Raw genomic sequence first — 72,089 nt, 5'->3', positions numbered from 1 at the left:
TCTTACTCTATGAATTTAGGAGAAACAACTATCTACTGTAGCTTGAAAGGTTGTTTATATGTTGGAGCACCCCTGCGTAGCTTGTGTGGGTGTAATATTTTGGGCGTGAGGGCTGCTTTTAGTTTGGATGCTTGCTACTCCTCTTTCCTCAGCATGTGCTGGCTGTTAGCCTTTTGATGGGGTTGTGCAGGTGCGGCAGCCTGCGTGCACGCCTTGGGTTCATGCCAGGTGGGGGCAGTAATTGGCACCTGCTCACGAGTCTCTTAGTGGCAGTGGCAGCCTGCTCATTCCTAGGACAGCGAGGGCAGGAATTGGTGCCTCCTTGCAGCCCACGTGAGGTCCCCAGGTGGTAGGGACAGTGATTACTGGTGGTGGCTTGTGCACTCCGAGGACAGGGGCAGCAGTTGGTGCTTGCTTGTGGATCTCTAGGTGGTGGTGGTGGCCTGTACCCACCTCTGGAGCACTCGATGGTGTCAGTGGCTTATACTGACCTCTGGAGCACCTGTAGACAGTGTCCTGTTGCCCGAGAGCATCCACAGGGGAAGAAGCCCCTGTGGCAGTCCTGCCCCTCTCCTTTTGCTTCTCCAACAATGGCTCCTTGCCTCTGATAGGCTGCTTCTGAGGACACCCTCAGTTGCCACAGTCCAGCCTCTCCAGTTTGACTCCCAAAACCTGGACTTCAGCACCCAGCTTCTGCCTGTGCTGGCAGGTGAGAGTCTCAGGCTGGGGAACTCAGGGCGATGGTACTGACTGTGCAGGTCACTCTCCATTTTGTCTTCCACGTACTGGTTGCTTCAGTCTCCTAGGCTCTGAAGTTCCCCCTCCATCCAGGCTGATCTCCCTGCCAGTGAGGGCACTTGCCAGGGTGCTGGAACCTTTCCTCCTTCACCACTCTCCCCCTGGGGTGGGGCCCAGTCCTGATTCCTTTCTCTCTCTCTCTCTTTTTTTTTTTTTTTTTTTTGGTCTTTTTAGGGCCGCATCCATGGCATATGGAGGTTCCCAGGTTAGGGGTCTAATCGGAGCTGTAGCTGTCAGCCTACACCACAGCCACAGCAACATGGGGTCTGAGACGTGTCTGTGATCTACACCACAGCTCATGGCGAGGCCACATCCTCGTGGATACCAGTCAGGTTTGTTACCGCTGAGCCACAACGGGAACTCCTCTTTTTTTCCTTTTCTCTTTTGTCCTACCCAGTTACGTGGAGGTTTTCTTGCTGTCTTGGAAGACTGGTCTTCTGCCAGGCTCAGTAGATGTTCCACATGTAAATGTATACTTGATGGATTTGTGGGAGGAGGTGACTTCCACGTCCCACTCCTCTGCCATCCTGATGGCTCCTCTCTATACTCTTTTTCACTTTACGGTATATCCTGGAGACCACCCCACGGCACCTCATAGAGATCTTCCACGTTCTTTTCTTTACAGCTACATAGTACTCCATCGTGTGGGTGTATCAGTTTATTTAGCCAGTAGCTTTGATTTGGACACTTGGGTAGTTTCTCCTGTTTTGTACATACAAGCAATGCTGACTATCCTTGTGCCTTTGTATTTTAAGAGGAAGGCCCTAGCAATGGTACTGCTGGGTCAAAGGGTAAATACAAACCTGGTTCTGTTAGAGATTGACACATTTGCCTTCTGTTTTGCATCCTCACATACAATGTTCGAGTGTCTCTTACACCGCAGCCTTGTCAGCAGAGTATATTGTCAAGCTTTAAATGTTTGCTAATCTGATGGATGAGAAAGGGCATCTCACGTAGTTTTCTGTAACAGCTGTACCGAGGTATACTTCACATACCATACAATTTACCTATTTGAAATGTACCATGAGGCAGTGATTTGTAGTATATTCACAGAGCTGTGCAGTCATCACTGTGGTCAATTCTAGAACATTCTCATCACCCCAAGAATCAGCCCCATTAGTAGTCCCTCCTCATTGTCCCTTCCCCAAAGCAGCTGGCAACCTCTAAACTCCTTCCTGACTCTAAGGAGTTGCCTGTTCTGAACAGTTTATATATGTGACATTTTGGCCTGGCTTCTTTCACTTAGCATAATGTTTTCAAGATTTGTCCATGTGGTAGTATGTGTGTCAGTACTTCATTCTTTTTTCTTCCCCCATAATAAGGCTTTATTGCTAGTTTTATTACTAGGAATTGACATTAAGTTTAACAAGATCATCAAAAACCCAGCCACTTAGAAATTAAGAAAATTAGAACGAGTGTGATGGATTTGGAGTCTGGGATTAGTAGATGCAAACTGTTCATTTAGAATTACAAGCAGTGAGGTCCTGCTCTACAGCACAGGGAACTATATTCAGTCTCTTGGGATAGAACATGATGGAAGATAATACAAGAACGGGAATATATATATATGACTGGGTCACTTTGCTGTACAACATTGTACATCAACTGTACTTTAAAAGAAAAATTAACTATGAAGTGAACAGGCGAAATTAAAGGTACAATAACAGATTACTTATAAAACAAAAGACAACACTGGGTAAGATTCTTTTTTTTTTTTTTTTTGTCTTTTTAGGGCTACACCCTCGACATACGGAGGTTCCCAGGCTAGGGCTTGAATCAGAGCTGTAGCTGCTGGCCTGCACCACAGCCACAGCAACATGGGATCTGAGCAGCTCATGGCAACACCCAATCCCTAACCCACTGAGCGAGGCCAGGGATCGAACCCACAACCTCATGGTTCCTAGTCAGATTCATTTCCTCTGCACTGCAGGGGAACTCCAAGATTCTTGGAAATGTGTTCAAAGTTGCTTTCTGGGGCAAACGCATAGCCTGAAGTATTTATAGTGGAACATTTTTCTACTATCTGAATAGATCACACTTTGGTCATCCATTCATCAGTTGATGGACATATGAGTTGTTTCCACTTTTTTTTTTTTTTTTTTTTTGTCTTTTTGCTATTTCTTTGGGCCGCTCCCACGGCATATGGAGGTTCCCAGGCTAGGGGCTGAATCAGAGCTGTAGCTGCCGGCCTACGCCACAGCCACAGCAACATGGGATCTGAGCCACTTCTGCAACCTACACCACAGCTCATGGCAACGCCGGATCCTTAACCCACTGAGCAAGGCCACGGATCAAACCTGAAACCTCATGGTTCCTAGTCGGATTCGTTGACCACTGAGCCACGACGGGAACTCCTGTTTCCACTTTTTGACTGTTGTAAATAGTGCTGCCATGAACGTTCGTGTACAAGTTTTTATGTTGTTGTATGTGTCCATTTCTCTTGGGTGATACCTTGGAGTGGAATGGCTGGGTCATATGATAACCCTATGCTTAGTCTTTCGAAGAACTGCCAGGCTATTTTTCTAAAGTGGTGCCAATATTTGACATTCCCACCAGCAGTATATGAGGGTTCCAGTGTCTCTACAGTATCACCCACATTGTTCCTCTTTTTATTACAGCCATCCTTGTTGAAGTTCTCAGTGTCATTTTAATTTGTACTCTTACTATGTGTGAATTTGAATATCTTTGCACATGTGGAAGGGCCATTTTAATATCTTCTTAGGTGAATTGTCAATTCATGTCTTTGGCTTATTTCTAAATGGGAATTTTGAACTTTTTCCCCCTCACATCTTGAAAGCCCTTTATATCTTGGAAATATTAGTACTTTATCTGCGAGGTATGTTGCAAATATATTCTCCTAGTTCGTCACTTGTCTTTTGACTTTTGTAATGGTGTTTTTAGCAGCACTGCTCATAATAGCCCCAGACTGTGACTAGATAGACAAAATGTGGTCTGTCCATACAAGGATACTAATCAACAATACAGAGGAAAGAGCTGTGGTTATTACATGCAGTGACATAAGTGAACTTCAAAAACATGCCTCATGAAAGAAGCTGGACATAAGAGACCATGTACTGTATGCTCTTGTTTATACAAAATGTCTAGAAATCTAGAGACAGAAAGTAGATTACTGGTTGCCCGGCTCGGGGTCAGAGTGCCACATGGGTCCACAGTAAATGTGCATGAGGAATCTTAATGGGGGCGAGGAGAAGGTTCTAAACTGATTTATGGCAATGTTGCACAACTTGGTAAATTTACTAAAACATCATTGAATTGTACACTTGAAATAGCTATGTTATATGAGATCTAAAATGTACCTCAGTCAAGTTCCCATTGTGGCTCAGTGAGTTACTAACCCGACTAGTATCCATGAGGATACAGGTTCAATCCCTGGCCTCGCTCAGTGGGTTAGAGGATCCGGCATTGTTGCAAGCAGCAGTGGAGGTTGGAGATGTGGCTCAGATCCTGCGTTGCTGTGGCTGTGGTCTAGGGTGGCAGCTGCAGCTCTGATTGGACCCCTAGTCTGGGAACTTCTATATGCTGTACCTTTGGCCCAAAAAGCAAAAAAAGTAAAAATAAATAAATAAAATATACCTCAATAAAATTAGAAAAAAAATTAATTTTTAGTCAATTTATCAACCTTTTCTTTTACTGCATATGTTTTTTTTTTTTTTTTTTTTTTTTTTTTTTTTTTTGTCTTTTTGCGTTTTCTAGGGCCGCTCCCGTGGCATATGGAGGTTCCCAGGATAGGAGTTGAATCGGAGCTGTAGCCACTGGCCTACGCCACAGCCACAGCAATGCGGGATCCGAGCTGCATCTGCGACCTACACCACAGCTCACCACAACGCCAGATCCTTAACCCACTGAGCAAGGCCAGGGATCGAACCCGCAACCTCATGGTTTCTAGCCGGATTCATTAACCACTGCGCCACGAAGGGAACTCCTGCATCTGGATTTTTGAGTCAAGTTAGAAAAGTTGTTTGCTATACATAGGCTGTGAAATAATTCACTGTTTTCTTCCAGTACTTATACAGTTTCTTTCTTTCCTTTAAAATTTAGATTTCTTACCCATTTGGAGTTTGTTCTTGTGTATACTAGGATAATAAGGATCTAGTTTTCTCTTTTCCCAAATGGGTATCCTGTTGCTCCAACATCATTTATTTAAAAGTTCACCTTTGGGAGTTCCCATTGTGGCACAGCAGAAAAGAATCCCTCTAGGAACCATGAGGACCTTGATCCCTGGCCTCACTCAGTGGGTTAAGGATCTGGAAGTTGCCATGAGCTGTGGTGTAGGTCGCAGACATGGCTTGGATCCCATGTTGCTGTGGCTGTGGTGCAGGTTGGCAGCTACAGCTCTGATTAGACCCCTAGCCTGGGAACCTCCATATGCCGTGGGAGCAGCCCTCAAAAAGGCAAAAAAAAAAAAAAAAAAAAAAAGTTCACATTTGCCCAGTGATTTGAGATGCCCCTTCTACCATATACTAAATTGCTTTATGTACTTCAGCCTATTTCTAGACTTCCTGTTCTATTCCATTGGTTTGTATATACATCAGTACCATAGTGTTTCAGTCGTAGAGGCTTTATGTTTTAATATCTGATAGAGCTAGTTCACCCTCATAACTTTTTCTCCTCACTGCTTTCTTAGTTTTCTATATATATAGATTTCAGGATCAACATGTCTAGCTCCATAAAAACACTTTTATTTTCATTGGGATAGAATTAAATGTGTTAATTAGCTTCGGAAGAACTGCCACTTTTATGATGTTGTTGTGGGTTGAATTTTGTCCATCAGAAAGAGATGTTGAAGTTCTAACTCCTGGTACCACACGAGGTGATTGTATTTGGAAATAGGGTCTTTGCAGATGCAATCAGTTAAGACGAGGTCATCCTGAAGTAGGGTGGGCCCTTGGTCTAATATGACTGTTGTTCTTCTGTTGCCACAATATCGGCTGCCTCTACACCAGATAGAAATGTGGAGACAGAGTTGGAGGAAACAGAAAAAGGGGCTTTTAATTGCCAGGCAGAGAGGGAACACAGCAGGCTAGTGCCCCAAGGACAGTGCACTAGTGGGGAGTCTCAGAGTGTTCAAGGAGCAGGGCATGACCAGCTCATGGACATTTTCCTGATTGGTGGGTGGTGAGGTAACTTCGAGTCATTGTCATCAACCTCCTGGTTCCAACTGGTCTGGGGTCTGGGCGCTTGTGGGCAGCATCTGGTTGACTTCTTCCACCCGGTGGGGGCTTCGGCACCCGCAAAGCAGCTCCAAGGACATGGCTCAGGATATGGTCTATAGTCTTTGAAGAACTGAAGGTCCTCAATTTTGTTGAAGGGCTGAATTACTAGTATTCGATCTTGACTGTTTTCCTTTTCTCTGTATTTTCTCACTTCTCTAAGTTGGTTCTTTGATGAAAGTTTTTCTGTATATAAAAAGGCAGGCGGAGGACATGAGTGGGGGGGTCCACGCTGGGAAGGCCCCGCAGGGCCCTGCTCCATTACACTTACAAGAAGGAATTCTGCTTCAAGATTAACAGAAATACAGACTGAGTTTCCAGCCTGCTGGCCTGTGCCCACAATCACATGAACCAGTTCCTTAAAATAAATCTGTGTGTGCGTGTATATGTGTGTGAATACAAATGTATCTTTTCATATATCCTTTGAAGCACACTGATAATGTGTGGTGTTGTCCTCTTCAGAAAGATGTCTTCATTTGTCAACTTTTGTGTCTTTTAGGAGTGATTCAAAATGGAAACTGGTTTTCTCAATCCATGACTGTAAAGGGCAGCCAGGCTAGATATAACATTCTTGGCTTGCATTTTCTTGTCGGATTTCTTGAAAATGCTCTTCCACCCTTGTAGTATTTGTGTATTTACACTTGAGAAGTCTCATGCCAGGTGCATTTTTTTATTCATGTAAGTAGTTTGACCTTTTGACTGGAAGCCCTGAATATCTTTTGTCTTAAAAGTCTAAAATTTTATTTAAATATATCTCAGAGTTGATAGATTCATGTCAGTTTTCTCAAGTGCATGGTGGGCCATTTCAACATGTAGGTTAAAGTTGCTCTTAGCTCTGGAAAGTTTTCTTGGATTATAGTTTTTAAAAATTAGTTATCTTCAGAGTTCCTGTTGTGGCTCAGCAGGTTAAGTGTCCCACTAGTATCCATGAGGATGCGGGTTCAATCCCTGGCCTCGCTCAGTGGGTTAAGGATCTGGCGTTGCCGTGAGCTGGGGTGTAGGTTTCAGATCCCGCGTTGCTGCGGCTGTGGTGTAGGCGGGCAGCTGCAGCTTCCATTCAACCACTAGCCTGGGAACCTGCATAAGCCGTGGGTGCGGCCCTAAAAAGGCCAAAAAAAAAAAATATCATCTATTGTTGTTTTTCTTCAGAGATTCAAACTGTATACATGTTGGAAATTTTGTACATATTTCCCAGTTCAACCACTTTTTTCTCTGGTTCTTTTTACTGGCTTTTCGTTTTTTTCTCCCACTTTTATTCAGTATCCTTTATTAAGTTTTCATTTGAATCTCTTCCCCCTTGGGTGCCTTGTAATTTATTCGAGATGGTTGTCTTTGACTTCAGTTTCTTTCCTGAATTCAGTCTACTCTCTTGCATTTCTACCTGTTTTCTGTCCATTTCCACGCTTAGTTTTTTACATTTCTGATTTAAGGATTTTTTATATTGAAAACCTGTTCAGTATTTCATTCAATTCGGATTTTAGTATTAGTGTTTCCTTCTGATTCGTGCTAGGCTTTAATGGGGAGAATCTTCTTCAGATGATTTTTCTGTGTACTTCTCAGGGTAGTTTGGCATTGAGTTAGTTTCACTTTTTTTTTTCTCCTCTCAGGCATTTTGTGCTGGTTCATAGCACCTTCCTTGTCCTCTCAGAGCAAATGAGGTTGTTGCCACAGAAGGCAGGGAAGAAGGCTGGAGGGACAGGCAGGGGCTCTACTAGGGCAGTGCCTCTGTGCTGTGGTCAAGGACCAGTTTTTCATTTTTAATTTCAAATCCACTGTGGACCAGTATTCTTGTAAAATAAAGTGAAAATGAATTACTCTGAAATTTTAAGTATAAAATGTTTAATTGAAGTATAGTTGATTTCCAGTGTTTCAAGTATACAGCAGTGATTCAGTTTTACATATAGGTATTCTTTTCCATTATAGGTTATTATAAGATATTAAATATAGTTCCCTGTTCTATATAGTTGGTCCTTATTATTACTTTATACATAGTAGTATGTATCTGTTAATCCCACATTCCTAATTTATTTCTTCCCCATTTTCCCTTTGGTAACCATAAGTTTGTTTTCTATGTTTATGGGTCTATTTCTGTTTTTTAAGTTCATTTGTGTCATTTTTTCAAAATTCCACATATATCATGTATTTGTCTTCATCTGACTTACTTCACTTAGTATGATAATCCCTAACTCCATCCATGTAGCTGCAAATGGCATTAGTTCATTCTTTTTTATGGCTAAGTATTATTCCAGTGTGTGTGTGCTTGCACACAAACATCTTCTTTATCCATTCATCCGTCAATGAACATTGAGACTGCGTCCATGTCCTGGCTATTGTAAACAGTGTTGCTGTGAACATTGGGATGAAATGTATCTTTTCAAATTTAAGAGTTTTCATCTTCCAGATATTTGCCCAGGAGTGGGATTGCTGGATCATATAACCTTATTTGAAAATGAAATGTTTAAAACAACAAAAGAAGCCCAGTTGTTTTACTGTAAGATAAAATTGCATTTTAATCCCTATAATCAGAAGAAATGTAAGAAGAAATTACTATAACTATACATTCATTGAAAGTGAATATATAGGCAATTAGTAGAGATAAACAGTTACATATATTCATAACTCTTATCATTCCTCAGTTGTAACTAAATGTGTCAAAGCAATCCCCCTGCATTAAATGCCCATAAGTACACTTTGAACAGAAACCATGGTATTAATATTTAAAGTTTTAAATGTGATCAAATAAGCTTGACTGCTTGCTTAACCTATCGAGTAGAGGTTGGACTGTTGATAGCGCTACATGTAGGGCATAATATACAGCTAGACTATTTCTGTTTTAGCTTAACATTTACAGTAGAAACTGGTCTCTCAGAGCTATGTTGACAGGAATGGAAGACGACATTTTTAAATACCTCCGTAAGCTCAGGATATTAGTTTTTAATTTTCATCCAAGGTAAAAAAGCAAGTGATGACTTACACCCAAAACATGTTTTTAAACCTTCATCCAGCTCCAACAATTTGTGATGTAAAAGTTAAATTCTGAATTTTATATACTTTTGGGTTAGCACTTGGTAAACTAACCTTAAAATACCTCCTCTCAGGACATGGTTTGGTTGTGCATGGCCAGGCTGCAGCTTTTTCTCTCTGTGACTCACCATGCAGGCTTTCCAACACCCACACTAGTCTGTACCTTGTTGGGCGAGATGTCTGTTGATCGTGTGCTGGACATCATAAAATATCCAATTGCTATAAAAATTTCTCAAGGCAATTCCCCGGTGACCTCGAGGTTAAGGACTCAGTGTTGTCACTGATGTGGCTCAGGTCACTGCTGTGGCCTGGGCTTGACCCCTGGTCTGGGAACTTCTGCATGCTGCAGGTATGGCCAAATTTTTTTTCCTCATTACTCATGTCAGTTTTTTGTACTTATCACAGCACAGCCTGGTAACAGCCCACAGATTGGCACCAGGCCTCGGGCCACTTTGGGCAGCCCACCTGGTCTGCTGCCAACTTACTGGAAGACTCCCTCAGTCTTCAGGGAACAGTGAAGGAGTAGTCGACAAAAAGGTCATAAAACTCAACCATGACCTTGTTATCTTTTGAAGCAACAAGAACCATAAAATTTACCTCTAGTTCCTTTTTCATTTTGTTGTATGTTTAATATTCCAACTAAGAGCATTTTTTTCTCTTTACCTGCCCCCCCATCACATAAAGGATGCTGGGGGTTAACTTGAAAATGTAGTCCATAAATACCATGTGCTGCCAAAAGTAAGCAGATGCTCAAAAAATGATGTCAGAAGGATACAGGAGCCAAGAAAAGGGGCTTCCAGTGGCCAAATATGGGACAGTTGAGCAATAAAATAAGAGGCATGGATTATCTGTAACACAGAGACTAAAGCAAATATCCATGAGTTCATGCTGATACAGATAATGAACTAAGTAAATTTAACAGGGAAGAAGAGAAAGCTCTTTTCTACAGAATTCCAAGTAATATAGAAAGAATGACGGAATGAGAAAAATCACTTGGCAAACACCACAGTAATTATTTCAGACAGAAATCATCAGTGGATACTAAAATGAATGGGTCAAAGTATGATACAAGAATGAGATACAGAGAGTCTTCAAGTGTCTAATCATACAATGAAAAATAGTAACTTTATCAGGGAGGAACCTGGCAGATATGACCTTAACCAAAGTTAATGTCACCAAAATGTAGACACAGTGGTATCATCTGCCTCCTGACATCATGAGCAAATATCAAACCAACCCCGACGGAAGGACATTTGATGAAATCACTGGCCATTACTGTTTTTCAAAACTGGAGCTCCCTTGTGGTATAGCAGGTTAAGGATCCAGTGTTTGATCCCTGGCCCAGGAACTTCCACCTGCCTGGGGCACGCCGCCCACCCCCAAAGTGAACCGTCCAGGTCGAAGGAGACTAAGGAGGCAGGACAACTAAACACAAAGTGCGCTCCTGAACTGGATCTTGGTCCAATGAAAGGTTTCTAGTAGGACAGCTGACATAATTTAGTAACAAAAGTTTGTTCCTATTTGTTTGCAACTAAGAAACTACCCAGTACTTATCAGTGGTGCAATGATGGGCCCAAGCGGAGTTCCTTGAATTCAGTACTATTATTGTAATTTATATTAAGCAGTCACAAACCTTAGCACCTGTTATCCTACTGAATGCTAATTTTCACAAACCTGCAGTCCCTATTATACAGATTAAAAACTGATTCAGAGAGGATTAAGGGATTTGCCCAAGATTATTCAGCTAGTAAGTGATGAATCAGTTAACTGAATTCTTCTGTATTTTAATCACAGTGCTTCTTAACTAAGTCCTTTTTCTGACAACTCTTTCTTTTCTAAGAAACCACTGCAGTCACTCTGTCATGAAAAGGCTAGAAAGAAACCTACCTAAAGCCAAAGTTGGAAGGCTTGATGCCACTGCATGCTTTGGAAATTGTTGATCATCCATTAAAAAGTAAGTTTATGGCTTCCATATTGGTACCAATGAAAATGGATTCAGAATATTAGTCCTTCAAAAAAAAAAAAAAAAGACATAGCCAAAGAAAGTAAAAACCAGTTCTCTATTATTCCTAATAGGATTAGGTCATAAGCAGTATCTACCACATGTGGAATCTCAGATATTTTATAAACCTGGACTGTTCCACCAATTAGATATAAAGTGATTGGATTTTTTTCTCACAAATGTCAGTAGAACAGTCTGTTTTAAGCCTGACTTTCCTGCTTCTCACGCAAACCTTGACATCGTGATTTATGTGCCTGAACAAATTAGACTTAATTTAAGAGCAAATCATCAGCAACAGGTATAATAATCTTGGCAGAACATTTATTTTAATTAATTGCTTTCTGCCTAACATAGATGGAAGGGTGCTGATGCCATTTACCCTATAAGGATTAGTGCTGTCATGTAATTAATTTTTTTTCTTCTCCTAGAACTTAAAGTCTCATCAGTTTTAAATTACAAAGGCATTGGTTTACTTCATATTTAATCATAACAATGTAACTTCCATGGCAATATTTATATAAGAAACATGTGAAAGAAAAATGTGTTTTAACCACTCTGCAGCATCACAGATCCCTGGTCCCCAGATATAGTCCCTGCTGGGTTCCATGGGGCGTCAAGAGTGTTTCCGGTGAGGTTGCTGACAGCACCCTCACACCCGTAAACTTGGCAGGGGGTAGCGATGCAGGAGAATACTTGAGTGATTTTTAGACAATGTAGTTTTTCTTTCTTCTGGAGTTATCAGCTTCACAGTGAAAGGCAGAAGGAAAAGAAAAATTTCCTCCACACACTGTGGAAGTTTAACACCGTACCTGTCAAAGGTATCTTGCAACAGTGGTAGAAAACACAGCTAAACAGACTGTCTTCTCAGACATGCTACTTAGAAATGATTTGATCATCTCTGCAAAGAGGAGGCAGAAAACAGCTAATACCTAAACCCAAATAGGGTCCCCAGGGGCAGGGCAGCACAGCACAACTCCCGTGAAAATAATTTAGCTGCCTGATCATAAAAATTTTAAATTCTTAGTTTAAGACTTACCTAAGAAGAATTTAAAACTATAATCCTTAAATCTTTACCTTATTAGATAGTCCTTCATACTCTACTCAACTAGTTGCACAGTCACCTTTTTAAATGCTGTGGGGGAAGTTTAAGCCTTCGCTACCTAAAGTCTAGTGTGAAATTATCATTCTGTGGAAATCCAAGAGTAAGAATGGTGAATTCAGATGTCTTCTTTCTATTCGTGATGAATCTCAGGAGGTAGTGAGAATGAAGCAAGTGTAAAAACAAAAACAAAAACCCCATAAAAAACAGTCTATGTAACAAAAGAGCCAATTCTGAGTAAATAAAGCCCTGTTTAGTTAGGTTTTTACAATATAAAATAGATTTAGTATTGAAATGACACAAACTGGAATCATTGTTAACTTTATTTGTCACTCTTTATAGACAAAGGTCCACTTCCACATGAAAAGTAGGGAGCATCTCCTTCACTTGACATTGTGTATAGAACGATGCTGCACCGCAAACCATAGGACTTTACACAGGGGGACTAATTACTGAAATGAGATTTTATACTCATGCCCTGTGATGTCCCCCCAAAATGTTTTTGTGTCTATAAATTATAAGCATCTGTAACTCCACAAAGCTAGTTTCTTCTTAGGTCAATGTAGTATCTGTAATATCTCTACCTGATCACTCGGTCACCAAACTTTTTTCAGAAAGGTTAAACAGCTATTGCCTGTCAGTCAGTACAATTCCAAATCTATAGGACTGTATAATCACATTCATCACTTAGAGTTGCTTGACGTTAAAAGCCTTTTCTCTTATTTCAGAGAGATTTACATTAAGACATTTACAAATGGTTCATAGTATATAACAGCCCAAATATCACTTGCACCTGTCCTGTGTAAGGAAGGAAGTTAAGCATTTCAAATTCAGTGCATTTTCCCAACATAAATAACACAAACTATTCTAAATGTTTTACATTTATTTCAGTGCATATTTCCAAATATTAAATGGAATGAAATTATATTAAATGGTTATATCATAGTATTGAGCATATTATGGAATCTATCTCACACAAATCAACCCACGTCAATACTACACTCTATAAGGACATCACAGGCACACACAAAATAGAGAACAAAATTTGTTTATAAATTTAAAGTATACTACCTATTTTAACTACACTAAAGGATTTATTTTAACAAAACAGCCAATTTCCAAACCTCTGTTCTAAGTTTGGCATAAGGAAAGTTCAGTCCATTCGAATCTTCTGGTTTGTCATCCTATAAATGATGCTGTCATATCCAGGATCCATGTTCCAAATATTGTAAGAGGTGATTATCACAGCCAAGGCCAAGGCAATCATTATCCAAAGTATCATGTTGAAAACCACTGGATAGTCAACATTATACTTGTATGCAAGGTTATAGGGACTTGGTGGGTCCTTCTACAATAAAAGAAAGAAAATCAAGAAGGAAGAATGTTAAGTCAGGAAATTATCCCAATTTGATAGCTGTGATTCATTTATCTAACATTACTCGTGACATAAGAGCGGCTTATATTAGGAGAAACCAAGAAGTGGGGGAGCCTTCCTGAGAAGATAAGCACACTGGCAGTGGAAGTATAAAGGGGTCCACCTGCTTGAAAAAAAATGGCAACACCCAGAAAGGGGACAGTATGCATATACTGAGATCCAGCCAGGTCATACCCTAGGGAACACTTGTACCTCTAAACGAAGAGACAAGGACATCCAGAGGGTGGAACGTACAGCAGTACCATGACCCGAATCACAGCTATATTTATCACTGTGACTCTTATAAACGATACTGAACCTTTGCTCAGAGGAAAACAGACTATGATTCCATTTATATAAAATGCTAATAAAGGCAAAGCCAAACAATATTAATTAAAAGTGTAAAGAAAAGCCAGAAGTGGTTAACATAAATTCAAGAGAATGACCTCTAGCTGGGGAAGGTAGAGGAGTAAGAAAAGAGAGCTGCAGAGGAGCAAGTATTCTCTTTAGCTTTACAGTGTTTAACTAGTATTATATGATATGTATTTATATGTATGATCTGCTTAAATGTTTTAATTTTAAAGCAGAAAACAAATGATGGTTCATAGAACAACAGTCGTCCTGAAGAGCTATCCCCAGACCTTGGTGGGGTGGAGTCGATTCCAGGCCTGTGCAGAAGCGTCATTTGGGAAACAGCTCATTCTGGCCAAAGAACTTAAAAAGTAGGACAATAGCAGGCGATGAAGCTAGAAGAGAATCTGGCCCTGAGCTTGTGGGCAATGCGCAGCCACTGACAAGTTTCAGACAGAAAGGTGAGTGATATGATCAGGTTTGTCTTTTTAGGGCTGCACCCTTGGCATATGGAGGTAGGGGTTGAATCGGAGATACAGCTACAGCCACAGCAACGCCAGATCCGAGCTGCTGCCCGTGACCTACACCACAGTTCACAGCGGTGCCGGATCCTTAACCCATTGGGCAAGGCCAGGGATCGAACCCATATCCTCATGGATACTAGTCTGGTTCATTACTACTGAGCCACAGTGGGATCTCTGAGGTTTGTCTTAAGGAAGCTGTGACGACTGCATAGGATGGAGCTGGGAAGGAGAGGGACGAGTTGGTGAGGTGGGAGAAATGAGGGCGGGGGCCTGGCAGGGAAGATGGCGAAGAGACCCTAACTGCACAGCCCCGGCACCTGGCATGCCCCAAGCACTCCAGTGTTTCCTAAAGTGTCGATTCCCCTTAAACCTAAGGAAGGCGGTGACTTCATTCAGCTGAGGAGAGGATGAATATGCAGCCCTGTGCGTTGCAGTGGGGGCAACTTAGAGCTGAGGCAGTGTTACAAAATTTCACCATTGAAGACCTCTTTTTTTAGATCCAAAAAAACTGGACTTTAAAGGGGGGTGGTGACAACCTTTCAGAAGCTATCCTATTTGTTGGAAGTCAAGAGCCTTCTACATATACTTACGGAGCAAAAACCTGTTAGACATACTGAGCAGTTGGAGTGTGTGTCTTGTGTCGGAGTCCAGAGAAATGCCCTGGTATTAGGCTAAGAGGCGAATCACTGTGTGTCAATTAAAAGCCTTCATTGACGTGATGACAAGGAGATGATCGTTGACATAGAATTTATGCAGTTATTCTCAGTTATACAGAAAAAAAATGAAGCTATCTGAAATTTCTACTTAAGCAAAAACTGCAGCTACACACACACACACTCAGAACACCTGTTCGAGCTGGATCTGCCCCGAGTCCAGCTGTCCGCTAACCAATCCACTAAGGCCAGGGTGGGCTGCAGAGAGAACCCTGCTCCTGTTAAGTGTAGGAATCAATGAATTTCAGTCTGTTTACGGAGCAGCAAGGTCCTCTCCACAGTCTCCAGCTCCCTGCTATAGTGTTTCGAGTTCACGTTTGGGGAGACTAGCTGCGGGGCCCGCCAGGGGCCTTCGCTGTTCTGTGTATAATGGGTTTGTCCTGCCCGGGACGTTTTGCTGGGGGCTGGACAGTATAAATTGGAGCCTCTAGGTTAGGGCTGCCCTAGGAGCCCCTCCATCCCCAACATGTCCCCAGCTGCAGAGCCCAAGCTGCCTTTCCACCTCCCTAGCCAGCAGGCCACCCTCTCACTGCCAGCGCAGCCCTTCCGGGCTCCCAGCTGCGCAGAAGGTGTCAGTTCCAACGCCCCACGGTCAGAGCCAGGCTCTCGGTAACCCAACTGGAAAGGGCCCCATAGGACAGCCTGCTTACCACACAGTTCTCGACTTCCCCTTCTTCACTGGCTCCTGAAAGAGTTTCCCGTACTTTGTTGAGAGCTCAACGCTGCATTCAAAGGGCTGTTTATTTTTTATCCACCATTTCTAGATGCTCTATCGTGGGAAAGCTTTTCAGGTTGTCTGTCTAGCCTGCCATACTGTCTTAAATAGATGTCCTTCCACTCCGATTTAGAATAAAACAATTTCAACCCAGTCACATCTAGGTTATCCTGGACTGGAATGACCTTCGACCGTGTCACTCAAAGTCCCCCACTGCAGTTGGTAAAACTGAGCAGAGTGGGGGCTGCAAATGGGCTTAAAGGGGAGCATCCATAAACGACTAGGAATCTGATTGCTCGGAGAGGTGCGGCCAGCTCTTAAGTAATGTTCTTGGCCTTGCAGTGTTCTGGAGTCACCACACCGGTGGGTGTGTTTCCGTGTTTTCCTAGGGCCGGCACCCTTGCCCATGAGCCTCTAAAGGCTTAAAAATCAAAGCAAGATCTAGGTCCCCCAAAATTGTAGAATAAAATCTAATTACAGAGTGTATGAAGCAGGAAAATAAGAGACTGTACCACAAAGACAGCGTACCTTTGAGAAAAGCAGATTCCAGAAGTTGAAAGAACCACACCTGCCCGCACGCTGACTTCTGACGTCTCGCTGTTACACCCCACATTTGAATTGTCTTATTGGATCTGCTTTTATCCCTAACAAAGTCTTGCATTATTTGTTTACAACCCAAAAGCACTGAGCATCCCTGGCAAAACACACACCTATGTTTTCACTGTTTTTCAGATTTACTGACTACTTATTCATGTTGCCCACAGGTAATACAGGATTTAGTGGGGTTTTTAGTTAATTTTGCACTTTTAAAGCAGGATCTAAAAATGTACTCACCACTTGTTTTGCCTCAAGGATAGTCCTTGTCTTCCTCACAAGGGATGTGTCGAATGACCTGACCGTCACTAACTCGACCACTGCATTCCCACCATAAAGATTGTACATGTCATCTGCAAACTGAAGAGTTATTGACACTACCATGAATTGCAAAACACATACTTTTGTGTGTGTGAAGCTTCAGTGCACCTACAAGAACAATGCAGTTACCTACTGGCTCATGAAGTAACCGTGTCTTAAAACACGTGGCTCATTTCCTATGCTGCCTCTGCCAGCATCAGAGAGACATCTCAACATATACCTTTGACCTACTCCATTCTCAGTCACTGAAGTTAAAGGGCCCTCAAAGAAAGTGAGTTGCAGAGTTCCCGCTGTGGTGCAATGGGATCAGCAGCATCTTGGGAGCGCTAGGACGCAGGTTCACTCCCTGGCCTGGGAACTCCATGTGCCGCAGGGCGGCCAAAAAGGAAAAGGAAAGAGGAAAAAAAAACAAAAACAAAAACAGAAAAAAGGAAGTGAAGAGAAGACTTCAATGAGCAGTATTCATAAAGCCGGCTTCCCCATTAGGAGGCTGAGTGAAATGGTCACCCCTCCCTGCGCACACCCCAGCGAGAGTTACCTTTTGCAGAGCATCGACAAGGATCTTAGAAGCATCTCTAAATTGTTCAGAGTCTTCCCCGTAACGTTTCCCAATTTCATCCAAACCTGCCAGCTCCAGTGAGTATAAATCAGGAGAATGATCCTTGGCTAGATGCTTGTGTCGAGACAACTTAGGAGGACAAACAAACAAAAGGAAATGGATAATGTCAAACACAGCCGGCTGGAGTTTTATACCTACCTAACCAAACTAGCTGGAGCAGAAGCACGCAAGTGTGCCACAATATACACGTAGTCCAGGCTGGGGGCAGACCCAACGCAAATCTCATTTCTAGTAGTTTTAAGAGCTCTTTTAAAAATTTCTTAGTTAAAAAACCTCAGACATGGGCCAGGGTATGCGAGAACAGATGGTTGGACCAGTGTGATCTCAAGAGAGACCAGCCATCGGGGCTCACAGAGCAGACACCTGCCGCACCGCCTGGCTGGCCCCAGCACTGTACTTCTAGACTCCCCACACCAACCCCACTGAAAGTTTGGGCAACAGCTACAGAAGACAGCACGCAGGGTAAGTTTTTCTATTTTAGTCACAAGAAGGTTTTTTTAAAAATCATTCACCAGCGGGCTGGGTCAAGACGGCGGAGAAAGAGGGCGTGAAGCTCACCTCCTCCCACGAAAATAGGAAATACACCCACGAGTGGAATGATCCACGCGGCCTACCTACTGAACGCCAACAGCAGACGTCAGACTTCCAAAAAGGCAAGAAAACCCGCACGAGGCTGGGTGAGAAAAGGGGAAAAGGCAGGGAAAAAGAAAAAGGAGAGGGAGGGAAAGGAACGGGATGGGATCCGTGCCTCAGGGAGGGAGCTGTGAGGGACAAGAAGCTCCCGCACCCTGGGAAGCCCTCCACTGGCAGGGAGATTAGCCCGAATGCAGGGGCAGCTTTGGCGCCTAGGAGGGAAGAGCAGCAGGCGGTTAACAAGGGGCAAAACAGAAAGTACTCTGCTCAGAGGGCCGGCATGGTGGCACCAGCAACCCAGCCTCGTCCCCTGAAGCAGGCAGGGGCTGCGAGCGCAAGTCAGACCCAGGAACAGCACCACAGTTGGCTGCACAGTGACACCAGAGGCTGTGTACTCAGGAGAGAAACCAGGTCCACCACACAGTCCGACCAAACCAGGCCCGCACTGCTGAGGCCCTGCAGGGAGAGGGCCAGGGCCGCCACTAGAGCTGCCTCCTCTGCGAGGGCTCTCAGGAAACCGCCTACTAGAGTATCAGGTGGGTGCGCGCACCTCTGGCACCACTGTGAGGTCCAGAGACCGGCAGCTGCTAGGAGACTTGCAAGCAGGCTCTGAGCCCTGCCTCCAAGATCCCTGAAGTACCTGAACCCAGATAACCCAGCAAAAAACTGCCAGCAGGTGCCAGGCCCTACCTCTGCTGGCCTGGGAGCTCTCTAGAGCGCCGGTTGTCCCTGCCAAAACTTCAAGTGGGTGCTGGGCTCTGTCCCCACAGCCCCAGGAGTGCAACGGGTCCCAGGTACCCCAGGAAATCTGTGAGCAGGCACCAGACTCTGCCACCACTGTCTGCAGAGTGTGGCGTGAGCCCCGTGCACCTGACTGCTGCCCCCACCTGCCTCCCTTCTGGATAGGCTCCTGTGCTCGTGCTGCCCTGGGAGCAGACCCCAGTGGGCTGCCCACACTCAGAGGTGGTGCTGAAACCATGGCGGAGCCCCAGGGACCCTGCAACTATGGAAGAGCTGAAATCTCTCCTGGCTGTGGGGACCACAGATTTACACCTCCACTGCCAATGCTGTAAACCTAGCGCCTCTGGATCCCCCTGACAGGCAACAAGTGCTCCCACAGCTGTGACGGGCCTGGCGCGCCTCTGTGGGCTCTATGGATATGTACACGTGGGGGCTGGACCAGGCCAGAGTCTGAGCTGTCTCCATAGCTACCACAGCGGGTCCAGGGGCATGACTACCCCAGTCCTAGGACCTGACCTCATCAGATCTGTGCTGATAGCCTGGTGAAAACAATAGTGTACTTGTGAACCTGCACAACAGGTGAAAGGTGACACAACAGAACACACTCACAGGCGAACAGCTCCAGTGGAGGAATACTCAAGGACTCCTCTCCTAGTGGGAGTGCTCCAGTCCTGCGTACCATGCACCACAGAGCAGTAACACAGCTCAGAAACAGATCTGGTGCCTCCTACCCCAACAACTAGGGGGTACACCTGCCCCTGACAGGGCAGTGACAACTACAGATCAATACCCAACGCAAGCTCTGGTCACAACATCTGTTATGCCTCCTATTAAGGGGATAACAGCCAGCACATAATGAGGAAAGAGGTGACAGGCATCCATATTAAAAACAGCCCTTGCACCCAAAATGTTATACCCACGTAGGTGGTCTAAAGTCTTCCTGAATTCACAGCCACCTCTAAACACGCCCCTTGACACAGCCCTAACCATCACAGAGAGAAGACCCAGCACCACCCACCAGTCCCTCTCACCAGGAAGCCTGTGCAAGCCCTTAGACCACCCTCACCCATCAGGGGGCAAAAGCAAGAGGAACTATGATCCTGCAGCCTGCAGAGACCACAAACACAAAAAGACAAAAGGAGATGACAGAAAAATGTTTCAAAGGAAGGAACAGGATAAAAACCTACAAAAACAACTAAGTGAAGAGGAGATAGGGAATCTACCTGAAAAAGAATTCAGAGTAATGATAGGATACAATCCAAGATCTTGGAAAAAGAATGGAGACACAGAACAAGAAAATGACAAGAATGGTTCACAAAGAGCCATTAGATTTAAAGAACAAGCAGAGATGAATAATACAATATATGAGATGGAAAAATACACTAGGAGGAATCAATAGCAGGATAACTGAGGCAGAAGAATGAGTAAGTGAGATGGAAGACAGAGTGGTGGAAATCACTGCCACAGAAAAGAATAAGGAAAAAAGATTTAAATGAATTGAGGACAGTCTCTGGAACAACATTGAATGTACTGACATTCGCATCATGGGGTCCCAGAAGGAGAAGAGAGAAAGGGTAAGAAAACACTCGAAGAGATTATAGTGGAAGACTTCCCTGATATGGGAGAAGAAACACTCAAGTTGAGGAAGCGCAGAGAATCGCACACAGGGTAAACACGAGGAGGAGCGTTCCGAGACATATGCTAATCAAACCGACAAAAATTAAATTCAAGGAAAAATATTAAAAGCAACAAGGGAAAAGCAACAACTAATATACAAGGAGGAGCTCCCTTTGTGGCTTAGCAGTAATGAACCAGACTAGGATGTGGGTTTGATCCCTGGCCTCACTCAGTAGGTTAAGGATCTGGCATTGCCACAAGCTATGGTGTAGGTCACAGATGCAGCTCGGATCCAGCGTTGCTGTGGCTGTGGCATAGGCCTACAGCAGCAGCTCCAATTCAACCCCTAGCCTGGCAACTTACATGCGCCATGGGTGTGGCCCTAAAAAGGGGGGAAAAAAACTAGCAATGAGAGGAGAGTACAAATGCAGAATATTGAAAATACATTCAAAATTAAGAGACCAGCAACTAAAAATAATCTGTACTTTGTGTGTGTGTGTCTTTTTTTAGGGCTGCACCCACAGCATGGGGAAGTTCCCAGGCTAGGGATTGAAACAGAACTGTAGCTGCCAGCCTACACCACAGCCACAGCAATGACAGATCCGAGTGGCATCTAGATCTACACCACAGCTCAGGGCAATGCCAGATCCTTAACCCACTTAGCAGGGCCAGGGATCAAACCCTCGTCCTCATGGATACTACTAGTTGGGTTTGCTATGGCTGAGCCACAACAGGAACTCCAATTCTCTACATATTTAGACTGCTGTATCAAATCTACAAACCACAAACCAGAAAACTACAATAAACACACACAAAAAAGAAAAAGCAAACCAAATACAACACCAAAGAAATCATCAAATCACAAAAGAAGAGAACAAAAGAGGAAGGGAAGAAAAAAGTCCAACATCAACAACAAAACGGCAGTAAGTGTGTACTATTCATAATTACACTGAATGTAGTAAATGGATTAAATGCTCCAACCAAAAGACACAGACTGGCTGAATGGATACAAAAACAAGACCCATGGGAGTTTCCGTCGTGGTTCAGTGGTTAACAAATCCGACTAGGAACCATGAGGTTTCGAGTTTGATCCCTGGCCTCGCTCAGTGGGTTAAGGATTGGTGTTGCCATTACCTGTGGTGTAGGTCGCAGATGTGGCTCAGATCCCACGTTGCTGTGGCTGTGTAGGCTGACAGCTACAACTCCAATTAGACCCCTAGCCTGGGAACCTCCATATGCTGCAGGTGTGGCCCTAGAAAAGACCAAAAAAAAAAAAAAAAAAAAAAAAAAAAAAAAAAGAACCATGTGTATGCTGTTTACAAGAGACCCACTTCAGACCTAAGGACACATGGAGACTTACAGAGGGGATGGGGGAAGGCATTTCATGTAAATGGAAATCAAAAAGAAGCTGGAGTAGCAATATTCACAATCAGACAACACAGACTTTAAAAATAAACAAGAGACAGAGAAAACAATAGAGAAGATCAATGAAACCAAAAGTTGGCTCTTCAAAAGGTCAACAAAGTTAATAAACCTTAGCCAGACTCATCAAGACAAAAAGGGAGAGGGCTCGGATCAATGAAATTAGAAATGCAAAAGCATAAGTTACAAGCGACACGACAGAAATACAAAGGAACTATATGCAACTATACTACAAGCAACTATATACCAATAAAATAGATAACCTAGAAGAAATGGACAAATTCTTACAAAGTAACAACTTTCTAAGTCTGAACCAGGAAGAAATAGAAAATATGAATAGACCAATCACAAGTACTGAAATTGAAACTGTGATTTAAAAACTTCCAAAAGACAAAGTCCAGGGCCAGATGGCTTCACAGGAGAATTCTATCAAACACTCAGAGAAGATTTAACACCTATTTTTCTGAAACTCTTCCAAAAAGTTGCAGAGGAAGTAATACTCTCTAGCTCATTCTATGAAGCCACCATCACCTTGATACCAAAACCAAGCAAAGATACCACACCAAAAGAAAATTACATGCAGAGTTCCCATTGGGGCTCAGCAGTAATGAACCTGGCTAGCATCCATGAGGATGTGGGTTCAATCCCTGGCCTTGATCACTGTAAGGATCCAGTATTACCATGAGCTGTGGTATAAGTCACAGATGCGGCTTGGATCCTGCATTGCTGTGGCTGTGGTGTAGGCCCGCAGCTACAGCTCTGATTCGACCCCTAAATGGGAACTTCCATATGCCACAAGTGCAGCCCTAAAAATACAAAAAAAAAAAAAAAGAGAGAGAGAAAGAAAGAGAGAGAGGGAGGGAGGGAGGGAGGAATGAGGAAGGAAATTACAGGCCAGTATCACTGATGAACATAGATGCAAAAATCTTAAAATATTATTAGCTAACCGAATCCAACAACAGATTAAAAGGACCATGTACCATGATCAAGTGAGATTTATCCAAGGATACAGGGATACTTCAACATCCGCCACTGTGATTCACCTCATCAACAAACTGAAGAATAAAAACCAAATGATCATCTCAGTAGATGCAGAAAAAGCTTCTGACAAAATTCAGCACCCATTTATGAAAACTCTCCAGAAAGTGGCCTAGAGGAAACCTACCTCAACATAACAAAAGCTGTGTATGACAAACCCACAGCTAACATCATCTCAATGGTGACAAGCTAAAAGCATTTCTGCTAAGATCAGGAACAAGACAAGGATGTCCACTCCCATCACTGTTATTCACCATAGTTTTGGAAGTCCTGGCCATGGCAATCAGAGAACAAAAAGAAATAAAAGGAATTCAGGTTGGAAAAGAAGTAAAACTGTCACTATTTGCAGACGACATGATACTATGCATAGAAAATCCCAAGGGCGCTACTAGAAAACCGTTAGAGCTCATCATCAGTAAAGCTGCAGGACACAAAATTAATACACAGAAATCTCTTGCATTTCTGTATACTAACCGTGAAAGATCAGAAAGAACAGGGTTGTTTTCCATTTACCATCACATCAAAAAGAATGAAATACCTAGGAATAAACCTACCTAAAGAGTCAAAAGACCTGTACTCTAAAAACTAAGTCACTGATGAAAGGAATCAAAGATGACACAAACAGATGGAAAGATATACCATGCTCTTGGACTGGAAGAATCAATATTGTCAAGATAATGATACTACCCAAGGCAATCTACAGATTCAGTGAAATTCCTATCAAGTTACCAATGAATGACATTCTTCACAAAACTAGAACAAAATATTTTAAAGTTTGTATGGAAACACAAAAGACCCCACATAAGTAAAGTAATCTTGAAAAAGAAAAACAGAACTGGAGGAATCAGGCTCCCTGACTTCACACTATACTACAAAGCTACAGTCATCAAAACAGTATGGTTCTGGCACAAAAACAGAAATATAGATCAGTGGAACAGGACAGAAAGCCCAGAAGTAACTCAAGCCCCTGTGGTTAACTGATCTATGACAAAGGCAAGAACACCCAATGGAGGAAAGAGAGTCTCTTCAATAAGTGGTGCTGGGGAAACTGCAAAGCTCCATGTAAAAGAATGAACTTCAAACATGCTCTAACACCATACACAAAAGTAAACTGAAAATGGATTAAAGACCTAAATATAAGACTGGATACTACAAAAATCCTGGAGGAAAACATAGGCAGAATGCTCTTTGACACAGAGCAGCAATATCTTGTTTGATCCACCTCCTAGAGGAATGAAAATAAAAACAAAAATAAACCAATGGGACCTAATTAAACTAAAAAGCTTTTGCACAGCAAAGGAAACCATTAAGAAAAAAAAAAAGACAACCCACACAATGGGAGAAAATCTTTGCAAATGAAGCAACTGACAAGGGATTAATCTCCTAAATATACAAACATCTCATGCAGTTTTATATCAAAAAACCCAACCCATTCAAAAAATCGGCAGAAGATCTAAATAGACGTTTCTCTAAAGCAGACAGACAGATGGCCAAAGAACACATTAAAAGATGCTGAACAACACTAATTATTAGAGAAATGCAAAGCACAACTACAATGAGGGATCACCTCACTCTAGTCAGAATGGCCATCATCAGAAAGTCTACAAACAATAAATGCTGGAGGGAGTGTGGAGAAAAGGGAACCCTCCTACAGTGTTAGTGGGAATGTAAATTAGTACAACCTCTATGGAGGACGGTACGGAACTACCATGTGATCCAGCAATCCCACTCCTGGGCATATAACCTGGAGAAAACTGTAATTTGAAAAGATACCCCAATGTTTACTGCAGCATTATTTACAAAAGCAAAGATGTGGAAGCAACTTAAAAGTCCATCGACAGAGGAATGGATAAAGACGTGGTACATATATATATGGGGAATATTATTCAGTCAAAAAAAGAATGAAATAATGCCATTTTGCAGCAACGTGGATGGACCTAGAGATTATTATACTGAGTGAAGTATGTCAAAGACAAGTATCATATGATATCACTTATATATGGACTCTAACAAATGATACAAAAGAACTCATTTATAAAACAGAAACTCAGCGTTCCTGTTGTGGCTCAGTGGTTAACAAATCTGACTAGGAACCATGAGGTTGCAGGTTCGATCCCTGGCCTTGCTCAGTGGGTTAAGGATCCGGTGTTGCCGTGAGCTGTGGTGTAGGTTGCAGACGCGGCTCGGATCCCGTGTTGCTGTGGCTGTGGTGTAGGCCAGTGGCTACAGCTCTGATTAGACCCCTAGCCTGGGAACCTCCATATGCCACGGGAGTGGCCCAAGAAATGGCAAAAAGACAAAAAAATAAAACAGAAACTCACAGATTTCCAAAGCAATCTTATGGTTACCACAGAGGAAACCGTGAGGGGAGGTAGGAATTGGGAAGATGGGAATAACATATACAGGCCACTTATAAAAGAGATGGTTAACAAGAACCTCCTGTACAGCTCAGGGAAATCAACTCAATAGTTTGTAATAACCTCTATGAGGAAAAAAGAATGGCTGTATATATACAGGTATAAGCAATTCACTTTGCTGTGTACCTGAAGCTGATACAACACTGTACATCAACTATACTCCAATAAAATATTAATTAGTCACAAAGAAAATAATAATACACTACAGGCATATTTATTCTCTTTCTGACTTGGATGACAGCACTATTAGTCCAAACTGTTATTCCTACTTTAGACCCAAAGATAAAAGATACAAGAATTTAAGTCCTAACGCCTGACAAGAAATCAACCAGGGTGGCCTTACTCCCAGACCTGTGTTCTTAGAGGATATACTATCCCTCCTAAAAGCAGAAATGCAAAGTAATCTGACTGCTAACATGAGATAAGTTCAAAACTCCCACCACCACCCTAACTGCTCAGCTTTCATGGAATTAAAAATCTAGGGATACTACCATTCAAGGATTCTCTAGGAGTGTCTTTTGAAACCAAAATAAATGGAACTGAAAAATGAGAGTAGCCTACATACCAAACTTGAAATATCATGTAGCACCTGCAGTTCAGAAAGAAAGAGCAGGTCGACCTGCAGGGAGCAGAAAAAAATGAGCATTATTTTAAATACCCGTTCAAGATCTATACTTGCCATTTACTAAGTAAGGCACAGGATATCACCAACATTAATTAGCACACGAGCGAATTTATGCAACAACTGTCTTCCATTCGCTAGGTTCATTTCAGTTGAAGATGCTTATAAAACATTATTTCCTGACAAAAAAGGTGATGGTCACTCTCCAGCACATCAACTACGACTCAACAGCTTTATTTTTCATAAAGCATCCAACTCTGAGGTGGTTTTCCCCTCGGGATATCAGAATATTCTGGTGCACTGCAACAAGGTCCTGCCTATAGCCTAGTTTGTTCACATCCCTTGAAGAATAAAAATCGGTGGCCCAGGTCATCCAGAGCAGGTGAAGAAGGGAGGCTACCACTAAGGTGGCATGCCGTGTGGGTAAGAGGGTACATGAACAGGTGGTGACACTGACATACAGGAGTCAAAAGTAAGGGTGGCTCCTGCCACTCTACTGCCGAGAATGAATTAGAAAAATGAGGCAACACATCAGAAGTGGCAGTGAATAATGGCTCCCCACATTACCGGAGTGACACAGTTCTGCCAACTTCCAAGTAGTTTCTGTGATTTCTGGCCTGTCAAGATTAAATGTTGGTAACCCTTGCACTAGAATTTAATACTATTTACTGCAGCTCAGCTCACAAAAAGAGTCACTTTTTTCATGAGATTCATTTAAAAAAAACAAAAAACAATCACACTGGAGTTCCCACGGTGGCTCAGCAGAAACAAATCTGACTTGCATCCATGAGCACACAGGTTCGATCCCTGGCCTCGAGCAGTGGGGTAAGGATCCAGCATTGCCATGAGCTGTGGTGTAGGTCAAAGAAGAGGCTCAGATCCTGAGCTGCTGTGGCTGTGGCAGGCAGCTATAGCTCCAATTTGACCCCTAGCCTGGAAACCTCCTATGCCGTGGGTGTGGCCCCAAAAAGACAAAAAAAAAAAAAAAAAAAAAAAATCACACTAAAGAAGAATCTACTCCAGGAATAAACCTGTAAAACTTTTCATTTTTTAAAATTTCAAGTTTGCTCTAAGGTCAGGAGCATAAGAAATAGGAAATTAGTAAGGACATTCATTTATTTATCCAATAACTGCACTACTTACTTCATTGTTCCTACTCAGAGAATTGAGGGGAAGTAAACTGAGAATAGAGTTTTCTTGAAACAGTCGACTGCGGAGTTGTCTAAGTGTTACTGAAAGATCTTCAAAAACCGAGTTTGCCTTTCCCACCATGTACACTCTCTGTAAGAAGAGTCCAAAATTTTGTTACATTCTACAGATTAATTCCAATTATACAGAGGTCTGTCAGCATTTTTCATAGTTAGTTTTAAATTTTCCTTAAGTAATGAAAGCTTATTTTTTTTAAAGCATTTAAAATAAAAACTGCATCACACTTACTTCCTCACTGGGTGCCAACTGCAAAACCACAGGAGTTTCTTCAGAAAATAAGGAGTGAATGGAATTTGCAACGCTGTCAAGACTAAAAGGAACTGCCTGAAATTTAAGAGTAAGACTTTATTTATTATCAAACAAAGTGGGAAGAAAAATCATTTGGATAGTATTTAAAAGGGGGCCTTAAAAAAAAAAAAAAACTACTAGCATTTTCTATGGCGATTAAGAAGATCCAAATCATATCCAAACACAAAGAGCCTTTTGAGGCCACAGAAGGTTCAACAGCCCCCTAATGGGCCAGTGAGTCTGAGTTGGTGTCTCCCAATGTGCCTAAATGGAAAATAACTTGCAAAGTGAAGGACAGAACACTATCTTGCACAAGCCATTACTTTCTGGGGGTCACTCAGGCATTTTAGGCAACAATACATTAGGCTTCGATATTGATTAAATGTGCCACAGTGAATGTATAGTCCGTAATTATTAATAACTTGCACTTAAGAGAAAGAGGAATTCGAAGAACTAAATCTAACTGAAGGACAGACCTCATTTTTCATTTCTAAAATTTAAAAATGTTAAATAAGATGTGGGGTTTGGTCTTCAGGTAAACTTAAGACTCTTAGGTATGGCATATAGCATGTCAAAAGATTATGAATGTGAAATTATCTTGGTGCAAACTACTGCCTTTGGCATGGATAAGCAGTGAGATCCTGCCGTATAGCACTGGCCACTGTATCTAGGCACTTCTGATGGAGCATGACAATGTGAGAAAAAGAATGTATGTATGTACGTGTGACTGGGTCACCTTGCTGAACAGCAGAAAACTGACAGAACACTGTAAACCAGCTATGATGGAAAAAATAAAAATCATTTAAAAAAATAATAAAACAACAAAAAATTTTATCTTGGGATCACATGATGCTAATAAACTGAAATAGCCAATATTGATAAAATATACTTTTTCCCATGAATTTTTCATTAAAGTGAGATATATATATATATATATATAAAATAGGGTGCACAAATCTTGGAGTTAACAGCTCAAGGAATATTTACAAATGGATATGCTCATATAATCCAACCAGACAGAGAGAGAACACTGTCAGCACCCTACAAGCCTCTCTACCCACTCCCCTCCACCCCAAGGGTAACCAAAATTCTGACTTCTATTCCCATAGACCTGTTTTTGCTCCACATTTTTAAAATAGATTATGGTAGTTTTTCCCCTCAAAAGTTATTTTATTCTCAATATTACTTATCCAAACAAGCAGGTTAAGGACCTGGCAGGGCAGGTTCAATCCCCAGGCCAGCACAGTGGATTAAGGAGCCAGCATTGCCACAGCTGCGGCCTAGGTTGCAACTGCGGCTCAGATTTGATCCCTGGCCAGGGAACTTACACATGCTGCAGGTGCGGCCAAAATAAATAAAAATAAAAGGTCCACGTTTGTGTAAGAGCAAGTTAGTGCGGGTCAGGCAGAAATAAATGTGATTAATATATATGAAGTGAAATCATTTTTTTCTCTTACTCAAGATGCATATTAACTCTTCCCCAGATTGTCTTAAAATAAGTTAATGAGTAAGTGAAGAAGGGGAAGAGTTCAACCTTGCAAAAGCTTCCTGAGTCAGCCACAAGCACTCTCCTTTTGCAATCACACAGCTCACTTCCTTTCGCTTTGAAGGGAATGTGAGAACGTGTAACACACTCTCCAGCCTCCCTCATTTCACCTCAGTGGCACTCATGGCAGCAAAGCTGAGGATGAAAGGTAACACGTCCCTAGCAATCGAACTGGAGAAGCTATTGAATGTGGTGAGCATCAAACTGCAAAGGAGAAGAAAAAATTAGAGCCTGCTAAATTCAAAAAGGAAAAGCTCATGCTTAATTAAAATCCCATGATTGTTTTCTTCAACTACATTATAAGGATACACAGGATACACACATTTGTCCTGGAGAGAATGGAAATTTTGTATCTATAGGACTTGAAATTGTAATGAAAACAGCTAGCTAATCAAATAGATGACTGAGCTAATCTCTGTCAAGTGGAAACCTAAGGCATTTTTTTTTTTGGTGGATTTTTCCCTTGGAGCCTTGTATTATCACCTACTGCCAGCAAAAGTACAGAACCAAGTCAATCAGTGTCAAGTAATAACATAATCTCTTTTCTCAGCTTCTGTTCATGTACAATGAGGGTAGTCTGTTTTAAAGTGTGTGGAGTTTCCATTGTGGCTCAGCCTAACAAACCCAACTAATATCCATGAGGACGAGGCTTCGAATAGGTTAAGGATCCGGTGTCGCTGTGGCTATGGTATAGGCCAGCAGCTGCAGCTCCAATTCAGCCACTAGCCTGGGAACCTCCACATATATATGCCGAGGGTGCAGCCCTTAAAAAAAAAAACAAAACAGTTTAGTTTTGGGAGTTCCTGCTGTGGTGCAATGAGATCGGCAGTGACTTGGGCACTCTGGGACGCAGGTTTGATCCCCAGCCCGGCACAGTGGGTTAAGGATCCATTGCCACAGCTGTGGCTTAGGTTGCAACTGTGGCTCAGATTTGGTCCTTGGCCCAAGAACTCCATGTGCTGCAGGGCAGCCAAAACAGAAAAAAATAAGTTTAGTTTTGGATTGTAAACTAATGAAAATCTTAATGGCATTTTGGATTTTTTATTTACTTTTTAATTTTATTTATTTATTTTTTGCTTTTTAGGGCTGCACCTGCATATGGCAGTTCCCAGGCTAGGGGTCGAATTGGAGCTGTAGCTGCAGCTACACCACAGCCACAGCAACGTGGGATCCAAGCTGCATCTGTGACCTACACCACAGCTCATGGCAATGCCAGATCCTTGACCCACTGAACAAGGCCAGGGATCGAACCTGCATCCTCATGGACACTAGTCGGATTCGTTTCCTCCACGCCACAATGGGAACTCCCTGTCTACTTTTTGAAAAGGGATCTTCAACAATGATTTTCACAAAAATCACACAACAAACTACTTCATCATCTTTTTGAAGACTAAAAAATTTTGATACGCCTTTCCTTTTTATTGTTCCCTTCCTTCCATTTACTCTGAAATGGAAGGAATTACTCCAAATTAGCTCATTACTTTCCCATCTTTTACATTAGGTTTGCCCCTCCCTCCATTTCCTGGTCCTCCGAGATACTCACTTCTTTCCTCCCCCATCTTTGCCCCACCACTTCAAGGTAACCTTCTCAGTTTTACTGAGCTACAACTGACATACACCACCGCCTAACTTTCAGGAGGATGACACAGTGGCCTGGCTTACATATACTGCAAACAGTATAGTGATGACCGCAAACAGTTTAGTGCCCATCCGTCATCACATACGTATACAGTACAAAGAGAAAGCAACATTTTTTCCTTGTGATGAGAACTTAAAATTTATTCTCAACAGCTTTGCTATGTATCAGTGCTAGCTGGTCATCCTGCTGAACACCACATCCTTAGTACCTACTTAAGTAGCTTCTCGTGCTCCCTTTCAAATCCTTCGTTCCTTTTCTTTTTACCACCATCTCTTAATAATGTGTTGCTAGTACATCTTGATTTTTCAATTTTAGGTATTATCTATTTACTGCCTGTGGTAGAAAATGAGGATTTAGCTCTCCTGCCTCACCAACCACAGCCCCAGCCCCTTACATGTTCTCCGTGTTCTCTCTCTCCACCCTCTCAGTCGTTATAGAGTACTTCCCACTGGCGCTCTGTCATTTCATCAGGACTACTTACTTCGACAACATTCTCGGCCTCGTTTCATACTATACAGTTACTGCTTTTCCTTTCTTGCTCTTCTGGTTCCTAATAGCAATGATGAGAAGTCTGCTAGCATTTTACTGTCAGTGCTTTGCATGACAGTGTCTTTTCTCTCTGAGAAGATTTTCAGTTTCCTTGGTGGTTCTTCAGTCACTATATTTGGGTGCTGATTTGGCTGTAGCTTGCCTCAGTGTGCCCTAAACCTGAGAAGTCATATCTTGTGTTTGCTGCTACCATTTCCAAACATTTTTAAGGTATCATTTTGTTACTGTTTTCAGATTTAACTGCATTGTGGTCAAAGAGGGTAGTTTATATGATATTGATTCTTCATTATCTGTTGAGACTTGCCTTGTGGCCTAGTACATGGCCATTTTCTGGAAGCATGTCTTGTTGCTTGGAGATAATCCATACTAGACCACAGGGAAGGCTGAAGAAATCCCCCACCCCAAAATTAGCATCATACAGACCAGTCTTACAATGCAATGAAATGAGAAGCTGAAAAATCAAAAATTTTGCAAGAACCCATATGTTACAACATTTCTAAATAACTCATGGGTTAAAGAAATCAATATAAATTACAAAATATTCAAGTGAGTATCAATGAAAGCACCAACATATCAAAAACTCTTTTAACTGCCTGTAGTTCCTATCCCTCCCTTTTAACTCTTTCACAACTTTAATATATGTATTTTCACATTTCTTTTAGAGACTGGATTATTATCTGTAGTTCTAGGGGGATGAATTCTGTCTATTGCGCCTGATGACTTTCTTGTGGCATTTTTTTTCCTTCAAGTGTTTGGTAAACTCAGTTCCTCTTCAATTCTTTTCTTTAGCAAAGGAGCCCTGGGCTGTGGAAGTGTCTGTGTGGGGTGGGCTGTGTGAATCTGGAGCACCAGATGCTGCACAGCACAAGCCCAGAGTTACAACTTCTCTTAGAGGCCTCTTTGGGTCCCACAACCAGGGGTGGCCACCCAGCTCCTCTAAGGTAGCCCAGGGACAGCTGAGGTTTTGACAGTCCTCCTTTCAAGAACAAAACAGCATTGAGAGCCCCTGCTTTCCTGCAGGGAACACAATTTCACCTTCGGCTCCTGCTCACCACTGTGGATTTCAATCTTCTATTCATATCTGCCACCTGTGTGTCCCCCCTCCCTGCTTTCAAGTTTAGTGGTACATGTGAAGATGTCTTTCTATCCACCTACAGTGGAAGGAGGGCCTCTCACAACAGCTCAGTCAGCCTTACTGCCTCAAAGGCCAGTGAAGAAATAAGTGAGCCAGCAAAATGGCCTCCAGTCTCCTTCTTGCACAAAAAGGATAAAATTCTGAAAGCAAAGTGATGAAATAATGCCTAAGAAAATGTTAGCAGGGTATACCCTTCAACTGATTTCTCTTTTTCAAGCCTCTGACCATTCTGAGTAGGGCATTTTCTCTACCTCTTACCTCAGAAAGTATGCTCAGCCAGAGGAAACAGCCAAGTCTCAATACCTTTACAACCATCACATAATCAAAAAAAAATTGTATTTTACTTATCAGTGCATAAAAAAAAGACAAAAAGTATGCTTTAGAACATGATCCATAATGACAGCTGACAAGACACAATTTTAAATGCATCCCTTTAATCCTTTAGAACAAATACTCACATTCTCCAAAGGGTATGAAATGACGCTGCCTGGGGGTAGAGCGAGCTTGTCCACTCCCTTCACCATCACCATCACGGTAGCCCGAGGACGGTGGAACAGGTTACCCACTGCAAGGCCCGGCCAAGAAAGGTCCTACAGGTTGAAAAGCATGAAACTGTGCTTAATTGTCAACTCAGGAAACCACTTCCCCAATAACACCTACCAAGCAGCATTAAGGGGTCTGGGATGACACTGAAAACCCACAGGGACAGCAAACGTCTCATTTAAGGCAGGAGCTGCAACCTCCTAATTGAGGATGCTGATTTCTACCTTTATTTTCTTATTAAGCTTCTATAAACTTGAAACAATAAAGTCTAATAAATCATCTCAAACCTTCTATGGGAAAAAAAAAAGCAGACAAGTAAACAAAATGTAGATACTTTTCAAATTCCAGATTACAAAACATTCCCTTCTCCATGGACATTTTCTTCCCTCGCATCATTCTTTGCCCTTATCTACAGCACCGCTTTTCTCCTTCACAGTGACACAGCAAGACTGACATTAAAACATTCTCTTCAGGAGTTCCTGTCATGGCGCAGCGGAAACGAATCCGACTAGGAACCATGAGGTTGTGGGTTCGATCCCTGGCCTCGCTCAGGGGGTTAAGGATCCGGCGTTGCCGTGAGCTGTGGTGTAGGTCGCAGATGTGGCTTAGATCTGGTGTGGCTGTGGCTGTGGTGCAGGCCGGTAGCCATAGCTCCGATTGGACCCCTAGCCTGGGAACCTCCATATGCTGTGGGTGCAGCCCTAAAAAAAAAAAAAAAAAAAAGACAAAAAAAATAGAAACATTCTCTTTAGATTAGGCTCTTTATGAGGAGAACAAAATTCTTGCTGAAAGTAACTCATAGCAGTTTATTAATAATTATTTCTGACCGCCAGTTGTAGTCAAATTTAAGTTGGTCAAGAACCAGGTACAAATTTCATCCTTAATGTAAACAGTTGGTCAGGTTCAGGCAAGGAGCTCAGGGGCTCCACCCAAAGGCCCAGCAGAGAAGCAGTTCCCAGGCATTGCTTCTGGCTTCAAGGGCACTCAGGACCTAGGAAGAATGTTCTTTTGAGTGACTGATGATATCTAGAAACCCCCTCAAAAGCACCGAACTTTAACGTGGGAGGAGATAGGAAGACAGAACAAACCCCGTCTCCTTTCTTCCAGCTCTGAGCTTCAAGGTCTCTCATGCTGACTGGTCTATAATCATGTAAGCAGCCAGTTACTACAGGTTTTTTTCTTCTTTTTTTTTTTTGCTTTTTAGGGCTGCAGCTGTGGCATATGGAGGTTCCCAGGCCAGGGGTCGAATCAGAGCTGTAGCTGCTGGCTTACACCACAGCAACGCAGGAAACGAGCCGTGTCTGCAACCTATACATACCACAGCTCAAGGCAACGCCAGATCCTTCACCCACTGAGCAAGACCAGGGATCGAACCCACATCCTCTTGGATACTAGTCGGGTTCGTTACCACTGAGCCAGAACAACTCCCTACCACAACAGTTTACGGCTGAATTGTGGGAAACCAAGGTCCTAAGCTACCCACAGCTGCTGACCACACCCTTTCCCTAAACTCAGGTAAGATGCATATACATTTTATCATTCATAACAAACTGTAATGAACTGCATGTTTGTGTCCCCTGAAAACTCCTATGTTGAAATTATACCCCCACCCCCACAACATGATGGTATTAGGAGAGGGGCCTTAGGGATGGGAACAGAGCCCTTATAAAGGGGACTCCAGAGGGCTCTCTCAGGCTCTCTCCACCTGCGAGGGTACAGCAAGAAGTTGGCAGCCTGCAACCCGGAGAGGGCCTCCACCGGAACCCTACCAAGCTGGCACTTTGCTCTTGGAATTCCAGCCCCAAGGACTGTGAGAAATAAATGTCTGTTGTTTATAAAGCACCCGGTCTCGAATACTTTGTAATAGCAGCCTGAACTAAGACACAAATCTATCATGCATACTGGAAAAAAACCAATAAAACTGTACAACCTATTAACAATAGGACAGATGCATTCTCTTACACACACAGTGTCACTACTATGAATAAATGATTACATGGTTAATGTTTTATAATGATTTGTTTTCATAACCAAGCTTGGAAAACTTATCCAAAATCTCCCTGACTACAAATTAGCTTTTTTACTTCTGTAATCTGAATCTATGTTTGCCCGTTGCTTTCTTGGGCAGAAATCAACAAAAATGCATTCGGAATCAGCTCCAAATATTTTTGAAAAATACACATACTTCTTTGACAGAGAAGCCCATGGATAATGCAGCCACGTCTGGGATTCGCTCTCCTGGTATAGGCCAATTTCCATCCCGGAAAACAACAGACCCTGGTGATCTTAATATGCTAAACTCATTCCCTAAGACACCTGAAAAGAAAACAGATTAGAGAATGATCAGCATCATAAATCTTTTGCACCCACATTGAAAATTATTAAATATGATACATAATTTCCCATTCGCCACTGACTTGGCATACTAAATTTCGATTGGACAAAACGCTGAATCCTAAACAACAACAAATTCTTTTTCAAAGTATCACTGCAAGACTGTAAGTCCACACATTCTGCTGTAAAAAAGGTATAGCCATCAAACAGGATTCTCCTAATGACCTAGATACCTTCCTACAGATGGCTCTTTAATAGGGGCATGTGGCAATTTGGCAAGAATTAGAAACCAGTAGCATTTCTCTAGATTTTAAACAACAAACAACACAACCCCGGTACAGACTAGAAAGGAAGAAACTTGAACCCTCTAAATTATTTCTACCATTGATCTTCTCTTCAAAATACAAATTTAGGCGTTCCCGTTGTGGTGCAGCAGAAATGAATAAGACTAGGAACCATAAGGTTGCTGGTTCGATCCCTGGCCTTGCTCAGTGGGTCAAGGATCCGGCATTGCTGTGAGCTGTGGTGTAGGTTGCAGACGCAGCTTGGATCTGGCGTGGCTGTGGCTGGCAGCTGTAACTCTGATTGGACCCCCAGCCTGGGGACCTCCGTATGCCTCGGGTGTGGCCCTAAAAAAAAAAAAAAAAAGCAAATTTATAAAATTCCTTAGTATATCACTGTAAAAACTTTAGCAGCTTAGTCTAGTCTATCTTAGGATAGGTCATAGCTTTCCTTATGTCCCACAGACAAAGCTAGTGAAACGAGGACTGTCAGGTGGGGGGGTACACATTACCAGTCACAATGCAAAACACTTCAGATTTGAGAAACAGAGTCCAGAGCACAGAATTTCCAATACCAAGTATTTCTAATACCAAGAGGCTGAGAAAAGGTATTCTATAATAATAAAGTCAACGAGTCTAGGGGTATGGGGCCTGGGATTAAGAGGTGAAGAATGAGAATACAGACTATTTTATGGGCCCTCCTAAGCTAAGGATGAGGTATCTTTGGCCTTTTCACCCAGCATGAATTAACCCAAAGACGTCTAGATTACACAAGGACAAGTAGCTAATGGAAGCTTTCGAGTTCCTATGAAAAGATTAGTACCAAGTCTAAAACAAATCTTGGCCATGGCTAAGATGGGAAAATTAAATTTTAATAAAGCATCATTGTTACACTCTTGACCTAAGCAAGGTTCAAAGTACCACTTACAGGTATAGGAATAACATTGGAAGCAACAGTAAATGTTTTGGTGTTGCAGTGTTGACAGTAAATAAAAGGCCTCAGGATGGTGCTGATACAACATGAAGAGTTAGGAGTTTCAATTCAGCGCAGCCACTATAGCAGGAATTTTCAAACTGTTCTAGCCAAAGGCAGACCCCAAAAAATGAGCAGAACGGAATGGCCCGGTAACCGGTAAGCATCTTGGTTCACTGGAGTAGCAGTTACCGCAAACTCTAAGGAAAATGGGGCGACAAGAGGCTCATCTTCTCCGAACAGCACACACATTCGGAGAACCGGATCTGGATCTGGAGATTGCCCTGTTTTTCTTTTTTTGGCCACACAACGGCATGTGGCAATTCCTGGGCCAGGGATAGAACCCACACCACGGCAGTGACAACACCAGATCTTTAACCTGCTGTGCCACAAGAGGACTTAAAGACTGCCCTATTTTGAGATGTAGCCCTATTTACTTCACCCCAGCAAAGCTCTACTAAATTCCTTTGCCTCAACTTCCACGCCTGCACAACAGTCCTTCAGGAGCCTTAATGCTTGAGAAAACTTTACAATCAAGGACTCCGCCACCGAGATGCTGCTGTCTGATGCAAGCATCTCCAGGATACCTGACAGAAAGTCACTTGTCCTCTACCTGAATACAACCTATGAAGGGGAACGCCACCTCAACTTAGAAACACCAGGTTTGCCAGCAGTCATCTCCACTGTCCCAACATTTTCATCCTCTAAATAGTTTAAAAAGTTGGCTTCTCGACTTCTTTCAGCTTCCTATTTTGTCTCTCCTGACTCTGCCTTACTGGATAAGCTCATCTCTAGCTTCAAAAGAAAGCATGGCAATTCCTCCAACTATCTGCTTCCTCTCCCCATCACGAGCCCGCCCGCCCGCATCTCCTCTCCCTCCCTCCGGATGCTGGCAGGGATGTCCCTCCTCCAGTCTAAAAGATCCCACGGTTCAGCCTTCGTCCACTTTGGAAACCTGAGGCTCCATTCCTTTTCTTTCTTTCTTTTTTTGGCCATTCCCACAGCCTGCACAAGTTCCCAGGGCAGGGGCCCAACTCACACTATACCAGTGACAACGCTGGATCCTTAACTGCCCGCTAGGCCACCAGGGAACTCCTGAGGCCCATTCTTAACCCTCCCTGCTTTCCTGTTCTGTTCTGTCTCCCCCTGGCTGAGTCCATCTGGCTGAGCCCGTCTACTCCCTAAGGCTGCAAACACCAAAAACACACTGATGGCTCCCAGATTTTTATTTTCAGCCTAGACTTCCCTTGAGCCTTAGACCTATATACCCTACAGTCTGCTGAGCATTTCCTTCCAAGTCCCATGGGTCCTTCAAACTCAGGTTCAGAACTGAATTCACGGGAGTTCCCACTGTGGCTCAGCGGAAATGAATCTGACCAGGATCCATGAACACGCAGATTCAATCCCTGGCCTCGCTCAGTGGGTTAAGGATCCAGCATTGCCATGAGCTGTGGTCTAAGTCAAAGACGAGGCTTGGATCCTGCGTTGCTGTGGCTGTGGTGTAGGCCAGCAGCTACAGCTCCGATTCAATCCCTAGCCTGGGAAACTCTATATGCCTTGGGTGAGGCCCTAAAAAGACAAAAAAAAAAAAAAAAAAAAAGAACTGAATTCACCATTTTCCACACACTCCTCCTATATTCACTGTATCGAAGAATGGCACCGCCTTTCACCCAACTGCTTGAATTAATCATCTTTAAATCCTTCCCCGGAACCACAGCTAATCAGCCACTGAATTCTATCTTTTCTTTTTTGCTTTTTAGGGCCGCACCCTTGGCATATGGAGGTTCCCAGGCTAGGGATCAAATCAGAGTTACAGCTGCTGGCCTACACCACAGCCACAGGAACACGGGATCTGAGCCACGTCTGTGACCCACACCACAGCTCACAGCAACAAGGGATCCTTAACCCACTGAGTGAGGCGGGGGATCAAACCTGCACCCTCGTGGATACTAGTAGGATTTGTTTCCGCTGTGCCCCAAAGGGAATTCCTGTCTATCTTTCCTCATGTCATGAGTCCTGTCCCCTCCATGTCCAGGGCCCTCACCAGGCTCTGTCGAGGCTTGCCAGAACCAGCTGTCTTGTCACTTGCCAGAACCCCTGTCATGTCACTCTCAGATCCAGCCTTCCTATCAACTCTTCAAACTACAGATCTGTATGTTCACCCTTCAGCTCAACCACCTTCACTGGATGCCCAGAGTCTTTCAGACAAAATCCAAAATGTGACACCCAAGGGACCTCACCAACCCTCCTTCCAGGATCTCCCCAATTTAACCCCTACACGTACCAGCCTCGCTAAACTATTTGCTCTTTTGCTTTCGCACATGTGTGCTTTTATACATACTGTTCTGTCGAAAATGCCTATTCTTCCCAGCCCAACCTTTCACACTTTTGCCTGCGAGGCACCCTGCCGAGGGACATTCTCCCAGCCTCCCCACTCTGGGCTAGAGGTTAAGTGTCCTTCCCTTTGGGAACTCCCACCATCCAGTGCTGTCATCTAGGAACGGTAGATGGAATCAACAAGTGAAAAATAAACAAGTCCACCCCTTTTTTTTTTTTAATTTTTAGGGCTGCAGGTACAGCATATGCAAGTTCCCAGGCTAGGGGTCAAATCGGAGCTACAGCTGCTGGTCTATACCACAACTCACGGCAACGCCGGATCCTTAACCCCCTGAGCAAGACCAGGGATTGAACTCACATCCTCATGGGTCCTACTCGGGTTCATTTCCGCCGAACCACAATGGGAACTCCCGACAGATCCCACTTTTGACCTCTAGGCATCAGTGACTAAATCGAATCCCTCTTCAACATGATAGCCCTTCAGATTCCACGTGTTTGCCCTGGGCCTTTCCTCCCAAGCTAAACATCTGAATTTTTTTCAAATGCGCCTCATGATGTGGTATTCATAAGCCTAGTTCCCTTCCCCTAGTCTCTCTCTGGTTTTCCATTTTAAAAAGCTTATATATATTTTCTCAAATAGAGAAGTCAGACCTCTTAAAGATGTTTTCCATTAAGTCACATTTAGTCATTGTGGAAAATAGTAATTTAACCTCGTCTGACAAGACCATGCAAGGCAGAAGCTGACAGGATCAAATTCCTGGTCTGTCTGTATGAACTAGACTATTCTAGTCAGGAAAGCAGGTTCAAACCATGTCCAGAAGCAATTATTTTTGCCGCAGACCAAAACCAAACAAACCCCCCTAAACCCCATGGAATCAAAATAATACGAATCAGAAATTAAAACATGGAATTTCAGTAAGATGCTCAGTTAAATCACAAGGGAAGATCTTTAAATTCCACAAACTGAATTAAAAAACTTAAAATTAAAACTCTCCGAAAGCCATTTACTAGAGAGATCAGAATGCCTTGCCATGGCCAGCGACGAAAGGAACAGAACAACCCTAAAACTACGGGGCATGAAAATAAGTGTAACTATCATTAACACCCAACGCTGGTCACCTCCAGGGATGGAGAAGACCTGCAGATTTCAAAACCACCAAAGCTCTGTACCTCAGGCAGAATTAAACCACCATTCCCAAAGTGGGGCGTCCCAGCACCTCACGAAGCAGGGGCACAGGCCTCCTCAAGAGTTTTTAACCTCTAGGTTTTATTTTTGATTATTTTTTTGTGTCTTTTTGCATTTTCTAGGGCCGCACCTGCAGCATATGGAGGTTCCCAGGCTAGGGGTCCAATCGGAGCTACAGCTGCCGGCCTACACCACAGCCAGGCAACACGGCATCCGAGCCGCGTCTGCAACCTACACCACAGCTCACGGCAACGCCGGATCCTTAACCAGAGTGAGGCCAGGGATCAAACCTGCAACTTCATGGCTCCTAGTCGGATTCGTTAACCACTGAGTCATGTCGGGAACTCCCTCCACCTCTAGGTTTTAAATCAACACCCTGAGGGGGCGGCCCCATCCCCAACTGTTCTCACCTGGGCCTGGCTCACCACGGTCTGTGCCCCCAGTCCCAGCCCCCTTCAGTCCCGCATTCTCACACCTGTGCCACAACAGGCATAATGGGAAAGGCCCACGCTTTGCCGTCAGCTGATCTGGGTTCAATTCCAGCTTTGCTGCTCACTACTTGTGAGCTGCTGGGTAATTTACCTAGGTTTGACCACTATGTAAAACGGGGATGATGCGCTCTTCTAAGGACTGGTGCAAAATTGAAAGGAATTGCATGGTACACAGTAAGAGGCCAAATAGGAGCTGACTTGCACTCCCCTTGCTGAATGCTGGGGAACCTAGGTTCCACTGAGAAAGCGACCATTTGACATGTGACCCTAAAAAGGTGACTCATGTCTTAAGTTTCCAAACCCTGAAAATTGGGAACTATGGCAAACTATCGAGAAGTATTTTAAATTCTCCTTGAGAAATAATCACACAAAAGCAATTACTCCACCTCCAACTTTCGTATCCTGAAAATTTGCGGGGCGGAAGGGGGTGGATTTCACCAATTACTGATGACAACCGCTAGAAATGAAGACGCCAGAAAAATGCAAGGAAAAGCAGCAGCTGACGGCAGCTGAGAAATCTGCCTTCCCTTCTTCGCAGAGGGCTGCGGTTCAACAGCTGATTGAGAAATGTATTCCCGTCCTCCCATCCGCCTCCCGAGCCGGAAGAGGCCGGGACAAGACGGGCGGACGCACCTTCCTCAAAGAGGCGGAGGGTGGAGGCCGGCTCAGGTGCCCCCACGCAGCCCGGCCCGGTCCGGCCCGACCCCGGCAGCCAGCCAGGCCGCGCCGCCACAAGCCAGCCCGGAGAGAAAGCGGAGGGGGAGGCGGCTGGGGCGAGGCTGCTACCGGCTGCCCGCACTGCGGCACCCGCCCCACGGCGGCCGCCCCCGACCCCCCGGCTCCGCGGCCCAGGGCCTCCTGGAACGCGCTCCGCCCGCCCACTCGCCCCCGGGTCCTCACCCGCCACCACCAAGGACAAGAGGGCGACGAGCACAGCCATGGTTCCGCGGCGGCCGCAGCTGTGCAGGACAACACACACACGAACGGGCCGGCGGAACGCGAGCGACCACCACAGCACGAGGGGGTGACGAGCTCTAGCTCGCCCCGACTCCTTGAGCCCTCCCCGTCGTCGCCTCCGCTGGGAGGCCTGCCGCCTTCTCCACCAATCGCCAGCTACGCCGCGGCCTGCGAGAGAGACGTAGCCTGGGAAACGTCAGCGTGATGGGCGGAGCCCAACGTGATGGATGGAAGGCCCTGCCAATGGCAGGCAACGGTCGGGGAGCCGGACAGTCCCGCCCCCAGCCCGTGACGACCGGTCACGAGTTGGAGGGTAGGGCGGGTGGTAGGGGACAAGGGAATGACAGAACCTGGCGAAGGGTCCCGAGACCGCAGGGTGGGGCTCCCTTCCAGGTGTGGACCTGTGTCTCGGGTAACGGTCTCCCACCAGGGTGTCTGTCTTGGTCGTGTCGCTCCGCCCCGCTACAGTGCAGCTGTAGAAGCTGCAAGGCTGGTTTGGGTTTCGCTCTAACAATCACACAGATGCTGAGCACCTGCTGGGAGGAAGCTAGGAGCCCCGGGAAAACTCTGCCCTCCAAATAGGGGGTACCAGATAAACTACAGGACGCCCATTTACGTTTGAATTTCAGATGAACCACGAATACTTTTTAGCATAAATGTGTCGTGAATATTTCATGGGACATATACTAAAAAAAAGTGTTTGTGGTTTATCTGAAAGTCAAACATACCTCGGTGTCCTGCATTTTGATTTGCTAAATCTGGCAACCCCTACCTAAGATTTTCCCAGAAGTTAACGAGGAGTTAATTACGTTAATTACTTCCTTCATCCATACACTCAGTGTTATGTGAAGGCTAGACATACTAATTTGACCAGGATCCTCCCTTCTCACATTGGGGCTTTTTTGAACCTATGATATGAGACGGGAAGTGACAGTGTATCATCTGTGGTCAGTAAATGATGCCCCAGCCCATGACCTTGAAAGATGGATGCTGGTGTCAGTATGCAGGGATGAGAGATGGCGAGGTTCTTTCAGGTAGCAAAACTAATCTGTGACAGGGGTTGAAAACCTCCAGGTTGAGCCATTAACTGTTTAATTTAACCAAAGAAGAGATGACATGGGGGGGGCACAAAAAAAGCTAAAAATCTCAATTAGGAACATGTTTATAAGGATGTTGAATGTTATATAAAAGAACTACACTCCAGCGGGGTTAAGAATCCAACTAGCACCCACGAGGATTAGATTTGATCCCTGGCCTCCCCCAGTGAGTTAAGGATCCAACGTCGCCATGAGCTGTGGTGTAGGTTGCAGTCAAGGCTCAGATCCTGCGTTGCTCTGGCTGTGGTGTAGGAAGACAGCTGTAGCTCTGATTCGACCCCCTAGCCTGGGAACTTCCATATGCCAAGGCCCTAAAAAGCAAAACAAACAACAACAAAAACCTACACTCCAATTGGTAGGAAATGGGAAGGCATTAAAGGTGTTTGAGCCTTGAGCAATGCACAAATGCAAGACAAAATTTTTGGAGGAAAAATGCCCTACTGTTTCCTCAGTTTGCAATCTCCATTTTCCTATTGAGATTAACGGAGGAAAGAGGGCAGTGGGTTGAAAGCAATGACCCCAGGAGTTTCTCAGGTATCCTGGGAAAATACTCAGGTTTGAACTTTCTGGAACCTACTCTGCTACCCAAAGCCGCTCCCGGTTTAGGGAATGAAATGTGGATTTCCTCACTCAACTTCAGAAAACTCTTGACTCTGGAATTTGCATTCTTTCAGAGGAGAATTGGCAGGAATGTGACTTTAAAGAAATCTACAGGGGGAAGAGATGTTTTCATGAGGAATGTGAAATTATTAGATTACCAAAAGTGTCTAAAGAAGCTCACTTCAAAACATCAACTCTAAAATGACTGGCTTGAAAAAATATATCAATAAGAATTTAATCATGTTTAAAAAATTCATTTTCAAGCACGATGGAGTCATTGCTCTTCATATAAACTAACATTTCATTTTCGTCCATCTTGCTGCATATTCTAGCACAGGTTCGAGACAAAGGCCTGAAAAGCTTTGCCTAAATATGCTTTATTTAGGGACATAATCAGCTGCAAGTGGAGCAGAGCTTCTGCAATTTTATCCAGCCTAAGAAACAGGAAAAGAAAGCATTTTTCTGTTTGTAAAACAGTTCTAGGACATTCTTATTTTTTTTTTTTGTCTTTTTTTTTTTTTGTCTTTTGTTTTTTTTTGTCTTTTTGTTGTTGTTGCTATTTCTTGGGCCACTCCTGGGGCATATGGAGGTTCCCAGGCTAGGGGTTGAATCGGAGCTGTAGCCACCGGCCTACAGCCAGAGCCACAGCAACGCGGGATCCGAGCCGCGTCTGCAACCTACACCACAGCTCACGGCAACGCCGGATCGTTAACCCACTGAGCAAGGCAGGGACCGAACCCGCAACCTCATGGTTCCCAGTCGGATTCGTTAACCACTGCGCCACGACGGGAACTCCGGACATTCTTATTTCTTTTAATTTGAAGTAGGCCCAAAATGTCACAGACTGGAACGTACATAAATCCCGCCTTGTTCCCCTCCCCCTCGCAAGAAAACCTCAACATCTCAGAATCTTTCCTACTCTATGTCTTGAGAAATAACAGTGCTTTGGCAGCTAAGGGTGAATAGCTTATCCTTGAAATCTAAGGACCCCCCCCTTTTCATCTGAGGTCTCAAAGGGGGCTGCTGCTTATATAGCCTTGGAATTCAGCAGGATAAACACTGTAGGAAGCCTTCTTCTTGTTTCGGAGATGGAGAGATTGAAATCTGGGGGAGGGCATCTGTACTCAAGGTCACATTCTGAATCGTCAGCAGTTCTGCTTTTATGAACACAGCCCTTCTGATTCAATCTTTAGCGCTCAGTAAACAACCGGTGATGTCCAGTTAACTTTTCCACTGAAGCATTTAGAGGTGGATATGTCTGTGGCAGGATAATACTTGAAGTAATGACCCATGTGTTAGCCTAAAAGAAGCCTCCTCCCCCACTTTTGCCACACCTCTCCCCCCAGGCCAAATAGCCAGGACTCCAGCCCTATCCCTTGCCCCGAGGGGAGGACTCTCCAGAAAACAGAAATGTCAAATTCCTGGCTCCGGAGTTCCAAAAGGAGAGGTCTGGATGGAAGAGCTGAAAGAACACGTAGTAGAGTTTGCTTTCCTAACTCGGCCCCCTCCACCTCCTGGTTTTCTTTGTTTTTGTTTTTTGGGTTGGTTTTTTTTTTGTTTGTTTGTTTGTTTTGGCTTTTTGCCTTTTCTAGGGCCGCACACTGGGCATATGGAGGTTCCCAGGCTAGGGGTCGAAACGGAGCTGTAGCCGCTGGCCTACACCACAGCCACAGCAACTCGGGATCTGAGCCGCGTCTGCGACCTACACCAAGGCTCACGGCCACACCGGATCCTTAACCCACTGAGCAAGGCCAGGGATCAAACCTGAAACCTCATGGTTCCTAGTCAGATTCGTTAAGCACTGAGCCACAACGGGAACTCCCGCCACCCCCTGTTAATTCCAGTAGTAAGTTCTGAGTGATCCCTGAGAGACCATGGTAAGATGGCCAGGTCCTTGCAAATCAGCTACCCAGGAGCCCTGGGGAGCCCTGTTCAATGAAAATTAAGAATTTCTTTTCGAAGGACACAGCATGGAAAAGTGAGAGGGAGGGAGAGAGTAACTTTACAGTGGAGAAATCTGACAAACACCGTCTCAGCCACGAGTTCAAGGTCAATGTTAACAGTCACAAATCATGTTGACAGTACATCCCCCCCCCCTTTTTTGTCTTTTTAGGGCCGCACCCATGGCACATGGAAGTTCCCAGGCTAGGGGTCAAATTGGAGCTGTAGCTGCCAGCCTACACCACAGCTACAGCAATGCAGGATCTGAGCTGCATCTGCAGCCCACATCACAACTCAGGCAATGCTGGATCCTTAGCCCACTGACTAAGGCCAGGGACTGAACCTGAGTCCTAATGGTTACTAGCTGGGTTCGTTACCATTGAGCCGCAGCAGAAACTCTGATAGTACATACTCTTGATATCATAGGATGAAGATGGCACTTGACCTCTGTGGCCTTCCTCCCCAATCCGTAACCCCAGTCTAATTATGAGAAAAACATCAGACAACTCCAAATTGAAGGATATCCTACAAGATATCTGACCAGGGCTTCTCTGTCATCAAAAACAAGGAAAGCATGGAGTTCCCCTTGTGGCTCAGTGGAAACGAATCTGACTAGCATCCATGAGGATGCAGGTTCGATCCCTGGCCTTGCTCCGTTGGTTAAGGATCGGGTGTTGCCATGAGCTGTGGTGTAGGTCGCAGACACAGCTAGGATCCCGCATTGCTGTGGCTGTGGTGTAGGCCGGCACCTACAGCTCCGATTCAACCCCTAACCTGGGAACCTCCATATGCCTCGGGTGCAGCCCTAAAAAGACAAAAAAAAAAAAAAAAAAAAAAAAAAAGGAAAGTTTGAGAAACTTACAACCAAGAGGAGCCTAAGGAGACATGATGACTAAATATAATGTAGGATCCTGGATGGGATCCTGCACCAGAAAAAGGAAATCTGAATCAAGTATGGATTCTAGTCAATAATAATGTATCAGAGTTCCCTTCGTGGCTCAGTGGTTAACAAACCTGACTAGGATCCATGAGGTTGCAGGTTGGATCCCTGGCCTCACTCAGTGGGTTAAGGATCGGGCGTTGCTGTGAGCTGAGGTGTAGGTCACAGACGTAGCTCTGATTAGACCTCTAGCCTGGGAACCTCCCTATGCCGCGGGTGTGGCCCTAAGAAGCAAAATAATAATAATAATAATGTATCCGTATTGGTTCATTAATTGTGCCAAATGTGCCATACTAATGTAAAATGTTACCAGCAGGGAAAACTGAGTGTGAGGCGTATGGAACACTCTACTTTCTTCTCAATTTCTTCTGTAAATCTGAAACTGTTCTAAAAAACAAGGTCAATTTAAAAAACCCATAAAGTGAAAGTACCAGCCACAAAATAGGAAAAGATCAGTTGTATCCAGAATGTGGAAATCCCTCCTACAGATCAGTAAGACAAAGACAACCTGAGAGTAAAATGGGTAACTCTCTTGAACGGGTGCTTTACAGAAGAGGAAATAGAAACAGCCAGAAAAAGATGCTCGACTTCATTAGTAGTTAGGGAAATGCAAATCTGAGACCATGAGATGCCACAACACACCACCAGATTGGCAAGTTTAAAAGTCTGACCATGCCCAGAATAGGCAAGCACGTAAATCAACTGAAACTCTCATAACATACTGATGGGAGTTAAAAAAATTAATTGGTGCAATGATTCTTATCTATTAAAGCTGAAACTATACATACTCATGACCCAGCAGTTTCATTCCTTAGAAGAAATACTCCAGGAATATGCACTTACATGTGCCAGAATGTAGGCATGAGAATGTTCCTAACAGCACTGTACATAATAGCTGCGATTGATTGATTGTCTTTTTAGGGCCCCACCCTCTACATATGGAGGTTCCCAGGCGAGGGGCGAAATCACAGCTGTAGCTGCCAGCCTACACCACAGCCACAGCCACCCGAGATCCCAGCCTCATCTGCGACCTACACCACAGCTCACTGCAACATCAGATCCTTAACCCACTGAGCAAGGCCAGGGATCGAACCTGCATCTTCATGGATCCTAGTCAGGTCTGTTACTGTTGAGCCACAACGGGAACTCCTAGAAGCAATTTAAATATCCATTAACAGTAAACAGGCTAATAAATTGTGTATTTCATACAATGGTATACTATACCACAATGAAAATGAATAAACATACACAAATAACAGAGTGATATTACAACATGTGATATTATATATCACATTTGTGTTATACTATATTATATAGAAATAAGAAATGAGGAGTTCCCTGGTGTATTGTAACTTCTGTGGCTCCAGCTCAATCCCTAGCTCAGGAACTTCTGTATGCCACAGGCACAGCCAAAAAAAAAGAAGGAAAGAAAGAAATTAGAAATGAATAGTATGGGGGGTCCATTTACATAAAGTTCAACAACAGCAAAAAGAAAGTATACTGTTTAGGGATGCAGAATAGGTGATCGGAGTATAAAGAAAAGTAAGGAAATGATTACCACAAAAATGCCATAGAGGACGCTGACTGTGCCCCAAAAAAGAAAATGCCATAAGTTTACTCACGGGGTGGTAGAGAGGGGGATATGTCTAAAAGGGACATGCAGAAGGATTTGGGGATGCTGGTCACTTCTTAATGACACAGGTGGTGTTTGTGACACTAGCGTTCATTTCATAATATCCATGTTTTAAACATTGAAGTTATATGTTTATTTGTGTGTTATATTTTACTATAAAAAGGTTTTGGCATGTGGAAGTTCCCAGGCCAGGGACTGAACCCGTGCCACAGCAGTGACAACACCAGGTCCCCGACCCGCTGAGCCACAAGGGAACTCCCTTAAAAGGTTTTAAATTATCTAGTTTGCTTGTTTGAATCTTGAGGAGGCGTCTCTCCCTTTGACTTGGTAGGAATTATTTGTGTGCGATTTCAACTTATGTTTGGAGATTCTTGTGTTTATAAAACATGTCTTCAGTGAGGGTGGAAGTTTCCAAGGAAAGGCCAGAATTGTGGTTGGCATGTTAACGGGTGTCTTTCAAGAGCCCTTAGAGATGGCATCTACTGTGGGAATTCAGCAGTCCGAGAACCCCAGTTCTGTCAGTGTCCCAGAGGGAACCTGACTCTGTGAAATTGACCCAAACCAATAAACTCATAAGGCTCTAATGCTGCAAATAGCATTTTGACATATGTAAGTATGTGGTAGTCTGCATATTCATGACAACCTGGTCAGTGTAGTCTCTCCAAAAATGCAAGTGACACAGGAATCCTAGTGACTCAAAATCAACATGGTGAGTATGCAATCTGAGCAAATACTTAATGCATGCGGCTCTGTCATTCCCATCTCCACAGCTGGAACACACCTGCTGGGCAGACTGGATGTTTGTACCAGATTGACAGACCACTGTAACAAGCCTCCTTCTGCAGTATAGCACAGGGAACCATATTCAACATCCTGTGATAAACTATATATATATACATCTATATGATAACTGAGTCGCATTGCTGTAGAACAGAAATTAACACAACACTGTAAATCAACTATGCTTCAATAATTTTGTTTTTGTCTTTTTAGGGCCACACTCACGGCATATGCTGGTTCCCAGGCTAGGGCTCGAATCAGAGCTGTGGCTGCCAGCTTACACCACAGCTCACAGCAACACTGGATCCTTAACCCACTGAGCAGGGCCAGGGATTGAACCTGTGTCCTCACGGGTACTCGTCAGGTTTGTTAACCACTGAGCCACAACGGGGACGCCCCAATAAATTTTTTTAAAAACTCATAATTCATATGAACATTAAAGTTTGCAAAGCATTTAAAAAAAGCCCCCTTTTGAGGTGACTGCGCAGACCACACCTCTCCATGCACGAGCGCTTCCCACTGCTTTCCAAGGTCTCTGCCATATTTGCTTTCCTGATTAGACTCCGAGACAGAAGGCAATCTTATTTCCAAAATTTTTTTTTGTTTCCAAGTTTGGTGGGCACTTCCTCTCATGGAGCCACTGGATACTGACTTCAGTGACTTTGGATTAATTCTCTCCAAAACCCCCTGAAAACCTAATCAAAAGCACTGTGTCCTCTGAACCTACGATGACAGAAGTCAAACTCTTCTTTATGTGAGGGTGAGAGAGGCGCACTGATCAGGGTCACAAGGGAACTCGCCAGGGCGATGGAAATATTCTGTATCTTAATCTGGACTGTGCTCACATGGGGGATATGCACAGATGGAAACACGGGCTGTTCACTTCAGGTTGGTGCATCTTACCCTATGCAAATTACAGCTGAAATATTTTAAAAGTAGAATATTCTCAGACGGGCACCTAGTGCATGAGCGTAGTGAAACTAACATGAATAGAAGTTGTGGAATTTGTTCATTCGCTCATCCATTCACATATCCGGTGTCGGGGGTTTATAGCGTACTCTGTGAATACGGGTCCTGCTAACTTGGAGCTGAACCGTGCATAAATAAGCGGAGAATTTAAGTCCCATTTGAAGGGGGGAAAGGGAAAAGCTTCTTATCATATGGTTCAGCTCCAAGTTAGCAGGGCCCAGGGTTTACAGAGCACGCTGTAAACGCTCAACATTGGATATATGAATGAATGAATGAATGAACGAATGAATGAACAAATTAACAAATGATGGTTTCTATTCATACACGAAGTATATGAGGGAATCTTCAGCGAGTGAAGTGATCACAGCAAGTTCAACTTCCAGATAATTACAAAGGCAAGAACAGAGTGAGGCCATACTTCAGCCACAACTGTTTCCACGACAATTTTTTTTGGGGGGGGGTCCTCTTTAGGGCCACACCCGCAGCATATGGAGGTTCCCAGGCTATGGCTCCAATCAGAGCTGTAGCTGCCGGCCTACACCACAGCCACAGCAACTCGGGATCTGAGCCACATCTGCAACCTACACCACAGCTCAGGGCAATGCTTCATCCTTAACCCACCGAGCGAGGCCAGGGATCGAACCTGCGTCCTCATGGGTGCTAGTCGGATTCGTTTCTGCTGAGCCACGATGGGAACTCCCCTATGGATTTTTGTTACCATCTGGTTTCATTCCAGATTCTACATGAAAATTATATCGTACAGGTTCTTTGTCTGACTCATTTCACTTAGGATAATGCTCTCCAAGTCCATCCGTGTTGCTGCAAATGGGAACATTTCATTCTTTTTATGGCGGAGTAGTATTCCATTCTATCTGTAGATACACACCAACTGGAGTTGTTTTTTAGCTGCACCTGCAGCAGGTGGAAGTTATTGGGCCAGGGATTGAAGCCATGCCACGGCAATGACAAAGCCAGATCCTTAAGCTGCTGAGCCACTGGGGAATTCCCCAACTGAGTTTGGATTCATTTCCTTCCATCCTCTTCTTCTGAATTTGCCTTGGCCTGAGCGTGGATGCTCCCGGTCTGAGGCGCCTCCCCTCTTGCGCAGCTGCAGTGCTCTCTGCCTCAACCAGCAGCTGAGCCTCAAGCCGGGAAACCCCAGTGACCTGCAGTTCTGACCTGCACTTGTGAAGCTTATCTGGGGCTATCACAGAGCCTCCTGCAACCATTGCATTCTTCCCCCTGGACTCATGTTAAGTCTCTTTGTATCAAATTTTACCAACCTGGAATGCTTCCACACACATTTGGCTTGATCAGAAACAGTTTGGTTGCAAGCGATCTTAACAAAACAGGGGGTCTTTATTGGCAGGATATATTATGGGATATATAACAACAGTGTTGGAGAAAGAGCTCCTGTTATTCCAACTGCCTGTGCGGCCTTGGACCGAGTGACTTTACATTTCAGGGCTCGGTTTCCTCATCTGTCAATGTGGATAATCGTGGTTTCAACCCTACAGATCACGCAAGGATTAATACACACAGAGCACAGCGCTGGACCTGTGAGTGTCCAGTCATCCTTAGCCATAATGATAAAAGTGATGGTGGTGGTTACAAGGGTGTCTCTAGGAAGAACCAAGGAAGATCGTCAGGAATAAAATGGAAAAACAGGAAAGTAGGTTCCTCTCACCCCCTTTTTCATTTTTTTCTCTCTCTTCTTTCGGGGCTGCACCTGCGGCATATGGAGGTTCCCGGGCTAGGGGTCGAATCGGAGCTGTAGCCACCGGCCTATGCCAGAGCCACAGCCACGCCAGATCTGAGCCCCGTCTGCGACCTACACCACAGCTCACGGCAACGCCAGATCCTTAACCCACTGAACAAGGCCAGGGATTGAACCCGCATCCTCATGGATCCTAGTTGGGTTCTTAACCCACTAAAGCCACCATGGGAACTCCCCTCTCATCCTCTTTTAAGGCTATGGAGTCTCTCTCTTTCCTGCTCTTCTCTGAGTGTTCTGTCCCCTGCAGGGTGGGACACAGGGTACACACTGAAGCTGCAGTTCCTAGTGATCCCAAGCTAGGAGGCTCAGGGTTGGTGTTCACATTGCAAATTTTCGAAAGAAACAGAGAAGCTGCCTGGGTTCAGGCAGCCCCCAGGGGTTCTGTCCCTGGTGGTACCGTGCATGCATGCAGGTGGAGCCAGCAGATTCCTAGGGCTTCCCCTTCCAGACTGAGGAAGCAGCAGGCTCTCTCAACAGAGGGTGCAGTACTTATCTATTGCTATACCACAAAGCACCCCCGAACTGAGTGGCTTCAAATCACTAACTTTTATCATCTCTCAGGGTTTCTCTGCCTCAGGAATTTGGGAGCAGCCCAGCTGGTGGTGTCCTGGCTTGGGTGTGTCTCATGCCATTGCCATCAGATGGTGGCTGGAAGTGGTGTCATTTTGAAGGCTTCTGGACTCATGTGTCTGACACCTGAACTGGGAAGGCTCAAACAGCTGGGGGCTGGAAGAGCTGGGCATATTGGGTATCTTGCTTTATTTATTTATTTTTTTAGGGCCGCCCCGGCAGCATATGGACGTTCCCAGACTACGTGTCGAATCAGAACTGTGGCTGCCAGCCTACACCACAGTCACAGCAATGCCAGATCCGAGCCGCATGTGTGACCTACACTGAAGCTTGTAGCAATGCCGGATCTTTCACTGACTGAGTGAGGCCAGGGAGCGAACCCGCATCCTCATGGATTCTAGTTGGGTTCATTACCGCTGAGCCACAACGGGAACTCCCCATACTGGGTATCTTCCTCTCTGTTTCTACACGGTCTCTCCACATGGACATTCCAGCATGGTGGCTTCACTGTAACCAGATGATGGCCCAGGACTCTGAAGGCTCAAGCTTGGGTCCCAAGAGGGAGAGAAAGCCAGATGGCAGCCGTCTTGCCTTTTATGACCTGGCCTCAGAAGGTCACTGAGCATCAGTCACTTCCTTGCTCACTTGCTCATCACATCACTTGCTTGGTCAAGGCAGATAGAAAGGTCTGCCCAGGTTCAAGGGGAGGGGACACAGACCTCCCCCCACCTGTCAATGGAGGCCTGTCATAGTGACACTGAAAGAAGAGCCTGCGCTTTGGGATATTTATTGGCGTGACAGTCTTTGGAAAAGACAATCTCCCACGGGCGGGCTGCACACAGATGAGGAGACGACGGTTATCCTAGCTAATATAATACTGTCTAATGTATTTTACCCAAGAATATATTATAAACATTTCACCGCATAATTACTCCTCTGCAACATCCTTTTATAAAAAGTGTTAATTTTTAAAATTCACATTATCAAAGTAATACGTACTCATAAAAAATTCAAAATACAGAAAGGCATAAAGAAAAAAATGGAAGGTTTCCCCTTCTCTCCCGGCTAATCATACTCTCTAGGAATAACAATAAGTTCTGCATCTGTCCAGACTTTCTATCTATTTAATTGTATACATGAATTTTTTTATAAAAATATTTTTAATAAAACATGTATATTTTATAAAAATCAGGCAATATATTCTTGCTTATTTTACATTAAAATGGTTCAGGAGTTCCCGTCGTGGCGCAGTGGTTAACGAATCCGACTAGGAACCATGAGGTTGTGGGTTCGGTCCCTGCCCTTGCTCAAAGGGTTAACGATCCGGCGTTGCCGTGAGCTGTGGTGTAGGTTGCAGACGCGGCTCGGATCCTGCGTTGCTGTGGCTCTGGCATAGGCCGGTGGCTACAGCTCCGATTGGACCCCTAGCCTGGGAACCTCCATATGCCGCGGGAGCGGCCCAAGAAATGGCAACAACAACAACAATAATGCCGAGGGAGCGGCCCAAGAAATAGCAACAACAACAACAAAAGACAAAAAAAAAAAAAAAAATGGTTCAGCTATCTTGCCATGGCAAGAAGGGGAGATGTGTGCATAGTCAGATATTAACTAGACTTATTGTGGTGATCATTTTGCAACATATACAAATATCGAATCATTATGTTGTACATCTGACACCGATATGTTTTATGTCAATTATATCCCAATAAAGAAAACAATAGGGAGTTCCCGTTGTGGCTCAGTGGAAACGAACCTGACTAGTATCCATGAGGACATGGGTTCGATCCCTGGCCTCGCTCAGTGGGTTAAGGACCCAGCGTTGCCGTGAGCTGTGGTGTAGGTTGCAGATGTGGCTCGGATCCCACAGCATTGCTGTGGCTGTGGTGTAGGCTGGCAGCTGTAGCTCCGATTGGACCCCTAGCCCAGGAACTTCCATTTGCCATGGGTGCAGCCCTGAAAATCAAAAACAACAACAATAATGATAATAATACATAAAATAGGTGCATAGTATTCTGTTGTCTGTGTTATGGTGTCTGTAATTCACTTCAAAGACAGGCAGCATGTTATAAAGTGTGTGTTACTTAGTTAAAGCTACTTTCAGGGCCAGTCAGTTGTTCTTTACAGGAACTTCCACTCCAGGAGCGGTCAGCCAGTTTTGATCAGAAAAGTCACCCTCCAAGTGCTGCATCTACTTTTATTTCCCATCAACACTAGATTTTGCTAATTAGCATAATGATTGTTCCAGTGAATCTGCTCAACGGATATTCCCAGTGGGCTCTTATGGTTGAATTAAGAAGTATCCAAGATTGAGTTCCCGTTGTGGCTCAGCGGAAATGAATCCAACTAGTATCCCTGAGGATGCAGGTTTGCTCCCTGGCCTTCCTTAGTGGGTCGGTGATCCAGCGTTGCTGTGAGCTGCGGTGTAGGTCACAGGCACTGCTTGGATCCCGCGTTGTTGTGGCTGTGGTGTAGGCTGGCAGCTGTAGCTCCGATATGACCCCTAGCCTAGGAATGTCCATATGCCGTGAGTTCAGTCCCCAAAAGCAAAAACAAACAAAGAACTATCCAAGGCATATGGATTGGCTGAAATATTTTAGAGACACTCCCTGAACTTGCACAGACAAGGCAGTTGAATCTAGGCAAGTGGTGTAGCCTGTGCTCTGGGGCACCTACAGCTAGACCTCTAAAGGGGCCTTTGTCCAGCCACGAATTTGGATATTCTGGTTGCCTGATGCCACCTTCAAGGCCAATGGAATCCTGCTTCTAGGGTACTATAGCCTTTGCCTTAAATGAACCTTGCCTGCAAGGACTGTGATGGAACTCCTTCGGGTACACAGAAGAGGTGGTAGCACTGTCGCTTAGACCTGCTTGTTCATTTATACCTGGCTGATTAGGGCCTGAGACCTGCTCTTGTTACAGCATGGTGGTTAGATGGAGACTAGATCAGCCCCACCTACCTTGGACAGCTACAAGAAGATGTGGCACATATATACAATGGAATACTACTCAGCCATAAAAAAGAATGAAACATTCTGCCATTTGCAGCGGATGGACGTGGAGGGCATAACACCAAGTGAAACAAGTCAGATAAAAACCAATACCTGTATGGTAGGACTTACATGTAGAATCTAAAAAATATGACAAATCTACTGAATACAACAAAAAAGAAACGAACTCACAGATAAAGAGAACAAGGTAGTGGTTACCAGTGGGGAGAGGGGAGGGGAAAGGGGCAAGACGAGAGGAGGAGGTTCTTAAAAAGGGTTATTATGTGGAGTTCCCGTCGTGGCTCAGTGGTTAACGATTCCGACTAGGAACCATGAGGTTTCAGGTTCGATCCCTGGCCTTGCTCAGTGGGTTCAGGATCCGGCGTTGCCGTGAGCTGTGGTGTAGGCCGACGGCTACAGCTCTGATTAGACTCCTAGCCTGGGAACCTCCATGTGCCGTGGGAGTGGCCCTAGAAAAGGCAAAAAGACAAAAAAAGAAAAAAGAAGAGGGGGGTTATTATGGGATTATATGAAATCACATGTATGGAGCGTTTCAAAATTGTAAAGCACTACAAAATCTAAAGAATCTTTCATTCCAAAAAAAAACAAAACGTTTTTTAAAAACCAAAACTCTCATTGGATGTGGTAACAATTGAGGGAATCTGAATAAAGCATAGGCTTTAGTTAATCATAATGTATTAATATTGGTTCATTCGTTGTGACAAATATACCAAACAAACCTAAGGTGTTAACAGCACGGGCAACGGGGCGTACGTTATTCCCACTCGCCCAATTCCTCCCTCCCCCAGTGGTGTCTCCTATGGAAACTCTAAGATTGGTTTTGAACTAATCCCCTATGAATTGTGTTTTTTTTTTTTTTTTGGCTTTTTAGGGCTGCACCCACGGCATGTGGAAGTTCCTAGGCTAAGGGTCCAATCGGAGCTGTGGCCACCGGCCTACACCACAGCCAGAGCAACGTGGGATCTGAGCCGCATCTGCAACCTACACCACAGCTCACGGCAACGCCGGATCCTTAACCCACTGAGCGAGGCCAGGGATGGAACCCACGTCCTCATGGATACTAGTCGGATTCATTAACTGCTGAGCCACAAAGGGAACTCCCCCCATCACAGGTTTTTAGCAGAATCCAGATCAGAACCCAGGTCTGTCTGGTTGATAGACGCTCAAGTCGTTTCTAATATTTCTAGACAGAATGTTCTGGAAAATGGAACTTGGGAGTAAAGTGATAAGAATTACGAGTGGATGTAGCTCTTTTCCCAGTTCCTATTTGAGGATTCCATCCAAGACCTCAACTGACTTTTCCCCTGCCCGGGTCCACTTAAAGGGAACCCCCTCAACCCTTGTTACAGGCAAGATTTCCAGAGCCAACAGGAGAAAGCCTGTCGTTGCAAATCTAATTTTCAAACCCAGGAAGGCACAAAGCTCAGATTTGTCAGTATACGGAGTTAAATACAACCTCATGCGCTGAGCAACATATTTAACGTCCTAATTAATAATTCAGAGCATCAAGTGCGATGTGGAAAGATATTATGTCTGCACTGCCTGTTTGTGGGAAAATCTGCCACCTTAACGGCATTACACTCACCTCTCAGCCACCAACCAAAAAGCAACCGGAGACAAGGAGGGGCAAGAACATATTAACGACAAAGGGCAGGAAGAGAATTATCCTCATTTACCGGGGATAATGCTACTGAACGGGGAAGGCTTTCTTTCAATTCTATTCTCTGAGACAACGGAGATGTGATGTGGATTTTTGCCTTCATTATAGTGTTTTATAGTCTGTGTTCCGAAGAACTGGGTCGGATTTTGCAGTATGTCTGTAATTTATCTTGGAGCGCCTGGTATTTACATTCCTAAGCAAGCAACAGTACATATAATGCCATGGTAATCCTGGAGTTTTTAAGGTAGAGGAGGGTTTATTGTTGTTGTTTTGCTTTTTCTCTTTTGTCTTTTTAGGGCCGCACCCACGGCATATGGAGGTTCCCAGGCTAGGGGTCCAATCGGAGCTACAGCCACCAGCCTACACCAGAGCCCCAGTAACGTGGGATCCAAGCCGCGTCTGCGACCTACACCACAGCTCACAGCCACGCCGGATCCTTAACCCACTGAGCGAGGCCAGGGACCGAACCTGCGTCCTCATAGTTCCTAGTCGGATTCGTTTCTGCTGCGCCACAATGGGAACTCCCAGAGGAGGGTTTTTTTTTTTAATTGAAATAACAACCCTCCCCATATCGCATATTCTATACATAGTTCAATGTAACTTAATTTTTTCAAAATAAATTAATCTGTGATTTCCCCTCCTGCAGATTCAGACCCCTCACTCCACACTTCTCTTTCTCCCTGGCCCTAAGGCAGCCAGAAGGAAGTTCTATCTTTTCTGATCTTCTGGAGTAGTTTATCTTTTTTTTTTTTTTTTTTTTTTTTAGGGCCACACCCTCGACATTTAGAAGTCCCCAGGCTAGGAGTTGAATAGGAGCTGCCGCTGCCCCCCTAAGCCATGGCCACAGCAATGCAGGATCTGAGACACATCTGCAACCTACACCACAGCTCAAGGCAACCCAGGTCCCTAATCCACTGAGTGAGGCCAGGGATCGAACCTGCGTCCTCATGGATCCTCGTCAGGTTTGTAACCCACTGAGCCACGATGGGAACTCCTAGTTTATCATTCTTTGTCTTATATAGCAGGGTGCTTCCTTAGTTGGAATTTTTATTTGTTTCTTGATAAGAGAAGTTGCTTGTTTTGTGTGTGTGTGTGTGTGTGTGTTTGTCTTTTTATTTGTTTCTTGATAAGAGAAGTTGCTTGTTTTGTGTGTGTGTGTGTGTGTGTGTGTGTGTGTGTGTGTGTGTGTGTGTGTTTGTCTTTTTGTCTTTCCTAGGGCCATTCCCACGGCATGTGGAGGTTCCCAGGCTATGGGTCAACTTGGAGCTGTAGCTGCCGCCTACACCACAGCCACAGCAATGCAGGATCTGAGCCGTGTCTGTGACCTACACCACACCTCACAGCAGCACCGGATCCTTAACCCACGGAGCTAGGCCAGGGATCGAACCCGCAATCTCATGATTCCTAGTCGTATTCATTAACCACTGAGCCACAACGGGAATTCCGAGAAGTTGCTTGTTAAAAGCTATCTGGGTCCTGTTTATAAGTTAATCCAGTTAAGCTATATTTTATAATTTGAAAAGATTGCAAACAGCCTGACAGTCTACCAACAGAGGACTTTCAGTAAAGGAATTTACAGTACCTTTGTACTTTGGAATACTCTGTGGCTGTAATAAGGACAGAAAGCCCTATGGATTGATTGTAAAGACATCCTGTTAAGTGAGGGAAAAAAAAAAAAAAGATATTCTTTTTGGCATGCGGAAGTTCCCGGGCCAAGGATCGAATCTGTGCCACAGCAGTGACAACGACGGATCCTGAACCTGCTGAGATGCCAGGGAACTCCAAAAAAAGATATTTTGTTAAGTGAAAAAAAAATCAAGGAGCAGAACACTGTATTGTATGCTGCTATTTACGTCAGGAGGAAGGGGACACAGAGAGATTGGTTTGCATGGACATAAAAATATTTCTGAAGGAAGCACACGAAACTGATAAAATTGGATGCTTTGGGGGAAGAGGATCTGGTTGGCTGAGAACAAGGGCAGACAGGAGGCTTCCTTCACACACTCTTTGATATCTTTTGAATTTTGAACCATGCAAATACATGATGTGTTCAAAAAATAAATGAACAAAATGAAAATTAAGACACAAATTAGGGAGTTCTGGTTGTGACTCAGTGGGTTGAGAACCCGACTAGTGGAGTTCCCTTCATAGCTCAGTGATTAACGAATCTGACTAAGATCCATGAGGATGCAGGTTCGATCCCTGGCAATGCTCATGGGTTAAGGATCCAGTATTGCCATGAGCTGTGGTGTAGGTTGCAGACATGCCTCAGATCCTGCGTTGCTGTGGTTGTGGTGTTGACCGGCAGCTACAGCTCTGATTGGACCCGTAGCCTGGGAACCTCCATATGTTGCAGGTGTGGCCCTAAAAAGCAAAAAAAAAAAATAGAACCTGACTAGTGTCCATGAGGATGCAGGCTCGATCCCTGGCCTCAATCAGTGGGTTAAGGATCCAGAGTTGCTGCAAGCTGCAGCGTAGCTCACAGATGTGGCTTGGATCCACCATTGCTGTGGCTGTGGTGTAGGCCTGCAGCTTCAGCTCTGATTCAACCCCTAGCCCTGCAGGTTAGCCCTAAAAAAAAAAAAAAAAAAAAAAAGAAAAAAGAAAAAGAAACACACACAAGGAAGGCAAAACAACAATGCAGGCTGTTGTAGGAGGAGGCCGAAGGTCACCCTTGGCGTTGACCTTGATTCTAAGGGGTCCTTGAGCCACCTCTACTAGCTATGTAGATGCCTGGTGACAGCCAGGGAGGGAGTCGGGGTGTGGGGGATATAACGAGACCTTTCTTTGTGGCTGGACGTGGCCTGCCTCTCCCATGAGGCCTTGGTATGCAGAGATCACCCCAGGACCAATGTTTGTGGGGTTCAGGAGATTCCTGAGATTATAGGGAACTGGCTTGAGTTCTTCACTTTTGGGGAGTCTCCCTTCTCCGACAGGTTGAGAGGGTCCCAGTGGGGCTCTGTTGACTGGGGTGGGGACATGGGAACTCTGGGGAGAAACGCACCGAGAGGGAAGAAGCTTGACTAGCTAGGCTCAACACCGTGGCATTGACTGTTGTTGGGGAAAGTGGATTCTGGACAGGGGATGGGGCTGGGCTTGCAAGCCCCCAAGTGTTTTATGGAAATAGGCTATTTCAGGGACAAATGCAGAGCCATAAACTTGGAGGTTTTTTCTTTTTGTTTTTTGTTTTTGTTTTTGTTTTTTAGGGCTGCGCCCACGGCATATGGAGGTTCCCAGGCTAGGGGTCTAATCAGAGCTGCAGCTGCCGGCCTACACCACAGCCACAGCAACGTGGGATCCAAGCCGTGTCTGCGACCTGCACTACAGCTCACGGCCACGCCAGATCCTCAACCCACTGAGCGAGGCCATGGATCAAACCCGCAACCTCACGGTTCCTAGTCGGATTTGTTTCCACTGTGCCACAATGGCAACTCCTTATTTTTTTCTTTTTCTTTTTGCTTTTTAGGGCCGTACCTGTGGCACATGGATATTCGAATCAGAGCCACATCTATGACCTACACCACAGCTCACAGCAACGCCGGATCCTTAACCCACTGAGCGAGGTCAGGGATCGAACCTGTGTCCTCATGGATACTAGTCAGGTTTGTTTTGGCTGAGCCACAGTGGGAACTCCAAGAGCCATATACTTGGGCTCCAGCTCTTGGCATCTTATCCCAGGGTTCATAGAGGGAGGGGTCGGCCGGCTTAGACGGTCACTGGGGTCTGGACAGGAGCTGGACTAGTGGTGAATTAGGGTGGGTGGACTGAACAGGATCATTGATTTTCATCAGCAAAACTCAGTGGCAGCCATGGGGGAAAAGAGCCGTCGGTAGGGGGGCTGCGCAGGTGTCTCTGCTTCTTTCTCCTTCAGGCAACCCGAAGCAGGACCAGGATGGAATTGGAGCACGGTGTTGGATAATTCACCTGGAGAGGGGCCCCAAAGGAGAAACTGGGCTTTTTATTAACCCCACTTCTTTAACTGGGTTCTTTAACTGCTGAGCCACAACAGTAACTCCCTGATTATTTTTAAGAAATAACAGTCATTAGAGTTCCCGTCGTGGCTCAGCAGTTAAAGAACCTGCCTAGTATCCATGAGGATGTGGGTTTGATCCCTGGCCTTGCTCAGGGGGTTAAGGATCCAGCGTTGCCGTGAGCTGTGGTGTAGGTCGAAGACACGGCTTGCATCTGGTGTGGCCGTGGCTGTGGTGTAGGCTGGCAGCTGTAGTTCTGATTGGACCCCTAGCCTGGGAACCTCCATATGCCTCGGGTTTGGCCTTAAAAAAAAATAAATGGCTGGATTTGCTTCAAAAAATTCAGTGGGGAGGAGGTGGGGGAAGGAAAAGTAGGCGGGGTATAGGTGAAGCAAGGTTGGCCATAAATGGATATTAATTACACTGGGTGATGGGGACTTGCGGGTTCATTATGTTACTCTCTCTTTTTGTGGAAGTTTGAAAACGTTAAATGTTAAAAAAAAAAAAAAAAAAACCCAAGGCTACGTGAACTTCTTTAACCCCGAACTGGTAAAACCTGTCCTACCAAGTTTGTGTCTATACTGTTTGTTCCTGGGCTGGGTTGTTCTCTTTGATCTTCTCAACTGGAGCGTCCACTCCCTAAAGGGAAGAGCTTGTTTAAACAACTCACCAACTCAGCACCCGACTTTCTCGCTGGGCACACGGAGGCAGCAGAGGATAGAGATTTAAAGGAAGAGTCCTGGGCACACGCTCCCGTAGGGGCGCCGCTGCTGAGTAAGGAGGCCAGTTGCTTAGCTTCTCTCTGCCTTAGTTTCCTCATCGGTGCAACAGGAATAAAGAAAAGAATATACCCCAGAGGCCATTAAAAGGGTTAGACAGGATGATATACAGAACTTTAGTATAATGCCTGATATATCAAAAAGGCTCAAAAATGTTGATTATTATTAGTATTAGGCACTCAGAGAGTATTTATTGAGCATGAACGCCCGGATGAATAGAGGTGTGTGAGAGAATTATTACAAAATTTATCATTTCGCGATTTGTCTTATTTTCTTTTTTTTTATGGCTGCACCTGCAACATATGGAAGTTCCCAGGTTAGGGATCAAAATAGAGCTGCAGCTGAGGCGTACGCCACAGCCACAGCAACACTGAATCCGAGCCACATTCAAAATCTATGCCACAGTTTGCGGCAACGCTGGATCCTTAATCCACTGAGCAAGGCTAGGGATGGAACCTGCATCTTCATGGACACTATGCTGGGTTCTTAACCCGCCGAGCCACAGCAGGAACTCCAAGCCACCACAATTTAAACAAGAGATTCACCTTTAAAGCTTCCAGGCAGAAGTCTATTCATAAGTTTTCCAGTAAGCATCAAAAAAGTTGCTACACTAATGAAAATACTTGCACAAACATAAGCTTTCTTAGTCTTGGCCAAAATGTTGCAGCTAAAGAAACACACAACCAGAGTTCCCATTGTGGCACAGCAGAAACGAGTCCAACTAGTATCCATGAGGATGCGGGTTCGATCCCTGGCCTCGCTCAGTGGGTCAGGGATATGGCATTGCTGTGAGCTGTGGTGTGGGTCACAGCTGTGGCTTAGATCTGGTGTGGCTGTGGCTGTGGTGTGGGCCGGCAGCTGTAGTAGCTCAGATTCGACCCTACTCTGGGAAATTCCATGTGCCTCGGGTGTGGCCCTAAAAAGCAAAAAAAAAAAAAAAAAAAAAGAGAGGAAAGGAAAAGAAACATACAACCCCACAGCAGGTGGAGTCATTTGGTCCCTTCGGACCTTATCCCATCCCAGTGATCGGGATAGCATCCCTACTCTGACCTTCATCCTAGGAAACCAGCCTTCAAAATAAGGCATGGTTTTTCGTGACCTACCCCTGCCTGTCAAATCACCTTAAAAGTTAGTGACATAAGGAGTTCCCTTGTGGTGCAGCAGGTTAAGGATCCAGCATCGTCACTGCAGTGGCTTGGGTTGCTGCCGTGGCACAGTTTCCACCCCTGGCCCGGGAACTTCCTACATGCCCCAAGCACGGCCAAAAAAAAAAAAAAAATACACCAAAAGCAAAACAAAACCAACTTAGTGACTTAAAATAACAACAACCATTTTAATATTATCTCTCATGGTTCTGGGGGTTAACAGGGCTCAGCCAAAGGGGATAAGGAGGAGGGTAAGCCAGTACAAACGTGACTATAGAGGGGCAACATTCTGAAATGAGGGCAGAGGTGGCTACAGAAATGACCCAGAAGCCTGGAAGATTCTGGAAAGGTGAGATTATAAGGAAAAGCGGAGTGGCTGGAGATGAGAACGGAAACACCGGCCAGTGTTCTCTGTGCTCTATAGACATGTTAGGCTGCTGGGATGTGGTTTTAAAACAGGTTTGCAAATCCTTTGACACATCAAGCGATGGAATCCAATTCCTCTCTCTCTGAGCGTGGGCTGGCCTTAGAGATTCGATTCTAATGAATAGAATTTGGCAGAAGTGATGCTGTGTGACTTTCGAGGCTCAATCACAAAACGCTATGTGACTTCTGCCTCACTCTCCCTTGGGAACACATGTCTTTAGAGCCCTGAGCCCCCACATAAGAAGTCTGCTATGGGGCGTTTCCTTCGTGGCTCAGCGGAAACGAATCTGACTAGCATCCATGAGGATGCAGGTTCGATCCCTGGCCTCACTCAGGGGGTTAAAGGATCCAGCGTTGCCGTGAGCTGTGGTGTAAATCACAGATGCGGCTCAGATTCCGAGTTGCTGTGGCTGTGGCGTAGGCCAGCAGCTGCAGCTCCAATTCGACCCCTAGACTGGGAACTTCCATATGCCACACCTAAAAAGACCCCCCCCCCAAAAAGAAGAAGAAGAAGAAGAAGAAGAAAAAGTCTGTTACCCTGAAGCCACCATGCACAGAGGGCTAGAGGGATGCCCAAGAAGCCCAGCTGTACCAGCTGCCAGATATTCTAAGTCTTCCTGGCTCAGGTATCAGACATATAAGCAAAGAAGCCTTCACGATGTCCCCAGCCTCAACATTTAATAGACATATATAAAGTACTGTGCCCAACAGAGAATATATATTCCATTGAAACAACTGAGGAAAATTTATAAAAATTAACCGAGACCTAGCCTTCAAAGAAAATCTGAATATATTCCCCAAAAGGTATCATATGAGCCATATTATCTGGCCATAATACAATAAAATTACAAAGTAACAAGAACAAATAGCCCCTAACACAACAGTGTAAATCAGCTATCCTTCAATTAAAAAAAAAAGGAAAGAGGAGGGTGTTTCCACTGTGGCTCAGCAGTAATGAACCTGACAAGTATCGAAATTTAATCAGAAATCTTCCCTGGGTCAAAAGACTAAGGAACATGGTTATCACCCCAGTGAAATGAAGTTACTTTTGACCAGAAATTCTGGCCACACACAAGCTGTGGAAACGCAGAGTGCAGACAAGTCCTTTCTCACTCCCACTAAGGAACCCATTGCATCATCTTAGAGTCTTCGTTTGTCTCTTAAAACGTATGTACATATCTCCTGCCCAGGTCCGAAGACCTTTGACCTTGACAGGAATTCTGCATTATTTCATGGTCTCAGGACCCCTCAATACTTCCAGATATTAAAATGATACTCAATTGAATTCTGGAACTTTCACATGGTCTGTCCGATATGTGATCACAGCACAGAAAGTCCATTCTACCGGTATTTGCTGGTGTAAACACCATTGGATTTTGCAGAAAATATGCCAGAAAGGTGGCTGAATAAGCTGGTGATCAGAAGAGATCTAAGGTTGTATTATAAACGGGGAAGAACTGGCAGGGAGGGAGGAAGGGGTGGGAGGAGAGAGAGTTTCTGCTTGATAGGGTTTTACCACCTAGAAGGGGAACCAGGGCTTGATGCGAAGCATCCGAGGGCAGCTTGGAGAAGGGAGAGATGCCAGCTGCTTACAATTCACAGGGCTCGCACACCACTCATCTCTGGTAGTGGGGGTTCTGATGGATCTGTTTCTCGTCCCTCTCTGCTGATGAGCACTTTGCTAGCTGGTCTTCGGTAGGCTTTCTCCGCGAGCCATCCTCCTTGTGATCCCTTAGCATGCTGGCCAGGGGTCACTCGAGTTTTCTGTTATTACCAAGGAATACATGCAGCCCCCAAAGAGAGCCTGCATCCTGCCACACAGAACCTGACTTGAGACTGTCTGGCGGGCTTCAGGATGCTGTGGCTGCAGATGTGTTTCGCTCTTTTAGCAGGATAGATAGAGGCTGTTGCTAAAAGGTCCCTTCTTACATCTCAGACCTTCCTTCTTCAAGAAGTACATCCCTTGAGGAGTTCCTTAAGGGAGGGTGGGTTGCTAGTAAAACCTCTCGGTTTTTGTTTGCTAAAAATGTCATTTTTTTTGGTACCTTTCTTCTTGAATTACAGTTTGGTTATTTTCTCTCAGCACTTTAAAGATAGCATTTGGTGCTAGGAAAATTCAATGGGGAAAGAGGACTCTTTGTCTGTCTGTCTCTTTTTCTTTCTTTCTCTCTCTCTCTTTCTTTCTTTCCTTCCATCCTGCCCTTCCCCTTCCTGCCTTCCTTTCATCTGTGACATATGGAAGTTTCCAGGCTAGGGATCAAATTGGAGCTACAGCTGAGGCCTACGCCACAGCCACAGCAATACGAGATCTGAGCGGCATCTGTGACCTATGCTGCAGCTTGCAGTAACACCGGATCCTTCACCCACTGATCGAGGCCAGGGATCAAACCTGCATCCTCACTGACAGCATGCCAGGTTCTTAACCCACTGAACCACAACAGGAACTTCCCAGAAGAGTCTTTTCTTTCTTTCTTTCTTCTTTTTTTTTTTTTTGGCCTTTTGTCTTTTTAGGGCCACACCCATGGCACATGGAGGTTCCCAGGCCAGGGGTTGAATCAGAGCTGCAGCTGCTGGCCTACACCACAGCCACAGCAATGCAGGATCTGAACTGAGTCTGTGACCTACACCACAGTTCATGGCAATACTGGATCCTCAACCCACTGAGCAAGGCCAGGGATTGAACTGGCAACCTCCTGGTTACTCATCAGATTTGTCTCCACTGTGACACAAGGGGAACTCCCCAGAAGAGTCTTTTCAACAAATGGTGCTGGGACAACTCTATACCCACATGCAAAGGAATGACGTTGGACTCTTACCTCACACCATATACAAAAATTCACTCAAATGGATCAGAAAACTAACTGTAAGAATTAAGGCTATAAAGCTCTTAGAAGAAAATAGATTGTTTTATAACCAGTGACATGAAGATAATGTGGGCAGGAAGAATGGCCACAAAGAATGCCTGTAGGAACCTGAAAATCCCCCTGGCACACACGCGCCTTTCTGTTTTTCCAGGAAAAGTGAGAATCCACTCTGCAGAACCCTACAACGAAGGCAGGTTGTCTGCTCTGCCATTTGCTGACATCCTTCAAGACTACAAGGTTATCGTGGCTGAAAACATTCCAGAAAACCCTCTGAAATACCTTTATCCTGACTTTCCCAAAGGCAAAGCCTTCTGCAAACTCTACAGCCCTCAGCCTTGCGATGCTTCAAGACCAACAGAAAGGGGAGACAAAGGTTATCTCCCTTCTGTCTTTATCCCCATCTCAACAATCCGAAGTGATTCGACTGAGGCGTTCCCGTTGTGGCTCAGCGGTAATGAACCTGACTAGGATCCATGAGGTTGTGAGTTGTATCCCTGGCCTTGCTCCGTGGGTTAAGGATCCGGTGTTGCTGAGAGCTGTGGTGCAGGTCGCAGATATATCTTGGATCCCCTGTTGCTGTGGCTGTGGTGTAGGCCGGCAGCTACAGCTCCGATTCGACCCCTAGCCTGGGAACCTCCATGTGCCACAGGAGAGGCCCTAAAAAAAAAAAAAAAGACAAAGTGATTTGACTGAGCCACATCCTCCATCAGACCTTCTTCCCATGTCGTCAAGTGTATACAAAGTGCTAAGAGAAAACCTGAGTCCCACAGCAATTGAAATTATGACGAAGTCTCCTTATTCTGCTGAACAACAAGATAAATTCTTGACACTCGAAAGAAGGAAGCAAATGAAAAAATTTAAAGCTGATCTTTGCCAATAATCGCATCTTTTACTCAGCTTTGTATATATATATATTGGTTTCCAGGAAACGGTTAAGTCTGAAGCTTTCCTCTCACTGGCTAGACACCCCGAATGGGAAGATTGTGATTGACATACTAAAAACAAAAGCTTCAGATAAATTTGCAAGATAAAACACTTGAAGTAACCAGAATTGGGAGTTCCCTTACAAAGATCCATGAGGATGCAGGTTCCATCCCTGGCCTTGCTCAGTGGGTTAAGGATCCAGTGTGGCCGTGAGCAGTGGTGCAGGTCATAGATTCGGCTCGAATCTGGTGTTGCTGTGGCTGTGGTGTAGGCTGGCAGCTGCAGCTCTGATTCGACTCCCAGCCTGGGAACCTCCATATGCCACAGTTGCAGCCCTCAAAAAAAAGAAAGAAAAAAAGAAACCAGTGTTGGAGTTCCCGCTGTGGTGCAAGGGGGAACGGTGGCATCTTGGGAACACTGGGACACAAGTTCATTCCCTGGCTTGGCATAGTGGGTTAAGGATCTGGTGTTGCTGCAGTTGTGGTGTAGGTCACAGCTGTGGCTCAGATCTACTCCCTGGCCTGGGAAATCCATTTGCCGCAGGGTAGCCGAGAAAGAAAAGAAAGAAAAAAAAAAACAGTGTTAATATAAAATTAACAACAATGAGAAAGAAAATATAGCAGTAAGTCTGCCATGACCTTGGATTTGGCAATAGATTCTTTGATATGACACCAAAAACATGAGTAGCAAAAGAAAAATCCGATAAATTGGACTTCATCAAAATTAAAAACGTTTGTGCTTCAAAGAAGACTATCAATGAAGTGCAAAGAAAACACACAGAATGGGAGAAAATATTTGAAGAATATATACCTGATAAGGCTCTAGCGCTAATTCTTATAATTGAATAATAAAAAGACAACCCAATTAAATAATGGGCAAAGGATTTGAACAGATACATCTCCAAAGAATAAATACACATAGCCAATAAGTTTTTTTGCCATGAGGGAAATGCAGATCAGAGCCACAATGGAATATTATTTCACACCCCAAAGCATGGCTATATATATATTTTTTTGTTTTGTTTTGTTTTGCTTTTTAGGACTGTACCTGGGGGCATATGGAGGTTCCCAGGCTAGGGGTCGAATCGGAGCTTTAGGTGCTGGCCTACACCACAGCCACAGCAATGTCAGATCTGAGCCGTATCTGTGACCTACACTACAGCTTACGGCAATGCTGGATCCTTAACCCACTGAGCGAGGCCAGGGATTGAACCTGCATCCTCATAGATGCTAGTCAGATTCGTTAACTGCTGAGCCACGACGGGCACTCCAGCATGGTTATAATTTTTTTAAAAGGCAGATAATACTAAGTGTTGACAGGGATGTAGAGAAATTGGAACTATTTTTTAAAGTATGGAATACCTCATGCATTTTCATGTCATCTTTGCACGGGGGTCCTGCCGCGAACCCTCATCTTCACGGATCCTAGTTGGGTTCCTTACTGGTGAGCCACAACGGGAACTCTGACAAAGCTGTGTTTTTGACTAGCTATTCCTCTCTGGGTCCTGAACACAAACCTTTGATCTGCAGAGGACATTCTTCTGGGGTGGGGGTCGGGTCTATCGTCTCAGAAAATCAAACTACAGACCAGAAAACTGGGAAGCAGAGGATTAGAATAAACACATTTCCATCCGGATCCGGAGGCCTGATAGACTCGCCCTCTTCACACCAGGCCTCTGTCCAAGGAACTGGGGCCAATCATGGAGAATTGGTCATTCTCAGCCCCCCATCTCAACACCCTCGCCCATCTCTTACACCCCCAAACTCTGCTTCAGTCTCGTCTCTTGCCTACGCTCTTACACCCGTGCTCTGCTTTGAGCCTCGTCATCCCTTTCCGGGACACCTGCAGTGGCCTTTTACTTGGCCTGTCTCCAGTCTTTCCCCTGCTGCTGCTTCACCATCTACCCTCCCACTGGAGTCATTCTCCCAGAAAGACTTTACAAAAATTTTTTTTAGGGCTGCAGGTGCGGCTTATGGAGGTTCCCAGGCTAGGGGTCCAGGGATCGAACCTGTGTCCTCTTGGATACTAGTGGGGTTTGTTTCCGCTGAGCCACAATGGGAACTCCTCCTAGAAAGACTTTGTCTCGTGCTGCTTGTCTGCCGGAAAACCTCCTTTGGTTCCACAGGCTTTGGCATCAAATCAAAATGCCTCAGCCTGCGCCCCTCAGTGCACCCACCCTATGCTCCAACCTCCCTGAGCTGCTCTCCGCAACCTCTACGACATCTGGTGTCTTTGGAGGTGTGGCTTCTTCCCCCGCCTGGAAAACTCTTCGGCCCGCTGTCTGCTTGGTAATCACTCACTTGCCTTTTAAGAGCTAGCTCATAGGTCACTTCCTCCTGGAAGCCTCTGGCTTCCTCCAGACAGTGCTCTCTTCTCTTAAAGGAATGAAACACACTCTGTCGCAATTCTTTGCTGGCAGCCATCTCCCCTGTGACATCTGGAATAAGCATCTTGAGGACCATGACCCTGCTTATTTGTCTTTTAATCTCCAGAGCCTCGCACGGTGCTGGGCTCATTCAAGGTGCTCACAAAAGATGTGATGAACGCATATGAATAAATGCGTGAATAAATGAATGACTCTCTGACCACAGTGGTAGACTGCTACTTGGTGATGCCTAATGAACCTCACCCCCCCGCCCCATCCGTACTGATGCCCATGTGTATAGTCCCTTCCATATTGACTCTGGGCTGGGAAGGGACACATGACAATTTCAGCTCACAACTCAGTGGGTGGACGTGATCCCCAAGACGAAGGGAAGGAGGGCTGGCAGGCACCGAGTGACGCGAGTGCAGGCACACACACACAGAACATAGAGGTCGAAGATGAGGGCACAGGACACAGGACAAGAGGCAGAAGTGGGCCAGGGAGACGAGGCACAGTAACAGTCAGGATTGGTTAAACACTGACAAATTCTTATTCTTCAGCCCCCCTAATCCTAGATTTCGACTTTTCTTTCTTTTCCTTCTTTCTTTCTTTTGTCTTTTTTAGGGCCACACCTGCAGCACATGGAGGTTCCCAGCCTAGGGGTTGAATTGGAGCCACAGCTGCCGGCCAACGCCACAGCCACAGCAATGACAGATCTGAGCCATCCGCAACCTACACCCCAGCTCACGACAACGCCGGATCCTTAACCCCCTGAGCGAGGCCAGGGATCAAACCCATGTCCTCGTGGATAATAGTTGGGTTCGTTAACCACTGAGCCATGATGGGAACACCAAGAAACAATCTTCTGATTGGCCAGCTTGAGACATACGTCCATCCCTGTAATGGGAGGACAGGGTCACGTCATTGGCGGCCGCATGGAAAGGGAGGGTTCATTCCTAAGGAAGAGGAAGAAGATGGCCAGACATGGTGTGCAGACACAACCCAGAGACGCTCTGCGGGTTTTGAAATTAGTAAGTCTTATGGGTTGAATGGTGTCCCCTTCACCCCAAAAGAGATACTGGTGTCCTAACCTCCAAAACCCCAAAATGTCACCTTATTTGGAGACAGAATTTTTACAGAGGTTATCAAGTTAAAACGAGGTTATCAGGGTGAGCCTTGATTGAATAGGATTAGTGTCCTTAAAGAAAGGGGAAATGGGGGAGTTCCCTTTGTGGCACAGCAGAAATGAATCCGACTAGCATCCACGAGGACGAAGGTTCGATCCCTGGCCTCGCTCAGGGGGTTAAAGATCCGAGGTTTCCATGAGCGGTGGGGTAGGTCGCAGACTCGGCTCAGATCTGGCGTTGCTGTGGCTATGATGTAGGCTGGCAGCTACAGCTCTGATTGGATCCCCAGCCTGGGAACCTCCATATGCTGCGAGTGCGGCCCTAAAAAGACCAAAAAAAAAAAAAAAAAAAAAAAAAAAAAGAGAGAGAGAGAGAGAGAAAGGGGAAATGTGGACACAGGAACATGCGTATAGGGCGCATGCCATGTAAAGGTGAAGGCACAGATGGAGGTGATGCTTCTACAAGCCCGGGGATGCCAAAGACTGGCCAGCGAACCACCAGACGCTGGGCGGGGAGAGGCCTGGATCAGAGTCTCCCTCACCCCCTCCGAAGGAACCAACCCTGCCGACACCTCGATCTTGACCTTCTTAGGGGAAGGGCTGCTCTTTGCTTTGAGAGAGCAGGATTCTGGGATCCCAACACACACACACAGCACTGGCTCGGGAACAGTGGTCTCACTGGCTAGAGGTTGGACAGAAATGTATGGTTGGGGAAGAACATGGAGGACTTCCTGTTGTGGCGCAGTGGAAACGAATCCGACTAAGAACCATGAGGTTGCAGGTTCAATCCCTGGCCTCGCTCCGTAGGTTAAGGATCTGGCATTGCTGTGGCTGTGGTGTAGGCCAGCAGCTGTAGGTCCAATGAGACCCCTAGTCTGGGAACCTCTGTATGCGGCAGATGCGGGCCTAAAAAGCACACACACACACACACAGAACATAGAGGTCGAAGACGAGGGCACAGGACACAGGACAAGAGGCAGAAGTGGGCCAGGGAGACGAGGCACAGTAACAGCCTTTGTCAGAATCCCCCTCTGTCCAGCCTGATGTATTCGTTTGCCAGGGCTGCCCTAACAAAAGACCACACGCAGGGTGGCTGGAACCACAGAAATGTATTGTCCCACCATTCTGGAGGTCAGAAGGTCAAGATCGAGGTGTTGGCAGGGTTGGTTCCTTCGGAGGGGGTGAGGGAGACTCTGACCCAGGCCTCTCCCCGCCCAGCGTCTGGTGGTTCGCTGGCCAGTCTTTGGCATCCCCGGGCTTGTAGAAGCATCACCTCCATCTGTGCCTTCACCTTTACATGGCATGCGCCCTATACACATGTTTCTGTATCCACATTTCCCCTTTCTCTCTCTCTCTCTTTTTTTTTTGGTCTTTTTAGGGCCGCACTCGCAGCATATGGAGGTTCCCAGGCAAGGGGTCCAATAGGACCTACAGCCACCAGAGGGAGGGTGGTTATGTCTGCACTGTACCCATGTGGGTTGTCCTCTGTGTCACTCACCTTCAGATGGGCGACAGGACGGAGAGGCTCATTAGCCTCTGCTTTGTGTGGCCAGGGGTTGTGGGCGAGGAAGGGGAGGAAGAGGAATAAAAACCCAAGATGAGAAACATGGGGATGCGGGAACAGGATTGCGAGGCAGCGTACTCGTGCCTGTGAAGCTATCGCAGGATGAGAAGACCACACTTTCTCGTGCCACTGTGCCCCCCGAATGCTTCATTTCCCTTGCCAATCTCCTCGGGTCTTGTTAAAATCCCTTTGGATCATTAACAGCCCATCTGAAAAATGCTACCAGTCCAGGCGGAGGACCAGGGCTGCCAAGCCTAGAGGAGGCCATTTAGGTCAGCAGCAAAGCGGAAATGGCAGATATTGGATCACTTGCCTTCCGAGGCAGCTCCGTCACCCATTAGCTGAGTGACCTTGGTGTGGTGGGTGCCGTGACATGAAGGGGGCCCAGGTCCCCCTTCAAGGAAGGAGGTGTTGCCCCAGCTGCTATCCGCAGTGCTGATGGCAGATAGCCCTCAGCTCTCTGCCCCTTCAAGGTCTGCTTGGCTCCAGAGAGCGCCTCACCAAGGTCACGGCCTTCTGGGGTGATGCCCACTCGTTGACTGATGGCTGCCAGAGTAGAAAAGTCCAGCCATCTTGGCGCGACTTGG

General features: G+C 45.0%; 1 protein-coding gene across 1 annotated transcript; it reads right to left on the bottom strand.

The window, feature by feature from the left end:
* Positions 12,460-41,546, bottom strand: ATP6AP2 (ATPase H+ transporting accessory protein 2). The gene is made up of 9 exons (XM_003135022.4): positions 41,307-41,546; positions 34,990-35,120; positions 32,720-32,851; positions 27,333-27,428; positions 27,039-27,176; positions 25,839-25,892; positions 17,325-17,474; positions 16,706-16,825; positions 12,460-13,502 (listed from the first exon to the last, which is right to left on the bottom strand). Exons 1-9 carry the CDS (start codon positions 41,344-41,346, stop codon positions 13,308-13,310), a joined length of 1,056 nt encoding a protein of 351 aa, XP_003135070.1. The 5' UTR covers positions 41,347-41,546; the 3' UTR covers positions 12,460-13,307.

Source organism: Sus scrofa, chromosome X (genome assembly GCF_000003025.6).
Source record: "Sus scrofa isolate TJ Tabasco breed Duroc chromosome X, Sscrofa11.1, whole genome shotgun sequence".
Classification (NCBI taxonomy): domain Eukaryota; kingdom Metazoa; phylum Chordata; class Mammalia; order Artiodactyla; family Suidae; genus Sus; species Sus scrofa.
Note: the sequence above shows the minus strand (reverse complement) of the source record. Positions and strands in the feature narration are given on the sequence as shown.

Coding starts and splice junctions, on each gene's coding strand:
- ATP6AP2 (XM_003135022.4), bottom strand. CDS start 41,346: ATGGCTGTGCTCGTCGCCCTCTTGTCCTTGGTGGTGGCGG. Junction 27,429..32,719: donor TTTCATACCCTTTGGAGAAT/GTGAGTATTTGT, acceptor CTTAAATTTCAG/GCAGTTCCTTTTAGTCTTGA. Junction 27,177..27,332: donor AGTTGGCACCCAGTGAGGAA/GTAAGTGTGATG, acceptor CTCTTCTTACAG/AGAGTGTACATGGTGGGAAA.